The 72,089-nt window shown below is 38.0% G+C and overlaps 1 protein-coding gene across 2 annotated transcripts; it reads right to left on the bottom strand.

The window, feature by feature from the left end:
- Positions 1-16,511: 16,511 nt before the first annotated feature.
- LOC124158940 (protein henna) lies at positions 16,512-65,791 on the bottom strand. Of its 2 annotated transcripts, none has more exons than XM_046534375.1 (8): positions 65,550-65,791; positions 37,860-37,988; positions 31,905-32,082; positions 27,799-27,961; positions 26,911-27,107; positions 23,171-23,433; positions 20,567-20,796; positions 16,512-17,207 (listed from the first exon to the last, which is right to left on the bottom strand). In XM_046534375.1, exons 1-8 carry the CDS (start codon positions 65,751-65,753, stop codon positions 17,051-17,053), a joined length of 1,521 nt encoding a protein of 506 aa, XP_046390331.1. In that variant the 5' UTR covers positions 65,754-65,791; the 3' UTR covers positions 16,512-17,050. The 2 variants fall into 2 exon arrangements, with proteins under 2 accessions (XP_046390331.1, XP_046390330.1); XM_046534374.1 differs by lacking the exon at positions 65,550-65,791 and adding an exon at positions 38,684-39,014.
- Between the last annotated feature and the right edge of the window lie 6,298 nt (positions 65,792-72,089).

The raw sequence follows: 72,089 nt of genomic DNA, 5'->3' as shown, positions 1-72,089 counted from the left end.
ACATGTTGTGACAGTTTTATTGACGAAATTCACGATGACCTCGAATTGAATGGCTCACCATAGCTAGTGGCCAAGGAGCCTCTACGTTCCTAGGCTATTCTGTGCGCTTTGATCTATTCAGGTTAAACACGTGTGCCTTCTTTTCTGCTAAATGATTTAAGTCAGGAGGAAGATATTTATGGTAACCAAATGTCACACGTGCCGCCTCCAGTTTTCGCTGTCGCAAGTCCTTGAAAATCGGCCGCCCTTCATCAGAGCATGCATTCCTTCCCAAATATTTCCGTGGACTGGTTGCATCTTGTGGGAGACCACGCTGAAGGCCGCACGAAAGCTGTGAAAAAAAGCGTCCCTATATGCTCTTTTCTCTCAAGAAAACAGGTTGATTGGAGTCTCAGCTACTGAAGAAAATGCAAAAGTGGAATTAGGCTAAATTAAATGTGACTTATACATGAAATCTCCATTTGATTTCTGGTCTCTTATGATCATTGGTCAATACGTTTCTCTCTGTACCTTAAGCGCTTTTCAAAATGATGTCGGAATGGGCAAATTGCGAAAGTCGTTTGATTCACTGACCTCTAAATTATTTAGCGCGTGCGTTTCCCGGGCAATAAGTGGCCACGTTGAAGTAAGTGGGCGGGCGACTCTATAAAGTTGAATTTAATGGAGAACTCAAAGAGTGCTAGCAGCTGATGTTCGTGTTTGTTGGACACGTTTCCCACTGCCAAAAGTCTTTGTTTAGACGAAGTATATGAAATACGTAGCGAATTCATTGACAGAGAAAGGACTCTCCCGTTAGCACGAAGTAGTCGTTGTTTGAAAGGGAGGTATTCTTTTTACGTATCAAACAAGCCTTGTGATTATATGGTCGAAATTTTAGTTTTTTTCCTGCATTTTCAATTTTTAACCAGCGTAATCAGATATCTAATTCGTACTATTTTATATAAAATATTCCTCGAGTGGCATTGGAATTTTGAAATAAATTGCGCGAAAAATCCACAGAGAAAAAATCATTCGCCTTGACCTTTGCGGATGAATCCCTAAAGTTTTCACCGTGGCTAGTCCTGGTATACTTAAACTTTGAAATAAAGTTATTTTTTGTGAAATTAGAAATGAAAAAACGAATGAAATTACAAAATAAATTACTTTTAGTATATTCTCCTTTGCTATTCAGTTTCTAATTCCCACTCGTATTGACGATCCCTCCAAGATTAAATTTTAGGAGTTTTTTAATCATGTCATTTGATCTCTTTCGTGGGACTTAAGGAGACTTCACATCCGCTAGTGAAATGTAAACGCGTACTATTGGGCCAATTTCCTGAAATGTAAGTGGTTTAGGAGTAATAATTAAGCTTAGCGTTTCTGGGTCGTGCGGTTATTTTCTTCCTAGTATTACGTCTTTCGCGCGACGCACTGCAGCTCCATTTATGAAAAAATCAATTAAAGAGAAATATGCAGCCGAACGTAAAGGCATGTGAAACTGAATTTTCCGTCAATTCTACGTGGCTACGCTGAGAAGTAATGGAATCAGTTTGATATTCACTTGACGGGGATTTTAATTTCTTTCTTCCCTTCTTTACCAATAATTAACCCATTCTCTCAATTTTTTCGTCTTGTCCCCTTAAGCCCTCAATAACTTGCCATTTCGTTGACTCTTCCACGTGGATGGATTCTGCTCGTGAGACAGGTTGTCTCCTTATATTTAGAGGCATCGTGATCCTACTTGTCTCTTTCGGTTTATGGTAATTTTGAGGGAATTTCCTTTAAAAATTAATATTAAACTGATGAGTTTTGGTTATAACGCATGAAGTAAATAATGAATGAAAAATTAGCATTAAAGAATGCAATGATAGAGGGTGAAAGAAGCAAAATTAAATTGAACAATTGATGCGTTTGTAAGTAAATCTTGCTGGTTATTTCAGAATTTACAAATTTTATGTCTCCGTTCCTGGATATGTTTCGTGTTTGGCGTGCTGCTAGTCTTGCTCTGGCTTTTGTGTAACTCAATAGCAACTCTAATCGACCTTGCTATGTCGCTAAATTTCTGGAACTCTTCACTAACGGGAACCAATTTTCTTTGCGCAATGCTAATTACTTTCGATGTCATCCCCGAAAATTGTCGGTAAGGAATTAATAGCTTAATTCATTTTTCTGCTTAATTTGAATTATTAATGTCATTATAAGTGAATGTAATAATTTTATTGGTAAAGTGTGCAATTCCATCGCTGATAATGGAAAGATTGTCCTAAATAGCCCTTTTGGAAGTCCCCAAGTAATTTAAGACTATATATCGTTCTTCGTAGGCACTGTTATTAACAAATATATTAAAATATGCCTTAATTTCTTCTTCGGGACATGACGTAAAAATTAATCAGTCTATGTAGAGGCTGTTCATGTGTACGGGTTGTATATCACAAAAAAAGCACGTGATTCACCATTCGCTGAGTTTAGGATACCTCCTGATACCGGTTGCACTATGATCTTGAATCATGTTTTGAATCGAAGGCGCTATCGCTCATTGTCCAAGGAAATTGGACGTTAAAATGTGTCTCATCTCAACTGTCGAAACAGTAAATCGCTTAGTAGCGGTTAATTTTTTGGAGTGCGTCAGGAGCTGTCATTTGCATAACACTAGAGTGGTGATAAATTTTGAATAATTCCGTTATAGGTGTTTGGTATGGAAAGATATGTTTTTAGTTAGTACAACCGATAATAATCTCCCATATCCATTTCGGAAAAGCCGTATGAAAGAATGAATTCTTCATTTTTTTACAAAAATCCTTGTTTTTTTTTGTTAAATGGTCACATATTTTCTTGATCTCGGAAGCTATCTTAGAGACCAAATGGAAATTAATTATAATTTCCCTTCTTCCCTTCGGTGCCTCTGTTAGTCACAAGCTCGATGAATGAGGACCTCTTAAAGCAATATGCATTGATCAACGAAGATAAATGGCATCCTATTTGAATGACATTAATTAAGATTTGCATATTTATTTTACGAGATTTTGTAGAGTTCATCTTTGTATGGTGGTCATAGGTGTCCTATCAGATCAGCAGGCTTTGATTGAATATTCACACTTAAATATTTTAATTGTGTTCGCTGCAATTCACTCGTTGCGTGTTCGCCGTTATTTCTTCCAGAGGAAGCAGCTATTGAAGACAATGTTAGGTATTTCCTAAAGAATAATGCGCACTATAATGACAGGATTGGAGACGTTGCTGTTCATCAGTCAGCAACTGTTTTTCGGAATGAAATTTTCCTTTTCAAGACGAAAATTAAATTTTCAATTCTTCTCTTTTACTCATTTGATAAATCAATTGATGACATGGACTTATGTTACGTTTCTTTGGTTTAGTTATGGATGATTTAACGAGTTTTTAAGCCTTTTTTTGCAGTTTAGAATAATAAAATGTGTAGATATAATGAAAATACCTAGAGCGAGTAATCGACATGGAAAAATCGAAACTTCTAAGTTAAAATAGTGGGTAAATTGCGAAATTTGATGTTGACATTTTATTTTGTCAAAGGCCGGTGATTAAGCCTTTAAAGTAATACCTCATTTATCACTTAAGGTGCAGTATTAACGGATAATATACGGAATGACTGAAAAAGAACTTTCTGTAATAATGTATTATGATGATGCATCTCGCCGCCTATTTTTCCCTCAGATGCCCTTCGATCTCAGCCCTCCTTTTCTTTTGCTCTACTTTTGATGCGTCACATTTCACGCGCCAATCCTAGAATATATGAATTGCAGTCTTGTCAGGAGTTGATGTGGAAGGCGAGGACGCGGTGAACGGTTACTTGCTGTTTGGAATGTAAGCTTGGTGCCCCATATTTGGAAATGGATTGCGAGGATAAAAAATATTCGTTTTCTGCTTTCGCATGATGTATAGCTATCCTCGAGTTTCGAGTACGAGAGGGCATAATCTTTGGAGCAAGCGCCATTGCAAACGAGTGCATTTGGTCAGGCTAAGTTCCATGATAGGAGTATGTCGCGAATTTCAAGATAGTGTGGTTTTTGTAGCGATTTATGTATGCATGTGTGGTATATAATGTATTTGGTCTTTCTAAAACAATGTATGAGCTTAATTGAAACTTTTAAGGCATCTTTAAATCTTAAGTTAACGTCGAGTATTAATCCTATTCCCTGAACACAATGAAGTAGTGAAAGCATTTGGGAAATTCTTGAAATACTTTGAATACTTCCATTAATTCCTTTCCTGTAGTTATTCGAAAAATTATTTTGAGTAATTTTTTGAATTAATTGCAGGAAATGAAATCGCTTGGATGGAACTTTGAGCAAGCGATATGCCATGTTTAAGTTTAAAGTTTAAACAAATTTTAAGATAATAATTCCTAAATAATATACCATACTCAACGCTTTACTTTTCGACACGTTAATATTGAAATCTCGCTAATTGCGTGAAATAAAGCCATTGTCTTTCACTAGTTTTCAAGATTTGTTTTTCGGTTTTAAAATCTTTGCATTGTTGCATAGTTACTTATTTCGAGTCATTAATAATAATAAGGTGCGGATGTTTCTAAATCCCATCGAGAGTTAATTAATAACAAACAATATACTCAAATAAAGAAATGCTTAATTTCTCTTTTTTTAATTTTGCTTGTTTTACATAGATTTTCTGCGGTGTGCTAGATTGCTTTGAGAATTTTCAATTTATCCATCGTGATGAAAGAGCCACTAATGGGAATGTGCGTCTTTTAATGCCTTATACAGTGCTAAAACGGAAAATACATTTTGATTTTTAATGCGTTTACATTAGTACTGCAGTTTAGTTTATTCCTTAGAATATTTTCTTCCTTCTATCTTTGCTACTACTGCTTATTTTCAATGTACTAAAAAAAGACGGTAGCTCGGTTGTTCTACTAGCAAAAAATTCTATTTAGCGCTGACAAAATATTTTTTATTTAGTGGTAGTCTTATAAACATGATTCAAATCAATAAAATTGATTTCTTCACAAGTAATTTTTTTGGAAAATTTTGCGTTTAATGGTTACAACTATTAAAATTATCTTGGAATTGAGAAAACATAGTGAGTTTTCAAGAAGATTGTTTTGCTCGATTGGAGTACAAATCTAGCAGTAAATCTGATGACCAGCCCAAAAATAAATAAACGAATACATCCTTAGCTGGAATCGGTGAGAAATATCGAGATTAAAATTGCCCTGGCGAGAACATTTTTACTTTTGGTAGTTTCTTACCAATTTTCGAGATTTATTTGTAGTATCTTACTCTTACCTCGTAATTTTTATTTGCGCATATTTTGATTCCTTGGAAACATATCAATAATGGTATCTTAACACATATATAATCCATTTTTTAATTCTAGATATTAATAACTAGCAGGCCACCCGGCGTTGCTAGGAAGGATAGTACCCAGAGAAGTGGGAAACTTAGAACATGGAATTCATGCTCCAATGGTAGGATTTTTCGGTAAAGGAAAGATAGAGAGCAGGTATGATGATGGTATACATATGTTATAGCAAACAATGGAAAAAGCGATTTCCATATACCGTGAACGAGATAAGCTTATACCCCGCTCCACAACATTGATCTTTATGTGGGCCCGTACGTGCATAGACGAATAACGTCTTGTGAACGCATGCCCCAGCAAAAAGCCTTGCACCGAGAGGATTAATTGTTAAGTGTAGAATCCTTTGAGTTATGTTTTCCCTTAGAGCGTGTCCCGGCAGGATGTCCAACCACAGAAGTTGTATGACGCGAAATTACAAACAGTAATGAGAAAACGACAAAAATAACGTATCGGGCACAACCAGAAGTAGCAATCCGTGCAACTGTATGGAAATACATAGTGGATCGAAAAATAGACATCTTCTTTTATATGGGGGAACCCTGGGCTGAACGGAGGGGCGGAACGGGGTAAGCGATTTTTAAGCGAGAAAAAAGCTGCAATAACTATAACTATTCCAGATTGGTGTTGCTTAACTTACAAGCACACCAATAAGGATTACATATAGTTATTGATTAGGTATAGATATAGTTATTGCCGCTTGGGCTGCACCTTTTTTCGCACTCAAAAGAATCGCTCACCCCGTTTCGCCCCGGGTTCCCCTATGTATATATTAACTATTTTGAACGTTGCCGGGGAACGATGGTTTTGAAAACTCTTTCGAATGCAGCTGTTCGTACAATTTTAGTCCAGCGTCCTTTGTCGGCTCATTTTCCTTCGCTTCGCAATTAATAGGGTAGTTTCCTTCATCAAAGAAAACGAAAGGCATTTATTGCGATTCGTTACCCACCATACTGTATTCATAATATACAAATTATTTCGTTTTAGAAATACCGGTTTAGACGAATGGCTATGGTCCATTTTTATCCTCATTTGAAAAGGGCCAGATTGGCGCCCATGCGATGCCACTCCAAGTGACGTCACAGGGACCTAGTTTCTATACCAGAGGATAGGAGTTATACATCGTCTGAGGTTACCAATGCATGCATGAGGCGCAGAGCTCAGGGAAACATGTATTAATAATCACTTATTAAAACTGGCTGAGGTCGGAAAGTTTTCTTCGTTTGATAAGGTATTAATAATCCTTATTTAAGCGAAGCGCTACCAGCCAGCAGGGTACTCAGCTACCCGCTAGCAGCCTGCGTCGTATCAGCGCTCAACTCGCCTCAAGGTCACCTCACAGGGCGGCAGCGGGAACCAGAAATACGCCACACGGAAAGATTTCCCGGCATTCATACTTACGCGTCGCGTTTTCGCGCGCTTGAAAATTTTCACTTTTCATTTAATCTCGAAAAATAGATATCGTCATTTAAAAATCTAAAAGCGTGAAATACGTACTCCAGGAGTAATGATCTTTCGATTTGGGCAATAAAAAAATAATAGGAAACCACCCTATTGCGCAAGCATGCTGCTGGTGAATCAACATAGTTCTGAGACATGTAGGGAATCATTTCTCGAACTAAATGACCCTGTTTCCGCCGTAAAACTTTCTGTTCTGTTAGTATCTTTCAACTAGAATTCTATTTTTACGTAATAGCTTGGAGTAAATTTAAGTATTTAATAGTCGATGATGATCAGATGAAATGTTTAGGAAATCAGTCGTGAATGCTTATCCAAAATTGTCCGTTCATAATCCTCTTCGACTTTCGAAGTTGTTATTAAATTGTCAAGGCCCTGCCGTTTAAGCCATATTATATTGGCCTCGAATGTTTCCCGAGAAATCGCTTATTCATCCAGATCATGGATTATACACCTTACCACCCCCCTCCCTCCCCGACGCTACGCTCAGCCGTATGGTTTTCTTGGAAACTCACGGTTCGTACTCATGAGTCCAATTTGGCCTTCCTGGTCGAGGCATTGAAACGAGAGTCTTTGGTCTCCTCAACTTCCGCCTCTGATTCTCCGAGTTCCTACACTTCCGCCATATGCCTCTTACTTGTTGCTCCTTTGTTTTTATTCGGCGCGCTTACGAGTGTTTTTGTGCTAATGAGAGGTTTTTTTCTTTACTCCCTTTAAAAGTTTCTATTCGTCCGCACATCAGTCCACCTTCGCGCTTTGACTAATTTTATGGATTTTTAGTCGCAAATGCCTTTGCTAGGTTAGCCACATTTTGGTCTTTTTATCCGGCAGTGGGACAAATCGCTTGTATCACTTCAGTAAAATTGGGAACTTATGGCATTTGGAAATTAATTGGAATGCGGAAACTTATTCCGGTCACGTTTGGTCGAAGTGCATTCCTGATGGATCATCCATGAAGAATCAACTTGCATTTGATAGATATTATTCTCTCCGTCTCAATAAAATTGACGCAAATGTTTCTTCAATGTTGCATAAAAATACAGTAGTAAGAAAATTCATAGCAATGCTCCTTTGTTAATTTTTACTTTACCTTGTTACTACCACACGAACTGAAAAAAAAACATACCTTAAATAAACATGACGTTAGTATCCTTCTAAAATCTATTTTTGTAACTTTAGTCCAATCGTATGGTTTTTCTGCGCGTATCAATGGAACTCTTTCTCATTGAGCTCAGAAAATTTTTTTTGGCTAATTGAGGCTGCTGTTTTTTCCAGTGGTTTTGTAACTACCCTCTAATTAGGTTGCGCTTAACGTACAAACTCTGTTATACGCCATGTGGAATGGGATCAGACGAGTAGGTATCTAGTGTAAGTTACGAACGGTCTTATATAAACTCTCGTCTTCGAAGGGTCATGACTTTTCAAAGTCAAAGTGACTCTAGAATCGCCTGTCTAGTAGACATTCTCTCGTCCAGTAAGGAGGGTGTACAGATCCAGCATGTAGTGGGCAATGGTGGTAATCGACATGTGCATCGAAATTTCATGGGCTTATATATTGATGTATTTCGACTCTTCGTAATACGGTAGATTTATTTTGTCGAAGTACTAGGTTTACTATTTAAACTGTGTTAAGCTAAGTGAGAGGAATGACTACTGTGTGCTTCAGAATGATGAACAGTGTCCAGTGACGTTTAAGAAGGTTTTCGCCGGAATAGCTCAAGACAGTTCGGGAATTGTAGCGACGTTAACCTATAGTGATTTACACCGAGGGTGTAACTCGCCATGAAAAAATTATTATTTTAGCTGGGATTCGTACCCGGATTTCCTAATTTCGCATTGGAAGAGGATTTCTTGGTGCTGTAACAGGTAGTGAACCTGACTAGGAATCGGAAGAATCAAAAACAAATTCAAATCCCGGCTAAGCCAAATGACTTTTTCATCGCGAAGTTCACCCTTAGTGTAAATTTTCTCACGTGCCTTTGACTGCGTAAAAAGTCACATGTAGTGTTCTGTACAGTGATTTAATTGCTTTGGCGGGTGATTACTGTAATCAATCCTTACAGCTTGCGATTCATCTTTCGTAGCTTCATTTTCTTCCTCTAATTTTTCTTCCTTTAATTTTAACTTATCTTCATTGCCCCTAAACAGCTCATTTATGGCCTTTTACGTCGGAAACAACGTGTAACAACGACTATCACTCGTAACCATGCCCTGGGTAGGAATAACCTACCCAGGCTAGGACTTTATCACTTTACTAATGATGTCATTGAAATTTTTTAGCTGGTGTGAACTTTTCTAGGTGGTACAATTTACTACTTACGGAGATGGCGTGTAGTACCTGGAATTTTCTTTGGAAAAGAAAAGGTAACTAATTCAATCGTCATTCAGATCATGAGATGAAAGGGAAAGCGACGTAAAATTAACTTTTACATCTGGTAAAGGCATTGGAAAACAAAATGCATTTCGTCTAGATTCTCTACCCTTTTATATTGTCTTCCAACTGTTGCTATTCTTTGAATGACTCACTTTTATACATGTTTTATTATAGGCTATCATTGTTTTATTTCCTGAAGTTAATTTTTGTTGTTGCTTTTTAATTCTTTAGTATTTTGGTTGAGTTGGCGCTTTGGTGACAGGGATAAAAACAATGGATTGTTGTTTCAGATGCCATATTGTGATGTATGGAATAAAGAAAAACCATAGTGTCTTATAATCGCTATTTATACGCAGCAATTCACCGCTTAATATGAGTGCTAAATGAGTGGTTGAAGTCATGTGGAAAGTTAGTGGATTCCACGTCGATCTAATTACCAATATCATGTGAAATCCACCATTAATTTCAACCATAAATTTGTGCGTAGGTTCCGTGTTGATTCCGCCTATTTCTCACTGGGGAGTGCATCTTGTGCTGTGTACGGAAAGCCCATATTTGCCGCTACTAGCCATGAATTTCATTTGTTTTGATGCTTTGGTCCCTTATATCATATAGTTTCGAGATCTATCCTTACCATTGTGCGTGGTTTGTCATCGGCTTATTTGAGTCGGACGTGAAATAGTGTCTCTTTGGCGCATATATTCTCTGAGAAACGCGCTCTGTTGCTTCATTTTTTGCATCGCTCAAGGCGTTCACCATTTTGAGGCCGGGATATTGAGGTCCCGTGTCGCCCTTGGCCCCAGCCTCCGCCAGCTATCCTTCTGTTCGTAGACATGAGCGGAGCGATAGCCTTTGGAACACCTTTCACCACTATGCTGGCCGTACATCTCCCGTCAGCCGATTTAAGTTCCGCGAAGCTGTATGGCTCGTTAATGTTCACGTGGGTCTACACGCCATGTGTCATTATACTGCTTTGAACTATATTCAGGTCGTTCCAATGATGCTGACTGTACGAATATGCTTTTAATGCCGTGAAGCCGGATCGGAAAAAGAATTTTTACGGTCTTCGTTCCACTTATGTTTTGTTTAAAATTACAAAAACAGCTCGACCAGTTTAGCGATTGAAAAAATAACAGGTAAAAACCATTAAGGCTTAATGTATGGTGATCAATCACATCTAGCTGCGTTGGTAACCTGTTTTCAGCTCTGAGGAAGATGCAAGCGCATAGGTTACTTTCCGATCCTTTAAAAGTACACATTTAGTGCTTGCCTTCATCATGAAATTTTTGACACTTCAAGTTTTCATTATGTTTGAATTGAGATTTTCGTACAACTTCATTTTTTTCGTGGCTTAATTTTCGTACAAATGACATTTATTCATCCTGAGTCTCGAAAAGAAATAATTACTCTACAGTCACTGTAACCCATTATAACTTCAAGTTTCGGCAAATTTTATATAGAGAAGCAATGCATGAAAGTGGTGCCATTTTTATTCTTCTAAACGGTGTGTGAAGTCTTGTAGCCTATTCATTGAAGGATTTCAATCGATATAAAAAATGATAAACATCATACTTATGTTTGTAATGAAAACTCGGCGGCGGCGTGCCTTATCGGAGTCTGGGGATGTGCGATTAGTGCTTTTTCATCTCGAGTCGAGTATGGAGTCGAGTTGAAAACTACTCGCGAGTATCGAATCGAGTCGAGTTTGGTCATTTCTGGATCTTGCAATATGACAATGCACGCACCAACTTATTCCCATTTTTCTAATCCCCGTATTAATTTTCTATTCTGAATGCTTAGGTTGATGTAAAAAGGAAAAGATAATGAGAAATGTTGATGGTTTTGTGACAGAATTAGGAGATTAATGAAAATTAATGTGTCTTAAACAGTTTCATAAGTACAATTGAAGTGAACTAACCTCTAGTATCATGTTGTCAATTTAATTTATTAATGTATCCAAGCCGCTACAAAGGTCCTTGAATAAAATAATTTGTACCACTGCAATAAAGATTACACACGTAAATGAATTATGTAATATATTATCTTTTCAAATTATCATGCAGAAAAAACAATTGTTCTACATGATTGGGTAGCAGGTTTCGGCGTCTCCATGTTGCAGTATTACTGCATTCAGAAAATTCTTTCGCTACTCGTGTGGCTGTACAAGTACTTTATTGACAAAATTGCTATATTTGAGAACTCTAGGAGTTTTTATTAAAAATCTAATCAACGATTTTTTATTGAATCTTCATGGAATTTAATTGGACGATGTGAACGAACTATAGAGCTTAGCTTTAGCCATATGGACCAAAATCTTTTTTCTTAAATTCTCACTTTGTTTGATCAACCCTAGTAACTCTTGTTTTGTTAGTTCAAGAAGGAAACAAAACGCAGAAAAGGAATAAACGAAAATTAACACCTGACGTGAGTAATATTCAAATAGGGAAAAAATGGCTCTATGTTTGACGTCAAACAGGGAAAAACCGACATTGTCCGCTAAAGCCAAAAAGTTACATGTATATCTCTTGAAATATAAACAATTTTAACATATTCTCCCAGCGTTTGAGTTAAAGAAAGTGAAGACATTATCTCACAGTAAAGTATGAGCGAAGCAGAGGTTCACTCCGATTATTCCGAATACGCCGCCGGGTTGGAAGACGGTCGGCCGCCGAGGCTGACGGAAAGGTTTTTTGCGCCGACATGGACTGCTGACTGCTACGTATACAGCAAGCTGAAACTTCAGGGCCAAGATATTAGAACGACTTCTTGACTTTAACAACGATATTATTGCATGGGTTTCATGTTAGCGCCTCCAGTCGGCAGAGTTCTGAACTTACTGGCCTCGACAACTCTGTAGCTCGACATTCGTAACACTACTCGAAACACTCAAGTCGAGTACGAACTACTCGACTCGACTCGAATTCTCGAGTACTCGCACCTCCCTATCGGAATCACCCCCAAGTGCACGTTAAGAGCGAAAATTCCACAGAAAGGAAGAGATTTTTCCTCTGTGTACTTTTCCCGATTCATTGTTATCATTTAAAATATTGTAATGTATTTTACAATTCAGAAATATCTCATTATTAATTTTTTTTTAATTCTTCATTTCATTGCACTCTAATTCTTTATGATATATGGTGGTACATTTGTCAGAAATTATTTGCAACTTAGAAAATAAATGGTGAAAGACTCATGTATGAAATGGGAAGAAGCATATCATTATATTTTCTAGGGGAATAGGTAATTACTATAGTATTATATAATTTATATTCAGGCAAATATTGATATTTATTTCCATTAAAACGTGCTTCACAATATTATCGTGAAAATGATAATGATTAATGCTTTCTAGTGGGAATGCCCATATAACTGACGAGTCGTAATTTCTTATATCGTCTCACTCAAGGTGCGTTATATTTTAACACGAGTTTCAGTTTTCTAAGTTTCCATGAATATCTCCGTCTTTAATATAACTTGTGGCTACAGGCCGCAAGAATGCAATCGCTATTTTATAGTCTCGTATGCTGTATATTTTGCTCGTTGAATATTGTTATTTACCTCCGATATAGGTATTGCTCTGTTCGTGAGGCACACATTGATCGACTTTGATCAGAATTTGCTGAATACAAATCACCCTTCGGTTAATTAGAAGGCTTTGTCTCGATTTGATGGCATGCACGTGTTAGAAATGCGGCACGTGTGTACATTTATGACTTCCTTGTCATTTTTTTCTAGATTTATTGTCAATGTGGCTATTTAATAAAGATATTGCGCCATGCAGATGACTTGAGAATGATTATATTTGTTGCTCCCTGTAAAAAAACTGGAATTCATTCCAAGTCCTGCCTGAGCCCATTAGATAAGGGGCGTCCGTCAAATAGGCCAGGTGATTTTGGTGATTTTTGCATCCTCTCCTCGCCCTTTAGAGAGATATTGTGAGGTTTGGCTCAATGCTCTCCCTCTAACCTCACGTGAGATGCTTCAAAATGCGCATTTTCAGTGTAAATACGTTAATCTAAGCTTCATTTCGTTGGATTTATTAAAAATTAAACAATTTGTTCAATTATTTTTTATTTAAGACAAGTTAAGACTATTATTTTAGATGATAATGATCGTTGTCTAGAATCAAATTTTACACTGTTTTTTGCGGAAAAATTACGTGATACTTGCCAGTACCCCTCCTCCATCTCCCTCATAAGATTGAGTGAGAATCAGCTTGACCTCCCCCCCCCCTAAACGCCTCGCGTGATTATTGGATGCCCATGTTAGGGTTATGGGCCGTCAACCCTCTCACCGAATGCGATCCCTAACGAATTACACGTGGTTCAGATAGGAAGTAGTGGCCAATATCTGAATACTCAATGTAGTTACTCAATGGAAATATGTTTTTGTAGACCATAATAAGTATTGATTTATTACGATACGTTTCCTAAAAAGTTGCTTGTAACCGTGAGTCCTGCGTAGTCATTACAATTTGAACATACAGCCCTCAGGTGTGTTGAAGTGTCCAAACCCAGTCATTGAGCATCGGTCTATCGGAAAGTGCCAAATACGTGCGTATTGAAGCCTAACGTTGAATGTTCCTTCAGTTAAATATTATGGAAAAGCGGCATAAATACGCGGGCCTCATATATATGCGCGCACTCTATGATTTTTTTTCGTAGGATATTGATGACTTAGCAACAATGTGAGAGATTCGGTTCGAATCCAGGTGGAAATGGTAGATTGAAGAGGAAGTCGTTTCCATGCTTACGTATTTGGAGGGCATTTCGAATAGAGTATCCCGATACCCATTACTGTCGATCCTGTGTCCCCGTGTCATTGTATTGATGAGCAGACTGATGTTCGCATCGGATTTCTTTCCACGATTCCAATGCCCTCTGCCAGGGGCGCGGCTAGGGGGGGTTTCAGGCGCAACTAATACTGGGGTGCTTGGGCTATTGCATACCCGCCAGGGTAAGCGGGAGGTGGGGAGGCCCTCTGCCGGAAAAAAATCAGATAAACGGTTCAAAATGGTGATTTTTACGGCCTTATGAGAGATATATCATTAATCCTCACACTATTCTATTAGCAATATTAATCCAATTAAGTCAAATAGATTGAACTTAAAAATTTCTATGAACTCTGGGGGGTTTTATCCCCCTCGCTCCGCCACTGCCCTCTGCATCCTTTACTTCAAGGGCATGCCTGACCTCTGCTGTAGATCGCCTCTCACATGTAACCTACTGCAAAAAATATTTACATGGAAATGGGTGCCGGTAGAAAAATTGTCCTGGGGTTGCAGTCAATGGGCGTCTCCTAGGGCATTTTGTTGCCAAGGGTGACGATTTATTCGATTCGATTCCACAGTTCAATTACTCAGCTTATGTTGTGATTAACTGATTACATAATTTTTTCACTTGATAGTTTTTGGTGGTTTGTGGTTTAGCATTTAATCTTATTTTCAAAATGTCAGTTGTCCTAAAATTTGTCTTATGAAAATTCCTGGTATCAAGTTTTATATTTTTTTACCTTTTAATTGTTTTTCTGTTGTATCATTTAATTTAATGTAATAAAAAAGAAACAGCCCATAATAATTTAGTCATTGATCATGACAATATATGCGCTCAGCTAAAATATATATAAATGGAGGGGAAGTGTCCCCAAAGAACACTTTTCATATAATAATGAAATTTGGTAAGAAATAGGGCTTTTCTTTCTGGTCTTTATTCATTGAGTGTGATGAATTTTCCTTTTCACCAAAGTCTTTTTTCCTTTTTATCCAATTTACCAATTCTTTCTCTACTTAATACCTTCTCTACCACCTCTGCTTTGTCCATAATAACCGCTACTTTAGCCATTCCTTATGAACATACTCATAATTATCCTCAATTTCATTTGTTTTTAGTCTGTTACGCTGCCATTGTGTGTGGCTCAAGTTGCAAGCTCCTCCAATGTAAATTTAATTGGATATAGTTTAATTTCATCATTTTTGGGTGTCATTAAAGATGCATCTTTGTATTTTATTTTGATGTTTTTTGGATAATAATTCATAAAGTTGGAAGGGACAGCAGTGCATTTTTTTTTAATGGCAAGAATCATGTTTTCTTAAAATGGTGTTTTTTAAAATAATGATTAATATCTCTGTAAATATTGCGGATGTAGATTGTCATTCAAAGAATTGGAAATTGTTTCCAATGTGTAGAACTTTTTAAGGTTACATTTTTTTGCGCATGACTTACTGAACATTTCACCCTGCTCTGCATCTGTTATCTTACGGTTAAACCATACGTTTTAGCAAGTTCAACCGGTCATGATGCATTAAAATGCAAATGTATACCTCCTATGCAGTAAATTTAAAATACTTTTAAAAAAACTGGGACCAAAATATTTAAGGAACAAAATATTTGATTGCCATTTTGTTGAATACCCATCTGTGATGATTTTTGTGAATGGCTTCCACTGCTTTGGCTTGATTAAGCTTTCATAGTGCATGAGGCATAGGATAGTGGCCTCGCATATATATTTTAAAGGTTTTTATATTATTTTTTTATCTTTAACACACTCAATGCTGAGAAAATTTATCATAACACACCGCCACGCGGAAAAAATATTTTGCAATAATACTAGATATTATGTCTTCCTTAATCGTATACAATCATACATAGTTCAAAATTATTAAAATTTGCACTATTAATAAAGAAAATATTAAATATTATAATAAAATTATAATAAATATATTATAATAAAAAGAAGGCAAAAAATCTGCTGCAAGCAAACAACTTGTATCCAGTCACAGGAGAAGACACACTGAGACGCTGGGCACAATTGCAGGATCTATTAGAAGACGCGGAGGCAGATGGCGGGCCGAGAAACCTAAGGAGACCGATGCCTTGTATTCAAGGCATCCGCGTCCTAGGCTAGCGCGGGATGCCTTGAATTCAAGGCATCTGCATTGAGTGTGTTAATACCAAAAGCAACTACTAAGAGGAATTAGTGGTTCTCTGCTGAAGATCAATACTCAGTCCCCATTATGTTTTTAGTATCTTATGTTGCTGCTTAGGTCTGCCCATAGTGTGTCTTGCAGGATCAATGTTGTGTGGAGCTCAAGAAATGGGGGAGTTTTTTTTTCATCCAAAAATATTTCTCCTTCACTATTGCTACCTTCTGTAATTAATCTGGCAGCTCTGTTGTAATCTTTCAGCTGAAAGGAATGATGAATATGGGTACAGATAATTCAATACATGACTTACAGCTGCTTCCTAGAAAATTTTCCAAGAGAAGATGGGTATTTATTTAATTATTGAACTGTTATGATTTTCTTATTATAAGCTCTGGCTTTTAATTTTGGGTAAAAAGAATTTAGAGGTAAGGTATACAAATTTATTTGGTCTATTCACAAACACATTTTCATATAAAAGAGAACATATAATGTCATTCATTTACATATATAAACATAAATTTGTACATTGAGTCATTCTTAAATTTCACTCAAGAAACGTCTTTGGATATTGTTGTTTGTCTATTCCCCAGCCTCTCCCAGTTGCATTTCATCCACTAAACATGCTATTAGAATTTCATAACACAAGTTAAACTTATGGTGAGCATCTTCAGTTATAAATAAAGGTATACTTTTTTGATTGTAAACAGATATCTTCATGTACCATCTTATAGTTAGCAGTGTGCATTCAAGCTAATATCAGCTCACGTCAATAATATTATTTGTGTGAATGATGCTAAGATTTATCATTTTCTGAAATAATTAAACGTCAGCATTGAGGAAGTGAAACTCTTTGCTGCACTATTGTGGATGATGCTGGTGGTAAGTTCATTTCAGTGTTTCGTATTCATTTTAAAAATTTACTGAAATCTTCTACTTGCTGACGGTGTAGGTATTTTTGTAACTCCTTACAGTTTTTGAAATGCATCCATCAGGGTCTGGATCTCTCGGTTGATATTGGAGATAAGATTCTTTATTTGAGGTTTTGAGTCCAAAATTTCAATACTTTGAGTGTAGGCATTGTAACGAACTCCAAAATTTCGAGGAATTGTTTGAGCATATTTTCTGAAAGAAATAGCAATGAATATATGATTAATAAATACTTATGAAAAATTATGAGGGTCATTTTGAGTTAAAATATTGTAAACAATAAAAAAACATGCAACATCAATTTTCTCCAAAGCTGCCTGTACGCTGTATGCGTATGTTACTCTCATTCACTCAGTGGTTCAGCCCAAAGTTGTTATGGATACGTTAGGGTAGATCTCACCCGGGCCTGAGCCATAGGCATGTGATATCTCTTTTTCAGGGAAGGGGGTCCAGTTCCTCTTCCTAGGCCATGTCTCACACCAAGGAATTATTTTGTTGATAAAAGATAGAACGTTTTTCTGGCAAACAGCATTTGAAAATTTTTCTCTGGTTGAGCACCTGGGAACGGTGTTGATGGCCAACTTTCCTTATGTGACTCTCTCATCACCATTATCATTGCATTTACTGGTGACAGATTGATGATTTTCATGATTGAGAGAGTCACTCATCAAAATGGAAGCCCTCGACAACCTTATCCCATGCCTAACCTGAGAACAATTAACAAATGTCATTTGCCGGCAAAGCACGCAATCTTTTATCCACATAAATCCTCTCAGTGCAAGATGACCCAGGTAAAGGAGCTGACCCCCCAATTCTGAATACGGGATATCATTTCAGGGCCATCCAAAGGCTTCATTTGGGCTTTAAACCTTCGACCATTTGTTCAGCAGCCAAGCATTCTACCCACCCTTTAATTTATAAATATGGATTGAAATTATTAAGGTCTGAACTTAACCTTTTCCCTACTATACACATATATATATATATACACGTGTGGACGTTTCATGACCCGGAAGACGACAGCTGTATATTTACGTGTGAGGTTTTCCTAGCCAGGAGAACGAAAGCCGTATATATACGTTTTCTAGCCCTCCCCCTTTTAGGACGGTGGCAGGTTTACGTTGTCTTTGTCGCGGGACCCAACCCTGCAGGGTTTAGGATTTACCCTCGGAATCCGGGAGCAAGTACCCGGACCCCTCGTCATTTATAACCCTCCCAAGCGGTAAGGGACAGCGGTCATACAATTGTTTATCCAGTCAGGTTTCGAAATAAATATTTGTTCATTTCTCAAGAAAAATAAACTAAGACTTGAGTAATTTGTCTTATGAGCAGCGTTTACAATTTTTAAACTAAATTCTACGATAAATATTAACTAATATCTCGAGTTATGTGTAAACATCAACATGTAAATTGTTGCTGCATTAAATGTGTTAATAATGGCCTTAGAACTTCATTTAAAATTTGACAATGCTCAGAAAAAAATGAGGAATTCAATTCAAAGTCTGCAATTTACATGCAAGCAACAATTATCCATTTTCTAAATACATATAAGCAATACACAAGTTGACCGCGAACCAATGCCACAGGTATGGTTGTTAACCCGGGAAGGAGGGAGCACAACTACTCTCGGAGTCCGAGATAATGCAAAGTCCCTGCGTGGAAGGGTCGAAAAAGGTTTTGCAAGACCCTTCTTAACAAATGTCATCCAAAAATGCTCCGTACCACGAGAAAGAAGAGTCTCTTGGGGCTCAGTACAGCAGTCAAGCTAAGACAAAAACTCCGCCGTCTCGAAAGGGTTAAAATACATATGCTTGCTTTTTGTTAATTTTAAAAAGCAAGAAATGTCGCCTTTCATATTTTTACTAAATTTGACCCTCCTTGTTCAGTATACTAATGGCATAACATTGTGTTTTTTTATTTAATATTATAGGATCGGGATGAATTCATGTGGACGGTATATTGCATTTCTATCAAGGCCGTAATGAGCAATTCTCATTACAATCCATGGATTATTTACCTCAATTCTGTTGTTACTCTAAAATGAACAAATCCAACTTTTCCCTCATGAAGTACTTGAAGTCGTGCTTTTTTTGGGTTCATATTACGGCTGCTTGTGGCATTCGAAAATGTATTTGAAGGCAATCCATCCATCATCCTATGTTTTTGAATGAAATATTCTATCTTCTTAGTCTTTAAAATAGCTTAAAAACTCCAGAATATGGTAAAGGATAACCTCACCAGCTGCTTTACAAGTGCTTAGAATCCTCAACAATTAGAACGGAGTACTATCTAGTAAAATGGTGGACAAAAGGCAAGTTTTGGATCAAATCAATAAATAGATGTGCACTTTTTATCCTTGAGAATTTCCATCAAGGATATGATTTACAAAAAATCATGTTCTGTTTACGTCAATTGGATTAAACTGTAGACTTCATGTGGTAGAGGTCCAAGATTTCGAGCAATCTTATTTTGGTTGCACATGCATCACAGTTTAAAATACAGTGGAGCTAACTTTTAACAAACCCACTTATGATGAAGTCCCGCTTTTAACGAAGGCATACTGAAAGGAATAACGATTACAATGAAGTTGGTCTCACAGAAATATAATTTGTATTTTTAACCCCTGCTGAGCTGTCATACAATGGCTGTACCACAATCGTTTCAAGACAGTGAAAGCTATGACAATAAATCATTTTCACGGATGAATGCTCAGTGAGAAATCTACCATTAGTTCCGCAACTTCTCTTCTCATACTAGAAGGACACGTTAACTCCTACCCATGTGTGGCCCAGGCAAACCTTATCTCTGTAATGCACTGGGCTACTCCCACCCATTCTTGATATATGCACCTCCTCACCTATGCCGTCGGCCCTTCCCGTATTTGTGAGTCTCTGGTGGTTTTATTTTGCATCTTGTGCTGTGTTGCCTAAGTGTGCAATCATGTAGACGGTCTTGTTATATTGATAGCTATGGAGAGTGATAGAGGAAAAAGAATTAAGTTGAAAAAAATCGGGAGAAAATTGAAAATCAAGTGTGCGTGTGATTTATGGAACTCAAAGAAAAAAATCCACCGCTCTAAACATGCTGATATTGATGATCCTAGGCCAGATAGGTTGAGCGTAACACATCGATATAAATCACTTTCCACCCTCCAATTTTCCTTGTTTCCTGGCTCAGGGTTGCCCAGTGGAAGAGGAAGACATGCTCTTGATGTCAAGCATAAAAGTTTCTTGGGATCAGTTCCATTTTGCTTTACATTTTTATTGGGCAGTACCAAATGTATTTTAGGTGCAAATGCTAATTTCTAAATTTACTAAGAAAGATCTGAGGTTTTCCCGGCGTATGCTGTTGTTGAAGTTTATTCGGGATTGCCACCGGATAAGGTTCTCCATCTTCTCCAGGTTCTTAAGGCCATCGAAACGTCGGCAGAGATGGAGAACCTTATCCGGTGGCAATCCCGAATAAACTTCAACATCTAAATTTACTAGTTTTTTTGTGTGCTATTATGCTTAATATAAGTGAAAAAATTTCAAGGTCAGTTATTTAACACTCACATCATTTTTTCCTTGGCGTCTTGAAAGCTCTCAGCCACAAAGTACAATGGTTGATATTCTGTGATGGGATATTTCTGTAGGGCTGTCCTTGGAGGATCAAATGGCCGCAGCTCAGCCTTGCCACTTAGGCAGTATTGCAATTCCCCAAATGAAGAAAGAAGGCCAGCACCAAAAGCTTTGAGCTGCCCTTCTTGTGTGCACAAGCCATATTCCACTGTGAACCAGTAGCACTGAAAGAGAAAATGTTGCTCATTAAAAAAATTAAGGATTTAATAAGAATAAAAGATGCTTGAGTTTCTAATATGACTTATTTAATAATTTTCAGATCAGATACTTAGGTATACATATTTATTGAAATGAAATTTAGATTGAAGTGTTGGACAATGAATTATTTTTGAGGTTCTATTTTTATTTTCTTTTGATAAATTATCAAAACTTTCTTGTTACCTTATGAACTTATTTGAATGCATCCTAATTAGTTTCAACTCTCAGCCGGTAAGAACCAATAATCTTTCCCTCTATCACTGGTTTCAGCATTTTTTTAAGTTCACATTCTATTCTCACCTCTCCCCTCTCTATATGGTCTAGTTTTTTCACCTTTCCTGACATACATATCTGGCACCTACTCATTTCTTTTCTTCTCCATCCATTTTACCTTCTCCACTCTCCTCAAAATAACCACATCTCGATAACCTGAAGCCTATTTTCATCCTTCCACTCTGACCACCTTTGCACTCCATATAGCTCCATGCTCCTTTTCTTATACTAAACTTCAAATAATTTAATAAATAATAACTTCATCAAATTTACTTCTAAGTCTTTTTACTGTGATGATCTCCTCAATTCTTATTCATTTACAATTGTTTCTTTGGCCAGTCTTATTCTTTGCCTTGTATTTTTTTCCTAACGTGTCAAAGTAATTAAATGTTTCAATATGTTCAAGTGTGTGACCTTCCACTTTTATCTCGAGGCTCACATTCCTTACCATTAAAGCTTTACAAAACTGCATGTCATTTGCATTTTTGTTGTATATCTTTATGTTATATTCCTTTCATTGTTTACTGAGCGCATCCACTTGTGCCTGTAAGCCTCTAGTTGAGGTGCTAATAAGCACATAGACATCCAGAATCTTAGCTAACCCATTTACGCATGTTTATGCCAGCTTTAACTCCAAATCGAACTCTTCCCATGCCTCCCTACCATCATCTTGGCAATAAAGTTAACCAGCAAAGCTAAAAGTAGATAGCCTGTCCCTCCACTGTCTTCCCAGTCCAATTCACCTTTGGCAAACCTTAGTTATGCTGTCGGACTCATGTGCAAATTAGGAATAAGTCAATCCCTCCAATTTACCCAGTTTTTGTTAGAATGCCCAATAGCTCTATACCTTTCCACCATAGTCCTCAGTACTGCTATCTAATACTGAGTTGACTTTTCCTTCCCAAGTCCAGACAGATTGTCACCAAAGGAGTCAGTAGGTCTCATCTCCATTCCAAAACTTTTTTTTGTTAATCTGGACTGGCTCTGTTGCTATGAAATCCGCAGGCCAAGTCCAATGCTTATAAATATGTCTTTTGAATGAAATCAAGAAGCCTCCTCCCAAACTTTCTTAAATTTTTCAGTAGCTTCCTGGTGACATCATCCTCTTCTACTGGTATAATCTCAGAGCTATCCTTACTGAAATGGAGTTTCTCTATCATGAAATTGAGAATTCCTACTCTGATATTAACCTCATTTACTGAAATTCTCCAATACTCAATCTTTTCAACCTGTTCCAAATGTCCTCCTGTCATTCTTTCCAAGAATTTCAAACCCTTTCCTATTCTGTTCATTTAATTCTACTCGTACCCCTAATTTTGATATGGTCTGATCTCTTTTACCAACAGGTTACAACTTCACCTCTACATCAAGTGTGCCTGACCTTCCCAATTTTTGCTTCTTTTTATTCATAATTCATGGCAATTGACATTAAACTTACCTAATATGCTTTATCTGTTTTTGCAATTTCTTTGTGCAACTCCACACTTTCCGTCATTTTCTCCCTCTTCAGCCTCTTGTGAGGCTATTTCCTAATCATCTCAAAAGTTATGCTTGAATCAATTTGACTCTTACAATGGATTTACTCACAGATGAAAATATGATGTGAAGAGAGCTAGATGCAGCTGTTAATTTACATAGGTACTGAAAATAATAAAACTATCAAATAGTTTACAAAATTTAGGATGACCATGGTCTGCAGTCGTCACTAATGATTATTTTGCTGCGCAAGGCTTAGTAATTGCTAAAATTAATATTTAATACACACAATAATTACATAGCTGGGACTGTATGGACTATTAAGTAGATGTATATATTTAAGGGCTATGTTCATTCATTGCATTATTTTATATTGGAGTTTTCGGAATAATTTTGGGTGAAATTTTTATAAAGTATTTAGTTGGTGATTGTTTTTTGGGTTCATTCGGGGTTGACTCATATTTTTCGGACGACAGTTTCGAAAAACAATCACCAATTAACTCACCGCAGAAGCCTCCGTAGTAAATTATTTAGTTATTTTAAATATGTATGATGAATTTTGAACTACACAATTTTTCCTTAAATAATTACCGTGGCGAGTTTTTCAATGTAGTCATCAGGAGCTCCAAGTGATGCAAGACCAATTTCTTGGGAAAATTGAGCAAATGATGGATCGGCCAACAGTGGAACATGGCCCAGAAGTTCATGGCAAACATCAGGTTCTGGAGTATAAAGAGGACAGCTAGGATGGCGAATATATTGAGTAGAGTGGAATACTCGGAAGGCTAGGCCTGCTAAGAAATCTCTTGATGAAAGTAGACCTGCTACAGGCCTCAGGGAAAAACCAGTGGAATCTGAAAAATAAAGTGAGAGAAGCTTGATTTAACATGAGGAAATTTACATTTATAATGTACATATTATTAACACTACGACTGAAGTTTTTAAGGTGGTATTCAATTAAAAAATGTACGATTAAAAAAAATGCTTGGTGGCTGAAAAATGAATGACCTTTTAAATGTGATAAGTATCACATGGATTTTATTGAAATCATTTTTTCTGCTTGAAATTTTCACTCCTCAATTAGTTATTAAAATGACTCAGCACACCCATTCACATATGCACACTGCCACTCGCAGAAGGCCAAGACAGCACCAATAGATAAGATCCTCAGACAACGTGGTAATATATGTACATACATATAGGTTTCTTTCCATTGATGCCTAACTTCGCTTTTTTGATTAAATTCGTGTTTATGAACTGACAAAACAGTATTTTATTTTACAAGAGATGATGATTTTGATGAGGTTGTGCAGCTATACACATTGCTTGCTTGATTACTTTTTTTCTGGTGACTAAACAGTATTATTATGATTAATAGTTGGTTTGAATATGTTCATTATTGATAGTTTCACTCTTCCATTTTTCATGGGGTGATAATTAGAGGTTGCTAGTAAAAACCTCAGGAAAGCTTAGTATATTGCACTGGAACATTTTTTTGGTCTTTTTTGGATATACCTATTATTATTAGAGAATTAGTTTTACAGGTCAAATGGTTTCACAACTCGCTGATGTTTACAATTTCCATTGACTTTTTTCAAATATTTCCTAAAAATACAATGAATTTGAATACCCTCATATATTTGTTACCCTGGGTTATGGATGCGCCATCCATCCTTCCTTTCCAAAGGGTGGCTGCATTATCTATGTTTGTTGAGCTATCTTATATGCTCCATATTTTTGTACTCAAGCTATACACATATTTGCCATTTTGACTGCCTTTTCTTTACATTCCTCTCCATTCTTCTCTGATACTTTTCCACTCCTCCTTTACATTTTACCTTATTTGTTCCATAGATCAATATACCATAAGATTTCGACTAGAATTTTTAGTGGCTCTTACAACATACATTAAAGAAAATACCTTCAAACTTGATATTTGGCACATGTGGCTGCCTCCCACGAAATAATACGTGTAAATGTTTATCTATTCTTTTAAACTTTAGGTAGTATTTGTTTTAGCAACTGCCAACATTACAAGAAGGTGACACATTGACCATGGTGAAGTTTAGTGCCCCTTATTGTGAGTATAACCCTCTCCAAAACCAGGCGTTGTTGAGTGTCATTTTCCTCTAGCATTGCACTTTCACCCTCTTCATGCATTGGAGTTATTGGCCCCATTCAGTGGTGGATTTAGGAGAGAAAGGGAGGCAGCCCTTGGAGCAGAAGATGTCTCATAGCCAGTCGTCTGTGCATATCAGACCTTAGGGACATTATCGCAGAGAGGTATTGCATATCTCCAAGGAGATGAAAGGGATTTTATTTTATTTAAGTATTCTGCCAATTAAGGTAGGTTTTCATGGAGTATTCTGGCAGTCTCCCCTTCCTTCATGGACTTCCCTCTTACAATCACCATGAGGCCTCCTCCTTTTCATGCTATCTAAAAATCCTATTCTCTTCCTTCATCTCCCTTGTTTACCCAACATTCTACTCTCTGAAACTGTTTTCAACGTCCCCTCCCCACTAAATACTTGCTCCATCCAGTGGCAAATCTATGGGGGGGGGGGGGGGGGGACTAAGAAGGTTATAGTTCCCTCTCGGGTATCCAATTTACACCAGATAGAATGGTAATTTTTTTCCGACCCCCACTACTGCTGGAATTTTAACCCCCACTTAGCCCCCCCCTTGTCCCTAAATCTAAAAGCTGCCTCTCCTCAACAACCATGTCCTGCACCATTTTGTTGTACCACTTCCTTTCTGTCCACTTCACCTTCTCCATTCTTCTCCACATCCACATCTCAGAAGCCTCCAGTTTTCTCTTGTCCTTCCTAAATGTCCATGTTTCCGCACTGAAAAGCACTCCCCTCCAGATGAGGCTCTTCTTTAACCTTTTCTTAAAATTGTTACATAATAATCCTCTCATCAGCTCTTCCTTTTCATGAACGCCTCCTTTGCTAACACAATTCTCTTGCTGATATCCTTACTGTTGTATCCGTTTTCCTTGAACATGCTGCCCAAAAAGTTGAATTCTCTTCCTGTTCAAGTTTTTCCCCACCTACTTTTACCTTGAGTCTCACATTCCTATGCTTTACTGCTTGAGATGCTTTACAAAACCACATGACTATGTTCTTCTTGTGATTAATCCTTATACCATACTCCTCATATCGCTTCTCTAACACATCCACTAGAGCCTGCAGCACCCTCACTAACTGGCAAATCAAGTTCTAATCATCAGAAAACATGTATACCTACCTTCGGCATTTATGATGATTGAACCATGCATTTGTGATTTGCGATGAATGCGTTGTTTATCCAGAAAAATTCTGCTTCTTTCTCTCCCTTGTTCCTCTTTCCTAATCCAAATTTTCTCATTTCATTTCCATCCCTCCCTTCCCCAACTGAGGCAGTCCATTTCCCCATCACTAATACATAGATTTTTCTTACCCAGGATTTCTGTAATTATTCTGTCTGTTCATTCACCTTATCTACTTCGTCCTACCGATGATTGCTTGAGGGCATGTAAACTTGAGCCACCACAAGGTTGGTGGGTCGCACCTTAATTTTTAAAGTCCCAGAATATCTATTCTCCCTATCTTCATTTCCCTTCTAATATTTTCTAGCTTACCCACCCTCATCGTTGTCATCACATTCCATGTCCCTACTTTTATTGCCCCTACTTTCTTGTTCTCCATCTTCTTGGTTTTCTTTTCTTCTTTCTAGGATGCTGCTGCTGATGATAAATCTCAGCAAGGGTTTTGTATGCTGAAGACTTAGGGGACCATGCCAACCTCGCTGCCGAGAACGAAACCCACCCTTTCAGGAAGGGTTCCATTTGATGAGTTGCCAAAACTCATGTGATTGTACTTCATGTTTTCAGGGAATAGATAGTTGGTAGGGTTACCCACTTCCATTCCAAGAATTTTTTTTTGTTACACCATCACGTGGACTACCTTTTGTCTGGCTCCTACCCTTTGACCTATCTGGCTTGGGTGGCCATATTGGCATTAATTAAGAATTAATCTAGTGCAGCTCTGGAGGTGATAAGTACTAGCAAGCCTTTCCACCACGAAAAGTTTATAGCACAAGGGAAAGGATGAAAGTGAGGGACCCCCAAAAAAATTACCATAAGCCACCCCTGGGCCCATCATAGGTTATTCTGATATCCTCCTGTTTAACTTAGCAATTACATCTGGAATACTTCAAGATGTATAGCAAAAATGGGAGATGGATGATAAGCTCTATTTCAATCCATTTTTTCAAATTAAGGACATGGCTTTTGAGGGATATTCATCCAAAGGCGTTTGCTGTAAAATTTTCACTTGAGTGAGTCATACCTTTAAGAAAGTCAGAAATATCTTGCAGTTGTGGAATGTTGTCTTCTCGGTACCCACAGTTCTCTATTAGAAGTGGGAATACGTGATTGTGTTCATGACATGCATGAGTGGGGTAGAGGGTAGTCAGCTCCCTGAAAACTTTTCCCCAAGTTTCCACTTCTTCCTTTGTATAGTCCACCCTGGGTAAAGGCTCTCCACTGCAATGAAAAAAGTGATTGGAATAATTTATACATGGAATAATTTTTTGTTGAGGCATGGTATGATAACATAGTTAAAAATGTATAATTAAATCTCATAATTTATATTGAAGAGGCAGGGAACTAGACAGGAGACATGTAAATTGTATATGATACCCATTGGGAATTTTATGACTGAAATTAAAAGAAATATAATCAATTTCACATAATTGCAATTAAATTTTGGGAATTAATTTTTTTTCCATTTTAAAACAATGACGTTTTTCATAAGTTTTGGAAACTGTTCTATCCTTTAGATGACCCTTCACTCCTCCAGATTATCTCAGCTGAATTCCAAGAAGTGACAGAGATATTGAAACCTGAGGGTTAGTCAGAGGAGAACTATGCAAACACAGCATTTGCTGATAGATGATTTCAGTGACATCATTGCTCTAATCACTTTAGCATGGGCAAATTGGATGGTTGGGGGTGGCAATGAGGATAATGACATCTAATGAATAGAGGCAACTTTTAGTTAGCAGGTACATTTTAATGTATAAAACTTGAATGGTGAACTAAATATGTATGTTCTTTTACTTATTCATGCTATCACATTTTCTTGGTTGTATAAGGGGTTGATAAATTTCATCACCTTGAGGGAAATATCATTGCAAAATCACTAATGCATTTATCATACTGCAGAAAAACTTACTGCTTATAGTGGTATGCTAGGTCAGCAAAGTATTTCCTCCTTTCTCTGTAGACGGGATCAGTAAATCCTGGGTGATCGGCATCTAGTTCTGCTCCATATGAAAGAATCTGGTTTGCAAACTTGTCCAGATCTCTTATTCTTCTTGGAAACCAGGGTACAGTACCTATAAAAAGTTGCCAAGGAATTTTTATGGATATGCTGAAACTTAGTAATAAATAAATTCATTGGACTCGTATGTATAATTATGTTGCTAATACTTTCTTTGTTCATATCAGGATTTTATAACGTATTTTTAATTGTAAAATATTTCTTGACCTTTGCCATTCAAATGATTTGATAGTGTTTAACTGGAAGGAAATCTTTATGATGCTGTGAGATACACCTTTCTCAAATCCAAAATCAAATGAGAGAAAAACTGCCAGTGAGGCCATAAATAGTAGTTTGTGTCTTGACTAGCTGCCATTTAAATGTAATGCATGAAAAAATCCCTTATCAGTTAATTGTTACTGTGTTAGGATTTCAAACTAAATAATGAAAAATGACCAAAAAATCATCAAGAATGCATGGGAGTTTTGAGGAAATGCATTTAAACTTTTTAGGTTTTTCCTCATTTTGTATACAATGTATGTAACCTCTCAGCCTCAGAGAAAAAGTGGTGCTTCTAAAAATTCATCAGTTCCATGAAATTACTTTATTACAAAAAAGTTTTCATTTGTTAAGATAAAATAATGGTATAGCTAGAAAAACCAATAGTTCTAATCAGTTTTCAACATCAAAAATCTCAAAATTTCCCCTGGATCCCCCTTTGACTTAGGGTGTTTTCCATACACCTGGGAAGGGCCCAGAAATCTTCGGTAAACTCCCCCTCCCATTTCAAAATCTTGCTATGCTATTGCTGTCAACACAAAGGAATCGAGAACTCCAAGGTCGTTTGTATTACAGAACAAAGAAAGGACAATGGATAGAAGGGAAAAGTGATTAAATTGTAGTTTTGTTGTATAATATGACGTTTCCATGTTGGAATGTAATTCGTAGCTTTTGGACTGCCCCTACCACTGTTACTACTGTTACTACTACTGCTACTACCACTGTCCGACAGCTGAAATTTCTACTTCAATATCCCTAAAGGTTCCCACTAGTGGGGGAGGAGGGAGAGAGGAAGACAATTTGGGTCTTTCTCCATCCCTTCAATTATTCGAGAACGCTAAGAATAGTATTGGGTGAGGTGGTCACCCAACTAAATTCTCAGATTGTGAAGCTTGTGACCACTCACTTAGGGGTTAGTCTTAGTATATATTGGTCGGTGTGAAGTCTAATTTCCAGCAGTGGCAAAGCTAAAGAAATCCAAGTAGGTATTCCATCCTATTGGTGCCTTTCAAATAATCTGTATGCTTGATGAGGACTCGTGTAAAATAATAAATACAGAATTACTGCTATATGTTGAACTATATGTTACTGCTATATGGAGCACGCCTGGACCCTGGGACATGACATTAAGTTTACGACACCAAGATAATAGTGAAAGAAGGCAGATATTTTCCCAGACTCATCCGCGAATCCATTGAGATAGCCCGGACGGACAATTTTAACAGAGACGACGGCTACCATCTGGATGCCCATTGGAGGAGGCTCATTAGGCAGACCAATAAGAGAGCGGCAGCCACAACTGGCGGGACTGACCCCCTATATAAGGAGGACAAAAATCGTGGACCGGCATCATCTTCGACCTGAAGACGCTGGCAGCAGTGCCGGCGAAACTGTAGTCATTACCAACAAACCTACGCGGTTGCACCGGAAACATGGAGAAATTGGACTGCTATATGTTGTTTGTACTCTTCAATCAGTATATAAGTAGCCATACATTTTCTTAGGCCTTCATTCAGACCGATTTAGTTTCACCGCCCAGACTTTCCCTCTGTGGGTCTTTCGCCCTGACTCAGAAGCATTCAACTTAAGAATAATCATTTTGAGTTGGGTGTAAGCAGTGACAGATCTAAGGTAGGCTATATAGCCCCTCTCCTCCTCACCCGATTGAGTGGAAACTTCCACGTGATAAAATCGATATTTTTGGAGGTTAAGTCTTTGTAAAAAGTATTTAATTGTATTTTCCGGTAAATTTGCCCACTAGAACGATTTAAAATACAAATTAGTCCTAAAAAATAGGCCCAATTTTACATTTTTTATTCCAAATTTCCAAAATCTCCTAAAAAAACTCCTTTTGACTAAGGAGGAATTCCCCAGACATAGATTCGCCACGCTGGATGTTAGCGCGACATTAGATATGTGTTTGCGCATGATCCATTGGTCTTTTAAAGTCGACCGGCTTCCAGACATCCAAGTCTATACAATATTCAACACACAACTGAGTGGATATTTAAGATAAAAAATCAAATTTCCCTGCTATTTCGGAAACATAAAATGGATAGTGAAGCGTGTGTGCGTTATCGTTTTGCTTAAATTATTTTGGGGATTCTCAGTCTCTCTAAGTACTCTCTTCGCCACTGATTTCAAGTAGTTCCGTATATCGGTTGAAGAAATTGAGCAATATCATTGAATTCTGCGTTCCCGATCGATTTCTGAAGTACAATTGACCTTTTCATCTACGGTCATTCATCGGAAACATTATTACTTCACAGTCGAACATTTTCGGAAATGATATGCCTTGATAATTGTTATGCCTATAGTGACAGTGGATAATCTTTAATAAACTTGTGATAACCTGTAACTGAACTAAGCGATCAAATTTCTTCATTTCTCGAATTGGAGGAGTCAGAGAGGTTGATTTGATGACATTTCTCGTTACGTCGTTTTAGTAGTCTTATGTCAGCAAAGTGATGGTAATTCTTGCCTTTGACGCAATTTACGATGGCTTTTATCTTCACCGCGAACTCCGCGCAAGCGCTTACACAATGACATTCCCAACTTGGCGGAGTTTTATGGGAAGGAGGAAAGACGTGTTTCCTGTACTACAGATGATTGAATGCAATGAAGTCAGAGAGATGAGTTGAAATCGCGTGTTGGAAATCGCGACAGTAAAAATTATCTGAAACCTAATGGATGGCGGAAAAGTATCTCACAGTTGAATGGGACTTCATTTTCGATTTTCTAAACTAACTTCCGCGTGGAAGGACAAACGGTGCCCGAAATAACCCTCTTTTAAATAAATCAGCAACTTGCATTTTTTAACCACCTTCATCCATCCCTATGTCATTTTGACTCATGTAATTTTCCTAATTTGAATTAAAAATTAGTGATTTTCTTTAGCCAGCACATACGTCTTGAGGTTGCTCTACGTTTTGTGATGTAATATTCTCACATTCGATGTGATTGAATTTAGGAATTAAAGGCACAGTTACTCATCTAGGACACAGCCAAGAAACATTTTCGGCATAGAATTCGAAAAGGGAAACATTTGGTGGGGGTGTACTTAATACCGTAGATCTAGAAATTTTCGGGGTGGGTGGTGTTGAACCCCTTGACCCCATCCCCGCACTTGCCACGGCATTAGTATTAAGAAGTATGGATAAGATTCTTTCAAAAAGATCTTCGCAGGAAAATAGATTCATGAATCAATGACTCCTCAATTTTGGAATCCCATGGAATGAGTTCGCTGCTACATTTTTGTGATTATCATATTTTTGATCGTCTGGAGTGTGTATACTTTCCTTGAGAAATATGGGATCGCTCCTTATATATTTGTCCCGTGATCCTTTTAACCAAGGATTAAAGGAAAAATTAGGAATTTTTGAACTTTTTTTCGCCTCCATTACTACAAACAAAGCCAAAAATTAATTGATAATAATCTTAATCCCTTACTACATTTCAAATAAGCGTCAACGTATTTCAATTTTTCCTAAATTTGATGAATGCTTGAAGTCAGTTTGAACAGACGCTTTTTGGACTGTTTGTTGTTATTGTCATATCGTTTGGTTGGAGAGATTATTAGGGCAGTTTTGTTCTGACTGGCTCTTGCCACATCCACTTTATTTCCCAAACCAAACTCGTTGATATTTCTTTGGGTTTTAATACCAGAAATAAAAACGCGAAAACCTGCGTGTATGGCCTCGAAGGCATTTTCCCGGATTCATCAATTGTCAGGTACTTACCCAAGTTATCTTTGTAATTCCTAGTAATAATGTTAAAATATGAGGATATTTCACGCAGCTGCTCGATTCCACGATTCAGGTCTCCAGTAGTTGGATCACATTCCACCATGAACTCGTAGCCTTCAGGAAATCGCTTGGACAGGCGAGACTCAATGTGAAGAAGATTTATGTGGTTATTCTGTAGGAAAAAAGAGAAAACTCAATGTCATTGGGTAGGGTATGCAAAAGATCGCACCTCTTAATGATTCTGATGATTCATAATTCAAATAATGTCTAAATAAAATGTGTCGTTCTTTGTAAGTCGTCATTTTTGTGCTGAAATTAGAATACCCATGTAAACGAAAATAGACTGATAGAAAATACCCGTGATACGCTGCTCAAAGGTAATAATTTTCCGACAATTTTTATCAACGGTCATATTCGTCTTGTTAGAATTCTATTTTCATTCCTCCTTTCTCATTTATCGGGAAATGCCATTTTATTTCCTTACGTTATGATTTGCGCATCCCGACATTTTGTGAAATATTAAAAAAATAATATTGTTCTACAAATTCTTGTAGCTCTAACTGAAATGTCATCTTATGCTGACTATAGCATGTCAAGCCATTGTGGACTTTTGCGCTGCTGTTATACCCGATTATAGATCGGTGGCGGTGAATATTTTCCTTTGTATCTTTTGAAATGAATCAGCTGTGATTCAAAGTCAGATAAAGCAGCAATGCAATGAAATGGGCATCATATACAGCCTACAATCACGTTGAGTGTCCTAAATAAACAAGCAGTCATCACACAAAATTATGGGATATTATTAAGATAACTCCCAATTCGAAAACCCCTTTCTTTGAGTACTAAGATTTTAGTGACTTCCCATGAGAATAAGTGCTCATCAGGTGAGTGCAAGCCTTTTGTAGAGCCATCGTAATTTTTTAGAATCTGCTATTTTTCCGAAAATTAAAAATCTTTGGGCAATTGAATGTAAGTGTATTTTTTCTGACTTACGGTAGCGAATAAATTATGAATAGAGTGGAGGAATTTTTTAAAAGTTGGTTTAACGCTTTATTTATTTGTGCCAATGTATAGAAGAACATCTGAATTGTTGAAGGACGCGAAAATATAGCCGACACCATAGTAAGACTCGTCTCAAGTTTTTAATCTATGATACGACGACTGGCAATTCGTTTTTTATATGATAGAGCTGAAATATATAATTTTAAAATTATTCTGTCAATCAGTAAACTAACCCACCCGTCATGGCTCTTTTCAAGTATTCTTTTTCGTATTTTTCTTTTGCAGAGACAACCTGCGTTGGATTCAAATATATTTTCGCCTATTGGAACCCCGGCAGATTCCTTTTTATACCTTGGTGTAATCAATATAAGCTGAGAATCAACTCTACAAGATATTTTCTCCCCAATCAGCACTTTATTTGCGATTTATGATTAACTTGTAAGGGTTACATGATTTTTTCAGCCTTTGAGATCATGGGAAATAATAATGAGAATTAAAAAGCAATCCATTTTGATACCAATTGCAATTGAGACGACTTCAAGAAAAAATGCGATGAGGTTATTATCGTGGTACTATGAAGTGTTAATATTTTAAACTACTATGCATTCCTCGCTATGTACTGAGATTGCGAACGAGCTATGAATAAGGTGGGCGGTACTCGCGAAATCTAACTTCTTCTAGATACGTAGAACCATAGAGTACTATAATAAACTTACTCTATGGCAGAATAGATGACGTAGAATTTTTGGGAGGAGTAAGGAGACATAAGTAGGCGCAAGGGATTGCATTGGGGAGGCCGAATTCCATTCCGTAGAAGGCTTGATTTCAGTTGCCACTTCGGTCGCATTTTAATCGGCTTTCAAAAATGTCCGCGGCGCGGTGATGAGTGTAGTGCGATCCACTTTTCCAATATTTTGGAGTATGATATTTGGCATTACGAAGAATAGCATTGAAAAATATTGGATTTATTGTATCACATCAATTTGTGTATACGTTTTGGTTAATACCCCTAATTATACCTTATTTCCCCGTGAAACTCGGATCACTTAGTCCGTCAGCTACACGAGTGGCGACTTTTGTAAACCCATTTAAATTGGCGGTGGATGACAACACATTTAGTGGCTGACTTGAGGATCATCTTTTGTAATATTCGTGTGTGGGTGAATAGAATGTGGAACTTAGAAATGGAATTCCAAATTGTATTTGACAATTTAACTCCTGGTGGAGTATGCTGCATAAACTTAGCCAATCTTTCCTTACTGTCCCTCCCCCATGCCTGTGAACGGAGGAACAGGCATATATACCTAAGCCCCTTCCATAGTTTATCAGGGCGAGTAAGTCCATCAATTACTTGAGGTGATTTTGGCGATTTTTGGAACCCGCTTGCCCCCTTTTTGAGATATCGAGAGATTTGGCTCGACCCCCTCCCACTAATCTCTATTGAGATTGTTCAAAATGCGTATTTTCAGTGTAAATACGTTAATTTAAGCTTCATTGCGTTGCATTTATTATAAAAAACAATTTGTGCATTATTTTTATTTAATATTAGTTAAGACTAGTATTTAAGATAACTTCTTTCGGAAGATCCTCTGAGGATGATCAGCAAGTCGCGGATCGAAACGTCGGGAGACATGGACGACATCAACCGGTGGGAAACCCGGGAAAATTTTCTGCAACTGATACGCCGGGAAAACCTAAGATCATACATCAACTTAGATTGGAATTTTACGCTTTTTCTTCGGGAAAAATATGCATGATATTTTCCCGGACCTCCCTCTCCCACATGTGACATTGGGTGAGAAACGGCTTGACCCTCTCTCCTCCCCTAACGCCTCACGTAATCAGTGGATGCCCCCTACTTGGGTATAATTTGTAGTGTTCACTATTCAAATAAAATTTCAAACGAGTATTGCACCGTAAATTATATCGCGCAGGTGCCTGTTGGTGCATATTTTAGTTGCACTTATTTCCAGTCATTTCCGATGCTCGAGAACCTGGTTACTTGATGCATTAACACGTTGGAGATCACGCAATATATATAATTTTAATATTGATTCATTGAATGCTCGTAAAAAGTTTTACGGTTACTAAGAAATCCTCCTGCGGCCACCGCTTTCAGAAAATATATTATATCTGTCTCAAAACGGTCAACTGCACATCTCCATTAGCATACGTGGGGGTTGTAGTGGACTCTTTTAAAACTCTTGTATCTGGTAAATGTACCCTGCAGGGCACGCTGTGGTTTACTACTTAAGCTGCCGTCAGGTATGAGTCCAACCTCGCTTCTATTTCCACAAGCTTTATTTTGACCTTGACATTAAGACTGCGTCATATTTGAGTGATTCCATTAGAGATCATAAGACAAAAATAGAGCAGATAACTTATCTTTATTGATTTAGCTTTTCCTTGGCGATTAAGTCGTATTTTGTATGCGTATTGGCGGGGATTGTTTATTGTTAATAACCAATGCAGATTTGTTTTTTTCATACTTCATGTGACATTTCCTCCACTGCATCCTGAAATTTATGTGCCAAAGGCTAACATTCACTTTATGAGCGCTTATTCTCACAGGAAATCATTAAAATATTAGGACTCATAGCTGAATTTTCGAATCGAGATTTTTTTCAAGAATAACACATAATTTTTTGTGATGGACCGCTCGTTTATTCTGGAATTTTGACGTGATTTCCGGATGAATATAACTCCTGCTTCATTCAATATCTTTTCCATCAAACAGAGTCTGAATTACTGCTGATTCAATCCCAGAGATCGAAAGAAAAAGTTCACTGCGAAATGAAATTCGCAATATCGCTGAGTTTTTTAAAATCAATTGTGAAACATGTTAGCATTTTTTCTGCCTATATTTCTTTTATTAACATTTTTAATTCAAACCGTTATGACATTTAGTTTTGATAGTCGCCCTTTTCAAATTATAAAGGCTTTAATTGCATCAGTGGCGCCGGATAAAAATGTATTGTATTATTTGGTATGTCATGAAATGATTTTGGTGAGATTTTTTAGCAAATGAACAATGACTTAGAGGACAGGAAATCGTTAAAAAGAAATTTGTGGAAAATTGGTGCTTTTTATTCAAGCACATTTTAAAACGAGGATTACATCGTAAATACATTATACCATATTCCATGCCATTGAATTTTTTTGTTCCACTTGATTTTGAGTGCTTTCCGCTGCTTGAGAGTATGGTTACTTGATGCATTAACATTTACGGATTAAAGTAATATAGCTAATACTAATCATGTGCCATATATATTAAATTTGCAGCGTGTCAGTCTGTCTGCGTCGAACGTAAACTTCGTGGGCCCCCTCCTCGCGATGGCGAGTGTTGAGAGCGACAGGAGTTTAATTCGTGAATCGGAGTGGAAGTCATTCCGCTCGCATTGAATGCGAATTTAAAATGCTGTCCGCCGATGGAAGATAAAGCGACGTTTGGACGACGGACTTTCACCAACTCACAGCGGCAGGGAGGTAATTCGTGGCTGAAGTCGAAGTGGTCCGGTGGCATTGGATGCAAACAAAAAAAATTATTGCCCTAGGGTGCACATCGTGAGACGCGTAAATTTGCACTCGCATGATACGATGCATGCTTTCGAAAATACATCGCGTAGTTAGCGTTTTTACGAAGAATCTCGGCACGCGCATTTAAGAAATGGTCCCAGCGCTGTAGCTCGAAATTGCGTAAAGTTACGACCAAAAAAACGTACGAAAACGGACCAAAAATAGCCTGCCCACAAAACGAGAGGGAAATAGTGGCAATCCGTAGATTCTTGTCTCCCCGCTGCAGTGGTTCTCCTTTGCAAAACACTAGCAAAGGTAAAGGTAACAACCGGTAGCCCAGAAAGGTTAATCTGGGTGCAAATCACGCAGGTGGGCACTGCTAGCATCAATAATTTTATTGTTATGATCATTTCCTACATTAATTAATTTAGAAATTTGTGAAGGATTTTGTATGAAAGAAAAATGCACTGGTGCATGGACCAAGTAGAACAGGCTCATTTTCTGTCCATGGATTCGCACACGAATATTACAAAAGAGGATCCTCAAGTCGGCCTCAAAATGTGTTTCCTCCCACCGCGCATTTGAATGGGTTTACAAAAGTCACCACTCGTGTCGCTGACGGAGAAATCGATCCGAGTTTCAAGGGGAAATGAGGTGTAATTAGGGATATCAAGCGAAATTTAAATTCATGATGATGTGATTTATCAAATTCTTAACATTTAATTGATATTCGTCGCGATTACAAACATTATAACGCAAAATAATGGAAAAAAGTGGATCGCATTCCACTCATCACTACGCCGCGGACATTTTTGAAAGCCGATTAAAATGCGAGCGAAGAGGCAACAGAAATCAGCCTTCTACCAAATAGAATTGGGCCTCCTCTATGCAGTCGCCTTGCATTCGCACAAGGTGGGTGGTGACGCTGCGCATTTTCACGTTCTTTTTCGCGTTAACGCATTCGCACATTATCTTATACGCGTTGATATATTCTGTAACCAGGCCTTAAGCCATGAGTAGTGTTAAATATGAAACACTCAGAGGCATAAATATTGAATGTTGAAAAATTTAAATGCTTCCAACCTAAAAAAAATATTAGTCAATTTTAAAAGCTTTTCGTATCAGGAATGCTTTAATATTCACGCAAAAGCATTCACATTATATGTTTAAAGTGGTTTGCGCCCTTCAAATATCAGACGCTGAGTCGGGTCGGAAGAATCGCAATTCATCCAAATAAAGATTCCCGCTTAGAAATCGACTTTCATTTTGTACCTAACTTCTGACTTAAAACTACCAAAATTAGCGTAAATAGGATATCAGTCACATATTTAGCATGAGTTACTTTTTAAATAAATATTTGCATAAGTAAATAATATAATACAATGAAGTAACATAAATAATTAATAAAAATAATATAATAAAATAGTCTACCTCGAAAACTTTGAGGGCCTTGGCGAGTGCTCCAACTTCATCCTGGTCGTATGGTGAGAAGATCAAGCAGGTGCTCTTCGATGAATCGATTCCTTCTTTGATATAATTTCCTCCTCTCATGAGAGTTGGCTGCAATTAAGTAAAATTATAATTTCAGAACGGAAAAGGATTAGGAATATTTTACGGAGTAACTTTGGAGTAGCGGATTTTACATTCTAAGGGGAAATTCAATTTCAATGAATTGTAGGAAAAATGCGTTCATATTTTCATGCTGAAAAATCTTTCGCCTCCAGGAAACAAAATTTCATTTTACTGACTGCTGCGAGTCATCGTTTTAATTCTTAAATTGTTGCCGAATTTTTAGCTAGTGAATCGTGTACCGCCAGTGTCACTTGTCACTGAAATAGTTTGAATTTAAATTCTTCCATAATTTTGTATTAGAGTGAACGTTGTTTTAGTGGGTAGCCGTACTTTATCTTATGCTAGTTGTAATAACATTCCTAAATTGTCACGGTCATGTTCTTTTTCTTCTGTAGATGAGGGTGAATTACCGAGTCTAAATTTGGCTATTAAAACTGAGATAGAAAACTCTACCCAATGCTTGTATTGAACCGGGTACCTGACTCGGAAAATTGCTGCAAAAGTTATGATTCGGATTAACAAACTCACTTGATAGAAGAAGCCTCTTAAAATAAATGGAAACTGAACAAATTATCGATATCTGTTGATAAACTTTAGCCAAGTTTAAGCCGCTTCTTCGACTTCTACTCCTGGTTGCAGATCTAGCCGCAAAAAATATTCACTGGGAATTCTTAAAACCTTACCTCCTCTTCATGATCTACCGGCATTTCTGGATTGCCCATGCCTCCTCCTCAGGCTGTGAACGATGAATGGACGCTATCCGAAGCGGCGAGCGATGTACACAAACAGTTGAGTCAAGGCCGTTATCCTAAGTCCATGAAGGGTAGACACGAGTCCGCCGCAAAATAAACCGCGCACGCTAAAAGTTCTCGACCAACTGTTTTCTCCTTTCCCGTCAGTGCCAATATATGCGGTATATATGCGATGGATGCACACAGCACTAAACACACACGAATAAAAATGTCTGTCGAGGAATTTCCCTCCTCCTTCGGTGATCGTACGAAGTGGAATGAGTCGGACCCTTAAATGCTCTCCCTATACTCCCTTCCCCCCCCCCCCCCCCCGCGGTGGAAACTCGCGTCCAGTGAGGAAACTTCGACCAGATACTATTTCCTCCCCGTGTGGATGACTGCTTTGCCATTCCCCCCTCCGCCCTTACGTCTTTTCCTCCCCTCCCCTGACAAGCGTCTGCAGAACGCTTACCCGGTCTTCCGATTACTTCGCCGATCTGGGAAAAATCGAGGCTTGTTTTCCTCGGAAAAGAAGTCAGGACGACCACGTGACATCGGACGCGACCAATGGCGGAAGGCCGCTACTCGACCCGCCTCGGACGAAAGTGAGGGAGAATGAGTGACGAAATAGATTTTCTGGATTGCTGTATTAAGGTGAAGTGGGCTGGTCGAACAGAGGTATAATTCAGATAATTGTCTCCTGGAATGTGGTTTCGCGATTCGTCCATAGACGCGAAGGCCACCAATGGGTTTTCCAATGGACCATCGGGGAATTTCTTAAGGAAAGAGTGAGTACCAGTTGTGAAAATCTTTCGACATTACACTTTCGATGTAGAGCGTTTTTTTACTTTGTGTGATCTTTTAGGGCATATCCGATAACAATTTTCCAGAAGAAACAGCCCTTACCTTCTTCTATTCCACATACCAAAAATGTTTCCTTTCTATCAACTGGTTACCTCATACTTCGGTATGTAGTCATACCCTGTTTTCTAAGTGACGTTATCTTCATGGCCTAAGTGAAACCAATGAACGAATAATAAGATGCTACTAACAACCTCTATGAGTATAATAAGGATTTTATATGAAAAAAAAAATATTTTGATGCAAGCCAGTTTTTTGGAAGAAGTCCTTTGTATTTTTTTGCTATCAAATTTTTTGTTAAAAATGCTAAAATATTTTTTATGTACATCAGCATTTTGTTAGGTCTGTAAAAATATTATAGAACCTGCGTCTTAATATTTTACTTTCATCAATTTTCCTCTTGAAGAGCATGTAACATCAACTAATATTAAAGGAATGTTTTATTTTACACTTGGATATATTTATTTTCTTATCGGATACTTATGCCTCCACGAATGTATGGCGAAAACTGGACGAATGTAATGAAAGCTAAATGCGATGTACCCGAGCATACACCGAATCAACCTTAACGTCCTGAGTTCATCGTAAGTGATAATACGCCACGAGATGCTGTATGAACGAAATCTTAGGATCTGGACGCTTTTCAAGACTCATTTTTAAAAAAGCCCAAGCACAGATGCTATTTTTTCTTTCCGTTTTCCTGACTTCATGGAAGTAAAATGAAGTCATTGCGGTTTACGATTGTCTTAGAGTTTATTTACAAAATTTAGCATAAAATGTAGCCTAAAATTAATCAAAATATGTCAAATTACTCATTTATCGGATGGAATTGGTTTATTTTGTATATGAGGCGGTCGCCATTATGTGCAGCAAGTTTTGACCGTTTGCTGATTATGTTCAAGGGCATTCCCTTCAACTGACCTGATCAGACATCAGTACATGACATCTGATAAGACATAGGTCCATGGCGATTATTCTCCCGGATGAGTATTATCCCATCTGAGGCTTAATCTGTGTAATCATTTTTCTGGTCGCGGTACCCATGACTTCTTACGAGTTATGTTTATTTTGGTACGCATTTCTGCTCTGATTTTCCGGAGACAAATTTGCTCCCAAAAAAGGTCAACGGCTTGATAGCTGGAGTGTCGCTATCATCACCCCATTTGATAATGGCTAAAAAGCGAAAATTGTGACGCAAGTGGGCTAGGAAGGAATTCTTATTGACCTTTCACACTACATTGATTCATACTATCTGTTCCGTATTTCTCTTTTGATTGAGTTACTTCTGTATCGTCATTCCTTTTCCTTTTATGATTTTCAGAATTTCAAAGTTACACGTGTGCTACTTAGTATAGCAAAATACTTGGGAATTGTTTGTAATTTTAGTATAAAATGGAATATTTACTATGAGATTCAAATGCTGAAATGTAGGTTCTGTACATAGCAGACCTATTAAGAAGACATTGTCTTTTCCCGGGTTCGTCTCGAACTATACTTGCTAGAAACTTTCTTTATGCAACGCACGGGCTTTCTGCGTAGTAGATGCCTGTTTGACGTATTAACCACTTGGCAATTGATCTTAGTTCATCCTTCGTGTTGAACTGTTGGCAATGTGTTATTTTTGACCTGGGTGGTACACTATGAATAAGAGGCATTTAAACCTCGTGTTGCTCGAGAATAATGATATGTTCGACGAAAATAACGGTTGAAAATTGTGTAATAACCATGGTGTTCGATTGAAGTTGACATATTAATGTCATTGCTGTTTAGTATCCTCCTTTTTACAACCATAACTTATTTCATCGTTCGAAGGAATTAGAAGACCTTGCAAGAGCTGTAATTGCTTTAAAAAAGATGTATGCCATAGCCTTTAATGTTTTTGTCGACTTTTGCATTGCATGTAATAACCATGGTTTTCGATTGAAGTTGCCTTATTAATGTCATTGCTTTTTAGTATCCTCCTTTTTACAACCAGAACTTATTTTATCGTTCGAAGGAATATGAAGACCATGCATGAGCTTTATACCTTCGAAAAATAATTTCTTTTCCGTATTTTCTCCGTATTTCGCAGTGTAATTTTACATTTAGAAACTGAGAGGGAAAATGCCAATTTGTCAAGAAATGCTTTATGATGGACATGATTTAAAAAATATGCTAGCCCATGACGTATTTAAATCTAATGGAAATTTTTCCCAAGCGATGTCTTATACGGGTCATTTGAATTCCCATGCAATCACTCTCTGGTTCACGGTTTGTTGCAAGGCAAAGTGACGTTTGTATCGCGTCAATAGAGACCTTCTCAAGTAAAGTCTTGCTGAGTCCAAATTCAATGATATTACGACTTGAGCAGAAGTAATTCAAGCGTGCGAGACCAGTCCAGAAAAATTGTTTATTGCAAATTTTTAAAGTATTTCAACATTTGCTAACTTTAAATGGATATTTCTCGATAGCTTTTTCGTAGTCATTTTAAATTCTAAGAGGATTGAAGTACGTCGTAGTTAAATTCTCATTAGCCTACAGTTGTTGCCCGAATCAATAAATAACCGTTCTGAAGTCACATGAAATGGGATTCTCTGTGCTACTATTGATGGACAACAAACTAAACTGCAAAATAATTGCTATATGGAATGTTTGTTACTGGTAGTGAGGCAATGACATCGAATCACCATGGCACTATTAAGATTACTGATAAAGTTCATAGATATTGTAAGTTTGTCTTTCAAAAACTGCAGTATTAGTTATTTCACCATTTTTTCTTTGTGCAAAGCCAGTATTATAATTAATTTGAAAATTATATATGTTAGAAATATTTTGATCTACCTGCTTATTTTTGAAGAAAATCTCTCCGCAGCTTCCCTCCAGTGTTTTCAAAGTCTCATAATTTCGCTCATACTGAGGATTTCATCTTCGTGAAATTGAAAAAATAAATTCTATTCTCAGCTTGGTTCCAATGAGTTTCTTCTAATAATAGAATTGCCAAAATATGTATTCGATATCTAATTGAATGATTTGATTATCAAGGGTTCATAAGACGGAATCTTGGTTAATTCATCCACAACTTTATTTTTGGTAATTGACATCCCACTGCCTATGTGTCCAAGTATTAAAATCAAGCGGTTTCAAGAAACTACAGCATATCTTGCCCTGATTTGAAGTCATCTGCGGTGAAAAACTTTACTATAAGAATGCAACAGAGAGATTTGAATGGATGCCATTATCTACGAATTCAAAATTCCAAGTTCCGTGTTAACGGTAATTTTAAAGACAGTATTATGTTTTACGAAAATAACTTCAATGAACGGACGTCGTAGGGTCTACGAAGTATGTCCGGAGTATGATATTTCAGCATGTAATCCGACTTTTACTGAATGATGTCTAGCTAGGTTTACTTGGAACACAGCACAATCATGTTACTAACCACCATTTCCTGTCCGTTTATAGAGCGAAATAATTCACTTTGTAATGTTTCACAAAAAATTATCATTCCGACTGTGGGTTTCCACTACTAGATAGTCATTATCTAGGTGATCTATCTAGTTGATGATTATCTAGTAGTTTAAAAATAATAAATTTTTGTGGAAATTTACAAAGTGAGTTATTTCGCACTATAGATATGTTGTTCCACCAAGTTAAGGCTGAACACCTGATATTCATTCATGTCCGTTTTGTAATTTTCCCTTTACTTCAACATAGGACAATTTCTCTTCCCTCTATCCTTGAATCCTGCTCTCCACCTCCCCGTTCCCTCACTATCTATCATTATTTTCTCTATCTAGGTTTTCAGCCTCCCCTCTTCCGCTCGTATTCTCTCCATCCGCGCTCTCTGTCTCCTTGTTATATCTCCGTCAACAGTTCCCACCCTTCACCTACTATTCCTAGCACTTCCTCGTTCCTTTTTCCCTGGGTCGGTCGTACTCTCTATATCCCAGTGATGGATACAGAAAAAAGTCGAAGGGGGCGCAAAAGATATCTTGAGTTACCTTTACTTTTATCCTGATAAAAAAATAATCAAGTCACATGCAGAGTTTAAGAAAATTGTAATGAAATTTATTACACACACATACAAGACAATGCCATCTTATTATATAAAAAGTTATAATTGTGGTTCTGCAAAGTTTTGGCAATACGGGCGGGCCTGCAAGAGGGGGGGCGCCCCCTGCGCCCCCCATCTGTATCCGACATTGCTACATCCTCAACCTCACCCACGTGTTTAGAGCCTTTAGTATTTTCTGATCCTCATTCAGCGTCGAATTTTGTTTGTCTCGTTAAGAGTTACGCTTCGCAACTTACTTAATACTCGGCCCTTCTTAACATTCTTAATAAACGATCGTCTCGTCAACTCTTCCCTGTTCACCTAGGCTTCCTTTGCCTATACTATTCTCTTTCTGTTGCCCATTCTGGCGTGTCCGATTTCCTGTGAAATACTGTGAGTATTATTTATTTTTTCCTTTTGATTAATTTAAATAAGTTAATTCCGTTGATCACGGTTAAAATTTTGGATGGTCCTTTAGTATCCTTCTCATTTTATTCATAATTTCTCCAGGTTCTGAATGCCTACTCAGTATTTCATTTCTGTCCTCTACCCTTTTTACTTTTTAGGTTTAAAATGCGAATCAATCTGGATATGCGAAAGCTTTTGACACCAACTCAATGGTTAAACAGAGTCACTATTTATTATTAATTAAAAACTTCAAAAAATCCGTCTATAGTTTAGGCACCTGGTATTATTAACAAGGCCAGCACGTTTTTTAATCATGGAGCAGTGTTATAGGTTTACAAGCTGCTGCAACAATATTGTTTTTTGATTAATTCTGTCATAGGTCTCGCGCCTTTCAATACCAATAGGAAAATTCGGTTTCTTCAAGGTTTAGGGCTCCTGCTTGATTTAAATGCCGAAGTGTCAGAGTAATGTAAAATTATTTTTCATCCGAAGCTGATGGTTAATTTATCACGAAATTATGTATTATGAACTAACCATTCGTATGGGTTCACCCTCAGGTTCAGCTCTGTTCCTGAATCATTTTATCCCTTATTTAACCCAGGTAATACTTTCCCTGACTAACATTCGTAATTTGTCTGATGCAATCTTTTCTGAAATTTTGTTACACCGAATATGCATGAAAAAAGGAAAAAAAGTACCGCCTAATGGCAGGAAGCGGGGAGCGGGTGAATGCCGCACCAGCGTCCTACACGTCAAGGCCGAGCAATATTACAGAATTGTCTTATCTTCCCGAGTTTCAATCATTTTCCTTTCACTTATATGGAATGCATTCCCATGCTGTAGCTCATTGCCCTTTCCGATCGTAGGTATCGTTTTGAATGCGTAATAAAATAGGAGCAACCGCATCACAGTTACATAACACGGAATATTACATAACTGAAAGATCAGACGACACATTATATTTTTGGAATTTGATCTTAGGAAGGGATTTTTAACATTTTCATTGATCCTTATCCTACAACTAAGGGAATTTATGATGACGTAGCATTATTATGCAATGCTCTCGCTACTTGTTAAGCAAACCTTGAAAAATACCCTTGCCCTTTGAGTGTTAAACTTAACCTTAAGGTGAATTCATTCTAACCTTTTTGGCTGGAAGAGCGAATATGATTGATATATCGAGTTCTGATATCGGTGTACACCATGCTTAACGGTTGTCTTTACGGCGTAATAAAATTCAACCGTTGAAGGTCGAGATCGTAGAAGGGGGTTCGACAATCGAGGAAATGATCTAGGGATATTATCGATGTCGGCAAATATATTTCTACCGCCATTTCCCTCAAATTCGCTCCTATTACGGAAATTTATATTTTTAGAGACGTGAATTTCTTTTTACTTTTTAGAGGTCTTTTTTGTCTTCGAAGTGTAACCCTTGGAATGAAATCCTTGGTGTTTTCGAATGTTCTGTGATGTTTATGTTGCAGTACGTTGTGTTTCTTCGGAATTCAGACCAAGAGATATAAAATGTTTGGCATCAAAAACGCCTGCTAGTTGAAGATGCAACTGAATGGAATGAGTTGAAAATATCAAAAATAATTTATATTTTTGTGACTATCCAATCTCAGACGGGATAAACTGCAACTGAACTTGCCGGAAAGAACGGAGACGTCATGATTTTCTGGGTATTGATTACCATTAGGAAAAAAGTTAATTGATTTTGAATTGCTGAATTCTTTTCCTCATTCTCTCTTAAGGTCTGTGCCTTTTTTCCGAACGTAAGGATTTGCGGAGCTACTCCCTTTTAACTAATTTCATCTTGGGTCGTATTGCAACATGATATCATTACGGCGACTGCAGACAATTTCTCCAGTATTTAATTTAGCATTCTCTCGGTTTTTGGAGGTTTTCTCCGCTTGTTCAATTACAGCCATTTTCACTCAAGGATTTTCTTCTCTAGCCTAGTCAGATTTATTGCCTCCGTGGAGTTTAAAATAGATGGATTGAATTAAAGTCACCCGATTTCCAACAAGGTTTTCATTGAAATCATTTAAGGTGACACAAAAAGTGTTTTGTTCTTAATGCATTTCTTGCATCATTTACCGTTTTTCCCTTCTCCTCTGTTATGTCACCTTTGAAGAACGCAGGATTTTTTCCTTCCAAATCTCCCCATATTTGAATCGATCATTTTCTTATTAACTGTCGCTTTTCAGATTTTTTCTGTGCCCCGTCACTTTCTTTTCACCATTCAACATTTTCTAATATGAAATTTCGGTAACATTCCCTAGTGCTTTACATTTTATCAGCGTCTTCAAGATGTAAATTTAATTAAAACCTTTGATGATTTAAGAAATGATTCATCATTAGATAATGGTTGATTTAAAGTTCTTTGGTGGTATTACGGTTCATTTGTGGCTCTACTTAAAGTGTTGATACGACCAATTTCTGAGGATATGAAAGTTAGAGAAAATGCCCGGTTTTGCGTGGTTTATGCGACGCATTGTGGAGTGATCCAAATTTATTACCCAATGAACTGGTTTTTATTGGCTAAATCATTAAGTATCCAAGCACAATCTGGAACTTGATTATTTCTGTTTCAGGAATATGTTTAAGTCATCACGCCATTCTGCTGACCGGCTTCCCAAAATGCCATCAAGACATGTCGGTGACTTTCCTCAATAATTCTTTGAAGTCCTTCTTCGGCTCTGATATCTGGCCTGAAGTACTGCATTTATCTTGATGGATCCCAGTCTGAATTGGTAAGTTCATAAAACAATGTCGATTGATTTCAATTCGTTATCCACTACTGCGCTCGATAAAACCTTTAATATTTCGAACGCATAGAGAGTCAAATATAAAATTTGTTATATTCCACCCAGTATTTATTAAAAACCCTACCGGTTTCGACCTTATCAATTTATAATCAAGAGGTAACAGAACCGTCTGTTACCTCTTGATAATGAACTGAAAAGGTCGAAACCGGTAGAGTTTTTACTAAATACTGCGTGGAATATTAAAAAAAGTTTATTTTTGAATCTATTGTGTCACGAAGGTGCTATTTCGCTCTCGTCCAACCGCACCTTGAATATGCAGCGAGTGTATGGGATCCAGTGCAGAAAGACTTAATCCGCGAGCTGAATAAGATACAAAGGAAGGCTGCGCGTTTCGTCAAAAACCGCTACGGGCATACAGACAGTGTTACCCAGATGTTAAGCGAATTAGGCTGGGAGCCGTTGGAGACTCGGAGGCTGCGCGCTAGGCTTACATTGCTTGAACAATTGAGAATGGATATATTTAAGAGCGACACAGAGAACATAATCTTAGAGCCACACTATATTTCCAGGTCCTACAGAAGCGATAAATTAAGAGAGATTTTTAGCCGAACGGATAGATATAAGAATTCGTTTTTCCCCCGAACAATAAAGGACTTTAATAAACGCTTGTCCCAACCTCGTTAGAGCACTTCTTTTTTTTTTTTTAATAGCTGTAAACGGCTGGTGTCCTAACACCCCCTGCCACACGCCTTTTAGGCGGCTTGCGGGGTATTATGTAGATGTAGATGAAGATTCCTCGAAGTGAACTCGCGAACCATTGATTTGATTTGCAAACGAAATCCTTGGTTTGATTTGCACTCAATTACATGAAGAGGTACGTGACATATTCTGGCACACCTTCAAATTTGAAAACTTTTGTGGCAAGGCTTGTTTCTATATCTGGAGAAATCCATTTAAAAATTTTTGGTATTTAAGATTATGACTTGCTATTTTGGGCCATTTCCGTTAATCAAATGGTGTTGTTTTGGACTGCCGAGTTCGCTAGTTGCACTGCCGCGGCCGCATGAATCACGCAAGGCACTCGCCATAATGACTGGGGTCTCATCGGAGGAAAACCGTAATGACGCAGAAAATACTTCGGAAATCCCTTATCGTCGTCCCCAGGGTTTGGAACAGATAAAGCCCATTGGGCGTGGGACGTCACTGCACCATTCCCCTCGTTAGTGGGGAGAGAAGGAGATAAACCGCTTCTGTACCTCCCTCCACCCGCCTCGATCTTTCAACCCAGCTTATCAGCCTAGGGGTTGCCCTCCTTCGACGATCGCCTAAGACCCCGCGACCCCTTCGGCGTGGCGCCATCGTAGCCTCCGATGAATCTCCTTAGTTAGAGGTCATATAGTGTCTACGTGCTGTCGATCACGTGCTATACCATGCGAATCAAAGAAGAGTGGCCCGCGGAATTAGACGCATTTCAGGTGGTGTCAAGGAAATTTTTCAAAAGTTTATGGCAAAGATACCGTCACCTTTACTATCACTTTCCTAGGCGCAACATGCTTGCCCAAGATCAAGATTAGAAATTCTGCCTTCAGAGAAATGAGCGACCTTGTATAAAACGTTACTGTGGGAATCATCATGAATTAAGATAAATTTGGTGCTAATATTTTTCACGTAATTGCTCTGAGGTACCCAAATTCCAATGTTGGTGAAGGCAAGATTTTCTCCTTTGTCGAATTTCCTTATTTTCGTGAAATATATTGTTTTTAAAAATATTTACGAAACCTGTTTTTCTAAATTTCTCCCTAAATTAATTTTTATAAAATAAAATACCTGGTGTTTGAACAAAAATTCGGTTGAATCTCAGAGGTGTGGTACGTTTTTCTCTACTGTTTCTCAGTCTTTATTTATTTTGGTGGTCGGCAGATCCCGTTACCAACTTCATGCATAATATTTCGTTCAATAAGTTACCATATTTGTGAGTATCAAATGACCATTAACCTACATTAATTGTTGGCACTAATTTTCTGTTAGTCAGTGCTAAATATTTTTCGTTATCAAAGGTCAATTATGTTTAGTTTTACTTTTTATATTTTGTTTTTACCTCTATGTTGTTTGCTATGGCAAACGTCCTCTGACATCTAGGATCTGATGGAAGTATTTATAATTCAATTTCAGCTTAGTCTGGGGGAAGAGTGATTCTCAGGAATCCCAAACAAATTTGCGTCATACGCAAACGGGATAAAAATAATTCATTGCGACTCAAAATGGGCCAGTTAGTCCACATAGTTCTGAAACCTTCCCCGCGGGAATTATTTCTGGTTTTTCCCCGGCGACCTTCGATTTCCATATTATCCCTCGGCTGGTAATTATGACCTTCCCGCTATCATTAAAATGACTACTGGCCGAATGGTATCTGCATTTTAAGCTATACCGCTCTCAGAATAGGCATGAACTCTGAACATCATTCTCTCTCCATTTTATTTTTTAATTATACTCAGGGTAATAAGAGAAGGCCTTCTCCGCTCACGTTCATATTGTTACATATTAAGCTCTTGACTGGATGTTCATCATAATAGCTAACTATCGACGAATCGACGAACTTTCAGAAGACTTGTGTTAATCTTTGTAACCATTTACTCTTTCCTCCCGCATTCCGTAGCTATTATTGCTAATCATTCTTGGCGAATCATTATTCTAATCGACTGGATACATCATATACACTGCAAATTATAACGGCAATTGATGATTCCTAGCGTTGGTTGTTTCCAGGAAATTAAAACCATAATGGAGTCTGAAGATGATCGAGTTGTCCTTGAAACAATAAAATTTCCTGAAAGTGCTCTTTTCTGTTAGGTGACCTTGGTAGTAAACATTTTTAAAAGCTTTTCAATGATGTGATTAACAAGCGTTAATTCATTGTTGATGCTGTAATATATATTGAGTCATGCTATGTATATTTGGTGGTCTGTTTATTAGGTGAATAATATATTTAGCTCTTGCGATATGATCGTATCTTATGTGTATAAATAATTCGAACGAACGGTCTATGTCCTGCTCGAATATGGCTTTGTTAGAACGCATCCCGTTATTACAACAAAAAAACTAAAAATAGCTCTATTTTTCTGTTTCCCGTTGATTAAGAACGGGCGCCATGGATTGGGCTTTAGTGGTGACTTAAGCTAGAGAAGATACGGAGGAGACAAGGGTCCGTTTGGAGCAAGTGCTAAGAGGGGATGTTTGAAACCGAGTTAGGGGGAAGAATGTTAGGTAAGAAGGGAAGAAGAAGGGATAAAATAGGATATATAGAAAAAATGAAAGGGAGTAGGCCCTAATGATAGTTGATGCGGGAAGTTCAGTTTATGAGGAGAATAGACAGGGGTGAATCGCTAAATTATTTATGCCAACTTACCTTAACTGGAGGATTAACTTTTATTCTAGATATACAAGTACCTTTTCTCATTGAGAGCTCAGTGGAAGAGAGTTTGTAATGATGTGCCATTAGCTCTATGATTCCAACTTGTAGTTAGCCTTACCTCTTTTACGGGAAAGGAATCTTCTAAAGAACAATATTTTAGGTGAATACGTGTGGTGAAGTTGTTAAATATCAAGGTAATTTCGGATCGAATTTATAAGGAATTAAACGTGGGCTTATCTACATCTAGATCTACATAATGCCCCGCGAGCCGCCTAAAAGGCGTGTGGCAGGGGGTGTTACGTCACCAGCCGTTTACAACTGAAAAAAAAAATGAAGTGCTCTAACGAGGTTGGGACTAGCGTTTATTAAAGTCCTTTGTGGTTCGGGGGAAAAACGAATTCCCATATCTATCCGTTCGGCAAAACATCTCTCTTAATTTATCGCTTCTATCGGACCTGGAAATATAGTGTGGCTCGAATATTATGTTCACTGTGTCGCTCTTAAAGATATCCATTCTCATTTGTTCAAGCAATGTAAGCCTAGCGCGCAGCCTCCGAGTCTCCAACGGCTCCCAACCTAATTCGCTTAACATCTGGGTAACACTGTCTGTACGCCCGTAGCAGTTTTTGACGAAACGCGCAGCCTTCCTTTGTATTTTATTCAGTTCGCGGATTAAATCTTTCTGCACCGGATCCCATACGCTCGCTAGGAAGGGAGCGTGAGCATAGGGTTGCTGATCGGAGGGTCCTCGATTCAAATCCCGGGTGAAGTCTTCGGATATTCCCTACAATAATTCTGGAACTGCGAGGTGGACCTGGGTAAGTAACTGGCCCCACTACCCTAAACGTGAGGCATCACATGTTTACGGTAGCGATTCCGTACCCCTCACCCATCCAAGAAACCCTTCTGAATGAATCTCTGCGTGAGTGATGAGTGAAGTTTTCGATGATTTGTGAAATTGCAGTCTAGGAAAAATAATTAATCAATGCATTGCGCCCGTGACGGCTGCATTTGAGGAATATGTGTAGGTATCCCTGACAGTAAGATTAAGATTGCCTGGCAAAAAAATAAATTAAAATATGATGAACTACCGTCGCTATCATTCGCAAATATTTAATTACTCGATAGCGATATTTTACGTGAAAGAAACTACTCCTAAACCTCATTTTATTCTGATGACTTTATAGCCGTATTATTATGACTACTGCGTCAAATCAATGATCGGAATGCATACTCACCATGGGGTTGCCCAAGGCCACGAAAAATTGCGTCCTCGATTAACATTTTTCGCATGTAGATCTGAGCTTGTAGAAGCGAATTTTGGAAAATGAATTTTTTTTACGGCTCATTAAAGTATATTCGTATAAAAACAATGTTTTAAGGGAAATCTAAATCCATGTGGAAGAGAATAACTCCGGTTTTAGTCGTTTCAGAAGACATTTTCACTGTTTTTGTCATTAATTTGCATTTTAAGAGCAATTGTGCGGTTGCCGAAAGGTATTCTCATCTCAGAGACATTCTTTAAAAATTAAAAACGTATCAAGTGTAGAGATAGCTGGAAAAATATCCTCATCACATCACGAGCTGGGAAATGAAGTGGAAAGCCTGGGCGTGTCGCAGGTTGCATAGTCACGTCAAAGATTGCCTCGATGCCACAGTAGGATGCCATTGAATGAGGAAAATAATTGCATTTCCTTTCCTTTGATTCTTAGGCTTTCCTTTGATTAGGGCTACCCATTGGGTGGCATTTAGAACTACGAATTTCGAAAAAAAGTTGTGTAATGACCATTTTTATATTATTTAACATTGCCCATTAAACTCTGTGACTACTCCTGAAGGAGATATTAATTAAATAACTCATCTAATAATTCTATTTCGATCGATGGAGCATTGCCATTTTTAACGAATTAGATAGATATGTATATGTTCTGGAAAAAGTGAGTGGATTTTGGTTTGTTGTGCTAGACGGTTGGAAAATAGAGAGTGGAAATTGTTCCAAAGCGTCGCCATATGTTCTGTTCTTCCTTTATTATTCCTTCAGCATTTTGAAGTACACATGATACACTTGATGCGCCGAAATACTTCTATGTATGAAATATGTGAATCGATTTTGTGCCGTTAGTAATAAGCATTGTTATTGTCAATCTTCGTAGCTAGCTCGAACACTTTGTTATGAATTCTTAACTTGACCAATGAGATGGATTCTCTGTGAACTTGATCATGTTTTTGTATATTACTTTTCTACTACCTAGTTTAACGCATTCCATTTTATTAGTTTGACTATATGTTTAAAGTATAGAAATGGGTAAATCCCCCATATTTATTTTCGTGTTGTATTTTTTTTATCTCTATTCCACTAGCTTAATTAGTCATGACGTTAAATATATTCGCACAACCGATAATCTCACGACAGACATTCCTTTCCTGCGTAGTAGATAGCTTGCGCTTTTCGCCCTGAGGCTAGGGGGAACAATCTGTCTGCGCAACCTTGAACGTGCGAAATTAACACTCCTGTAGAGTACTTCTCCGTCGTTTATTCAAGCCAATCATGTGGTTTAAGCGCTGATGGAGAGATCCATGAATTGGTAGGTGATTTACTTGTTCAGTAATATTTTCTGTTTTGGAGCTTGGGAGATGCCTGAAAAAAGCATATTAACTTTTTAACGATTTTTTTTCAATATTTCAACTTGAAAAACATTGAAACAATTTAATAACACTCCGTGTTAACTTTGTGAAATTCCATTGTAAACAATAAAAAGGTATTCCAAAGGTACGTTCGCTCCCGAATAAGAACAGAGGAACACAGAAGGAAGTTAAGAAACGGGGAGATAGACAAATTGCATTTCGCGAAGCACCTATGGGAGAGTGACCACAGGAGCGATTTTGTTCCGGAAATTCTCCACCTTGAGAAAAAGGGAAGAAGGATGGACTGCTTGGAGGAGTTGCAGATTAGGAAGCACATCAGGAATGGAATTTCAGCTAATGAAAATTTTTTATCAACTATTCCCCCCTCTTGGAAATTCCCCTGAAGTTGAATAACGCTTCAACCCCAACGCAACCCTCCCCTACCTACGCGTAATAGCAACCAAATAAACAATAAAACAACTATAAAAATAACGATTTCTGTACCTGAAGATGTCGCCTCTGCGACGAAACCGGTCGTCTTAAGTAAATTGTGTGATAAAGTACCATACCTTATTATTGTTTAACACACAGTGTTTTTAAGAATTCATTTGGTGCTCGATGCACACACAAAGCAGGTTAATTATCTAGACCAGCTTTCAAACAGCTACTGGAAAGCAGTCGTTCACCTTGAATTATCTCTCCCATTTCAAAATACCTTCGTTTTTATGAGGTAATTCCTTTCTATTGATGTCTGTGCAGGCGGAAATAATAAAATCCGTGAAAGAGATGCTGCGTAGAATGCATTGCATGTCAAAAATGTATTTAATCCTCTTTGTCAATGAGGTACCTACATTACGCCACTCTCTTAGAGGCTGAAGTAAGGAAACACACGGATGGAAACATGAGTGAAAGACGGAGATTGCGACCTTGTGGTTGAAAACCACCAGCGTACGTAGTAACTTTTTCCTTCTTGGAATGGCATATTTCTATAACTTCCTGGCCTCCAACCCCTTCCTTGTGACATAACCCTCATCGTCTATCATCGCACGTCAAATCTTGGAGAAACGCGAAATGCAATATTGTTTACTCGGGTTTATAATGCCTTTTCTGATGACCTGCGTCGTGAGAAACTTCTTCGTTGTTTCTTTATCGCTGCGTGAATGTCACGCAGCGGCCGTCAAATCGTTCTTCTATCTTCTTGAAAATCTTATGTGATAGGTACTTGCTTCCTTTATGGTAGGTTTTCTTTGTCTTGGATGGTTTTCCTACGCTGCAGCGCCACTGCGTGCTATTCGTTCTATCCTCACTTTCTATTCATCAATTTTCCATTTGTACCATAATCCAGCTAAACGACTCAAAAAGTGGCTACACCTTGTGAATCAAGCCTTTGACGCATGATATTATCTAAAACCCATATCATAAAGACGAATACGATATGGTTTGGTTAACTAATGGAAATATACATTCTAACGTTAAGAGTGACACTAGAGTTATCTTGCATTCCTCGCAGGAAGCAACCAGCGTTTCAAATGAATTTTTCGTAAATCTGTTCTATTTTTTGTTAAGGATCTTGTTTTAAAATTATGAAATTCGGATAATATTGTATCATTTGTCATACACTCAATGGAATTTTACTCAAGTACCTAAGGTAATAGTCATTTAGTCAACATAGAGAGAAGGTTATTCTGGGGCAAGGATATTTTGTCAGGAATTGATATTTTTCAGTCACTAATTCCACCAAAATGAAAATAATCTGTTACTTTTGGGCCTTCTTGTTTTTTTTTGCGTCACGTCTGTCTTGGGTGTATTTTCAGTAAAAGGATCTCTTCAATGTCGCCGTCGAAGCGTATTTTGAATTCTATTTGCTTTGTTGGTTATCGGAGAATAAGTTCTAATGATCATAATAAAATTAATAAATTTTTGATAAAAAGTGTTTAGGCTATTTCTCTGTTTGTGAAAGCTCATAATAGTATTTGGAAAAATCTATCAATTGTTCAGTGAAAAACTTCATCAACCTCAAATTGAATATTTGCAGCGTAAAACAAGGAGCAGTGCCTAGTTTAGGTCTTAATTGCTTTTTGGCAGCACTCACAATCAGTGTTTTCCAATGATCTGGTAACATTCACGTTATAGCTGCGAATATCAATCAGCACTATTGTAAAGACCAAGTTTGATTGATTTCAGTGAATATGTTCGCGCTCAGTTCTTCCGCGAATTTTAATGTTATCACTTAAATTATTTTCCTTGCAATTTTGAGGCAGTTTTGAAACTTTCAAATGGATACTGCCAATACGCCTATTGCACGCGCTTAGATGCAAGGGTCGGGACTTGTTTTATTACTCACTTTATCAAAATTGAAATTCGCCGCTTCTTCATCCATCGTCATTATTTTATTTTTACAACGATAAATTCTATTTTCCATAGTAAAAGAGTTAATGTTCATTACATTACTTTCTCAAACCGGTCTAAAAACCTCGACATATCCAAGAAAAGGCTTGAGGAAGGTAACTACAAATGCTGTATATTGAGTAAAACCTGCATACCTCATGAAAATAAGGAAAGTCGTATGTCAGCGTGATCCTCGTTTCAAAGTAATTTTTACGGTTATTCGAGAGTAATTGTTTGAAATTGAATTATCTATTTATTAAAATTATTTCTTGGGAGTTGGCGATTTTGACTACTGAGAGAAACGGCTGTTTCTATGGTTTCTTAAAATTTCTCAACGTGTTTTTTTTATTACTCTTATTTTCCTGAAAGTTTAAAAAAAGTATTTGATTATAACTTTTTCTGATAAAATAACTTCGGAATAGAAAAAAAAGCGGCTACCATTTTATTGCCATCGTATTCTATAAGTCGTCATAAAATAGAATGAGTTGTTATTTTAACCTCCCAGAAAAAATACGCTTCTTGCGAGTAAAGTAGGTCGAATTTTGAGATGCTTGTATGGACTGCTTTTTCAAAAATATCAACAAATATTAGTTCCTGAGAGAAGTTTTAATCCTGGTTGTCACCGAGGTCTGATCATTTGCGGCCTCCATGATGAAACTCAATGTATATCATGAGAAACTGCGGTGGCTCGATACTTTTTTACCGCATAGACATATATCGCTTGTCGTTTTTACGTTTATTTTTACTTTCACTGAGTAACTAGAATCTTCCGTGTAGGTGATTATTTTATAATTCACATTCCACGCTTCTATCGTTAGTGTTTTGGCCTTCCATAAAATGCTAGCCTTAGTGGAAAATGCCTGGAAAATAAAGGGAGTTTATGATGGTAGTTATCGCTATGGACAGTTGGGGGTAATTGACTCGCTTCTTTCCAAAAGAGGATGATTTGCGCTTTACCGAAGCTTTTCTCATTAACCTTCGTTACGCTATTACTTTATTTTTTCTTTTGAAGATTTCTTAGTTTTCCCTGGTGGGTTACGTAGTTACCTTTTCCTTAGTGCCGCCAAACAATCCTTTTACAAACCTGCTTGAGTCTATGGCATAAATAACGCCTGTGATTACAATCTACTACGAAGTCTCTTTATATACATTAAACCTTATCAAAATACAGTAAAATAATCAATTAATTGAACCGTAGCATTCATGACACAATTAAATGTATTGGATTAAAATTGTTCGCATCTGATGGCAAAAGATTTGACTGTAAAATACAATTATTGGCTAAAATTCAATTATTCATTATTATTAAGACATTGCTTTGTATAAATTTAGTTAACAATGGATTTCTATTATGTAATTTTTAGAAAATTACCCTGTTATTTTATTTTCAATGGCTGTCCCAGCCATTTTTACGTAATATTTTTATTTATTCGCGTTTTTATATCCTCCTTGGATAAATTTATATGAGTTAGATCTAATCTTACTCATTTCTGTGCAAATTAGAGAAAAAAATGCCGACACAAATCGCCGGCTGAAACTAACGTCATAATTCTCCCAAACATATATTTTTAGGATCCTACGCCTATCACTTTCAGTACCTACTTAACGAACATCTGAAGATGGATTGCTCTGATTTTATTATCATCTTGGAATAGGCGTCGGAATTACGAAACGACCCCATGTATTTCCCATTTTGGTTAAGTTACTAAAGTCAAACGGACATCTCCAAGTAGCGGACCTATCCCATCAACGGACAGTTTTTTAGGTCCTGACAGCTGAACATGGAGCTCCATGGAAGTAACGCCTCCAAATGGCGAACGCTTTTAATTGCGGACGCGGACATCAGAAAATGTATATTTTTCCCCAATAACCTCCAATCACGGACACACTGTCAATAACGTTTTTCTTTTATTTCTGCTTGTAAAGACCCATTGAGTAGGATTATTATTTGATATTATATTAGGATAAATATTCGATACGCCTAGTGAGATAGTCCGTTAATTACGTGTTATCCTTTGAAAATGTCCATTCCTCCAAGCAACAAACACAATTTTTGAAAGCCCATTGCTTACTAAGAACTTAACCAGGAAAGAAAACATCGACCAAATTTGTAGAAACACCTTTCTGGTATATTGGTTACTGTTACCCCCTTTTTTTGCTGTCACACATTCGACACTGTGGATTTTGTGAAATTAGAGGAGTTGGGTTCTGCTTTGAATGTTTATGGGAGACATTTTCGCAGTGGGAGATTCAGTAACAGAATTCTTTTATGTATTTGGTTTTGATAATGTCACTACATGGATATACTTCATGCTCAAAAATTAGATATATTTTTATACGGAATATTTAAATTAAAAGAGTGTTGTCTCAATATTTAGAAAATAAAACAACGTTGGAAGATATTATTAGCATTATGTTTTAATTAAACTACGTAGTTACAGCGCATAAAAACTGCGCCTTAATTGTTCGTACTGCAGCCCCCTTTGAACAGCGGGCAGTTTTTCCGGTCCCATACATGTCCTCTATATGGAGGTATGACGGTATATAATTTTCCAATTCGTAGTTATGGAGAAATAAATTTAATGCTATAAAGCCGATTACTATTTAATTTGTTGCATGAAATTTCAAGATATTCACCCGAATATTTTATTTTCCATGGCGAAATCATCTATCATCCACTGGGGCCCATTTAATGGCTACGGTATTGACTTCTTCTTCTGGTCTTACAAGAGACAGCATTGTTGGTAGATTAATGCCAATTCATTATTGTTATTATTATAAGTGTGAGATAGGTGGGTGCGGAGAAATATCTCTTAAAAAATTATGGATTATTAAAATTCGTTGGTATTTTCCACATTCTAGAGTTCCGCAACGAGATGATTATTTCTCATTATTCGATACGCAGTCCGTAGCTCATAATCAGTTGCAACCCAGTCCCGATGAAGTTTTATTTTTTCAACCTTTCAACTGCTTTTAACAGGGTTGTGGCCGCTCAACATAAATTAGGAACCGTTTTCAGAGTAAATGGTCATCAATTCCGTTATTTATCTCCTATAATGCCATTAAATTGGCGCTCGTCGTTTTAACGAGCCGGAAAGCTGATAAGAGCAGTTCTCATTGACGCAGCTTAGGAAAATAAATAATCTTTCGAGTTTTTTAGACTTATGAATCTTATACGCGCCTGATTGTGAAAAAGGTTGATAACGATAACATTCTGTCAGCATGGTTTATATTTGATTTCAGTTTGCTAAGATCCATTGAATGAATTAGGATAATGAATATTCGATACGTCTAATTAGATAATCGATTAATTCAGTATATACTTACTGGTGTAGCCGCTTGTGAAGCATGTTGATTAAACTATTTTTATTGGTGCATAATATTAATTTATGTTCTAAGATAATTGCATTTGGTTCGATGGTGTACTATTACCATTGTTAGGATATATTGAAAACATGGGAATTGTTTTATAATTAAAGCTGAGTTATGATCTGAGATCCACATCGGTGAAAGTAGAGTTCCTATATCAGCGAAGTCTGAGGACAGAGCATTATTCAACGGTGGATTCGCTTGTTTCCAACGTACCATTTCAATATTCATTTTTACTCATTTTTTTGTTGCATGTAATAACATAAACCGTGTAAATTGTGCCGAATTTTTTTATTTCACATTATTTACCATTACGTTAAATTAGGATGATTACAAAATCACAATTTTTGGAAATACTATGTTTTTTGTAATTTTTGTTCCAGTCCGGTCCCAAATAAAGCACAAATAATGAGGATTCAATCTTATAGAAGGTAGCGATTCGGCTTCAAATGACGAGAATCGCGATTTTACTGGTGAAAAACTCGCGTTTGATTATTTTACAGGGATATCGAACTGGGTTGCATGGAATTTCAACTCCTTATATGCTTTTTACAGTGTCTCACTGTAATGTGACCGAAATTACGTCTTCTGTCGATGAGGCAATGCTGAAAGAGGAAGGTTTAAAATTGAGTTTTGTAGAGATTATTTTGGAAGCTTCTAGAACCTATGTTTTAGAAGGCTATCAAGACGTATGAGGCTCAGAAGTATCGGACGAGATAAGGCGAGTTATAATACGCTGGTTAATTGGCAGAAGAATCACACCAAAATTTGAAGCAAATCTCAAAGGGAATTTGTTGGAATCTAGGAAGAATAGAGGGTCTTTGGAGGCATAAGTCTCGAAACTACTGTTAGGATCCGCGTGAAAAAATCTCTGTATGTAGCCTAAGTGGATTTGAGATCGCACTTGAGTATGCCCTAACTATGGAAAACAAAGTTTTCAGTACTTTGGAAAAAATTGGCTTGTAATAGGGTGGTTTCCTATTATTTTTTAATTGCCTAAATCGAAAGATTATTACTCCTGGAGTACGTATTTCACGCTTTTAGATTTTTTAATGACTATATCTATTTTTTGCAATGAAATGAGGTGACCTTGGGGCGAGGCTTTGAGTGCTGATACGACGCAGGAAGCTAGCAGGTAGCAGAGTACCCTGCTAGCTGGTAGCGCTTGGCTTAAATAAGGATTATTAATACCTTATCAAACGAAGAAAACTTTCCGATCTTAGCCAGTTTTAATAGGTGATTGTTAAGACATGTTTCCCTGAGCTCTGTGCCTCATACATGTGTTGGTAATCTCAGACGATGTAAAACTCCTATCTACTCGTATAGAAACTAGGTCCCTGTGACGTCACGTGGAGTGGAATCGCATGGGCGCCAATCTGGCCTTTTTCAAATGAGGATAAAATTGACTATTGTCATTCGTCTAAACCAGTATTTCTAAAACCAAATAATTTGTATATTATGAATACACTAATGGTGGGTAAAGAATCGCAATTAATGCCTTTCGTTTTCTTTGATGAAGGAAACTACCCTATTCTATTACAGAAAAATCGAACGCCACTTTGGGAATGGAGAGAGGACAAAATGTAGTTAAAAAATAAAAAAGGGGGTCGAAAAGGATTCAACCTATCACCAGTACTCTTCCACAGTGGCGCAGCGAGGGGGGGGGGGGGTTGGGGGATAACCCCACCCCCCCCCAGAGCTTAAAGAAATATTTATGTTTAATCCATTTTACGTAATTGGATTAGGATTACGTATAGAATTAATCTAATTAAGAATAGAAGTGTTAGGATTTATCAATTATCCCTCAGAAAGCCGCAAAACTCGTCATTTTGAGCCATTAATCTTAAAAAAAATTCTGGAGGAGGGCCCCCGCAAATCCCGCTTACCCTGGAGGGTATGCAATACCCACACACCCCGAAGTATTAGTTGCGCCTAAAACCCCCCCAGCCTTAATTCTTAACTGCGCCCCTGCTCTTCAATACATACATGGAGGAATCAATGAACGAAATAGAACATCAAGGTATCAGCGGGTATCAATACGAGCGAAGATGAAATCAGTGTAGGTACTGAGTTCCGCTGACGGCATCGCTATCAAAGCATGATGCGAGAAAGATATACAGTACTCAATGAACGTAATTGAATAATTATTTCATGAGAGCGTCTTAAAGATAGATAAGAAGACTACCAAGATACTTGTAGGCGGGAGAGAGAAGTCAGTCGTCAAACGTCTGCCTCAAAGGAGAGATGTTGGAGCTAATGGATTCATTCATCGATCTCGACAGTCTCATCACCTGGGATGGAAGAAGCAAAACAGACATAAAGAGTGGCATAGCCCGAGATTAGACGGCATTTATCACAACAAATTTGCCGCTACGCTGCTCCAAGGGCAGTGGAATAGAGGCACGGAAACAGTAAGTGAGCGCATTCCCGGGATCAGATGAAATGGGGCCGAGTTGTGGCCTCATCCACTCCAGGTTCAATAAAGCATTAATGTAGTGAAGGAACTCGTGTGAGAAATTGAGAAATGGAGGGCTTTTAACAGGTGAGAAAACTCAGGGAAAAGGCATAAGTTTTTAAATGAATTAACGAAATCATGAAATAAGCAGGAATTCTCATTCATTTCTTAAGGGAAAATGTATGCCATGATACGCGGATCAATGGAACCGCTTTACTGTTTGCTGGCTTCACGGCACGGAAAGATGCGGTAAATTTGTTTTTAGAAATTTATTTATTCGATACAAGACCAGTTTAGCCATTGCTTTTGTTAAAATTGAAGTTATGATTCCATTACATGGCATGGCATTAATAATATTTTATCGACGAATTCTAATTTAGTTCTCTTGCTCCCAACTAAATCCGGAAAAAAATTCTCTGCGCATTTCTCAGCTCTGCCAAGTTTCTGTCTTTTAAAATTTGACCGCAATATGACCTACTCCGAATAATCTGAAAAACAACGACGTTTACGTAATCTCCAGAAAACCGCGAATCATAGTTGAAGTTGACTCTAACTGGCCTACCCGAGCGAGAATGTTATGTAATGATAGTCAGGAGAGTGTAGAAAAGTGTGCGGATGTGAATATTTTTGTTAGGAAAAGTCGAGCATTGAAATTCAGGAATCTTACAACGGTCCTGAGTATACCAACTTAGAATTGCAGGTCCTTGATTGCACCGATTACAGGATTACAAAAAAGGTAGATTAGAAAAGGTGAGGAAAAGAACATGGTTATGAACTGTAATGAAAGGAATAGATTTCTTACCAAATTGAGGAAAGGAAAAGATTATTACTGTTAGTGAAACGGGGGGCAGGCTGAGGTGTTTGGTAAAATGTTTCATCTGACCAAGCCTTAATCGGCTGATTGTTTGTGTCAATACCTGAAAGGAATATAAGAATCCTGTAAGAAAAGGAATTACTGGAGGTAGTAATGTGATTCTGGCAAGGACAAAGAGATTATCAGTGGCCCCTTTTAAGTGTATGTTTTTAACCAGTGATTACCAGCCGGCCACGCTGGTCCGCGGCCTTCAGCTGGTCCGCGAGATTTTTATGATCGTGGTTGATTACGTTAATGACAAAAGCTTACAAATGATAATGAGTGTAGTGGGGTGAGTTTGGGTAATGCTTGATTCAATTTTAGGTAGAATAGTCCGCAGACTTACGTGGGTTGGAAGCTCTGGTTTTAACTTGTTATTATAGATAATCTACTGGTTAAGGTTGGTTAACAGGGACCTTTTGATTAATTGCCTTGGTCTGCCTCCCATTTTGAATCTTCTTCTTATGTGCAGCATATGTTATCTATTCAATTTTTTTCCGGGAACTCATCTTCCTTCCCTTTATTCGCTTTCCTAACATGATTCCCTTACAAGGTTTCTTGGTTGGATAACTTTTACCACTTTTTTTAATAAAGCGACCCGGGTTTCGATGTGTAATCACCATCATCGTCGGGCGTGAATTATTATAACAAATCAGACATAAGTCATTATATTAATTAACGCATGATGATGATTATTATTCATCGTACCCGATTCGCTTTATTTCTAAGAAAAGAAGTTATATAAGTAAAATGTATCTAACCAATAAACCTAATGATGGACTACCACACCGTAAAGAATGATTGAGTGATTTTTATGATTCCCTTCATCACGGTTATCAGCATCCCCTCTCCCCTCTATACTAGCTCCATCTATACCATATTACAATCTTCATACCCCATCTAGCCGTTTTCTCCCTTTGCCATCTCTTTTTGGATCTCCTTGCCCTTGCTTTTTCGCGTAATTATTGGGTAATAAATATATTAATAAGAATGTTTAGTTGCACAAATTGCTCGCAGAAGTTCAAAGGATTTGCTCACGAAACGCATGAAATTCATAAATATTTAATTGATTTACATATAATAGTTATAAATTTCCCAATAATTTTCTCTAGAATAGCGAAGTATAGGCTGTCAACTACTGTTAAAAAAAAATGGCTGGTTAGCATAATGCCTGAATTCGAATAAGCCTTTATTTTATACAATCATTCAATATTTTCGTAGCCCTTATGCTTATAGCTATTAGATCAATTAAAGGCGGGTCAGTTATAAACATTCATTTATTTCTCTCTAATTATTTGTCTGATGATTTCGATGAACAACCTTCAGGTTTATGCGTCCATGAATCATTACATAAATCTCTCTGCTTCCTGGAGTACCGGTAGAAAACTCAATTTGCCAAAAAATGCAGTTGAAAATGAGTGGTCACAACGGCGAAATATTGAATTATATCATGTGACTGTGGTAAGTAGTGTTAGATGAGTATATTTTTCGGAAAAAGTTTCGGTGGACCAAAAATCTCACGGTTGTCAATTAAATAAGTTATTGCAAGACGTTTTATTTAACACATTTGCTGAAGACTTGCAGCTTAAACTTCAATGGTCTCTCTTTCACAAAAAGTCATAATACTTTTTTCACGCCTTAGAAATTAGTAGGGAAAGGAGGGGTGACATTTTTGTTCAGTTATTACCTCGAAGAAGAGTGAGAAACATTGAAAATAGGGATACAGTGCAATCAAATGCAAAACAAAGTCCATAATTATATACAATAATATCATCTAATGACAAATTACTATTGGCAGGCTGCCAAAGATGATTTTCAGATCCAAATAAAATGAGTAGGCAGTAAATAATGAGGAGATAGTAGTGATAGAATTATAACTGGGAAAAAATATGGACGAAATGGTGAGGAGGCTTCATTTTTCCACCCGTCTACTTGATGGAGCGTGGTTATCGTTTTTTATCGCAAAGAATAAGCATTTCCCGGCGTGAATCTTGACCTCCCGTGAGGCTTTCTAGTGAAACAAAATATTGGTACTACAACCAATTAATCAACAAATATGTCATTTTCAAGAATAAATAGTGCTTCCATTTTGAATCGTTACAATAAATAGACAAAAGCTGTGGAAAATGCTCTGGGCCACCGCCTATATGACAATAGTGACCCTATTCCTATTCAGATAAGCGATGAACTAGTCTGGTATGCCTGGTATTTTTCTAGTCCTGTGGTCAGACGATAGTTTGATAAGCTCTAGAGGTTACGATGATTAATGATTCTTATTAGAGAAGAAATGACGGGGAAACTAGCTGCAGGGTCAATGTTATCTTAGTAATGGGTACTGTGGGGTACTCTGTATAAACCTCTTAACTGGTTGGCTAAAGCATCTCAATTGAAAGGCACTCTCCACCTGCCTTCAAAACAGGGATTGAAAATTCGAAAAAAATAGTTTGTGTATGCAATCGTTTCTTTTAGGCCGTATTGTGGTTCCAAATCTAGATTCAACCGTTACATCTCCCAATATTTTGCAGCGGTTACTCTTGTGAAAGACGAGTGCGGGTTATTCTTTAATCATCAATACGGTCAAATTTCTTGAATCGCATGATTTACATTTCCGTTATGTTTTCCCGACTCTCCACCTTCAAGGGGTTAACTTCTTTAAGATAGCGGATTCATGGTTATCCCTCCGCTCATTGTCACCCTAAATTTCATTCGCTTATATCTCTGAGCCGGTAGTGGGTGGAGCGTATCCAGGATTTTTTCCTGGGGGGGACAAGGGTCTGACAGGCAAACGATCTTCTCATACTTGATATTAAAAACGAGATACAGCAATTACTGTACGAAAGATTCTCTTAATTTTAACATGAAAGTTATCAATATGGAATCAAATGATTGAGGCTCCGTTATACACAAAAGAAAACAAGCGTAGTGATAACAGGATAAAAATTTTGTCTATTTTTCCAAACGTCTGGAGGGGGGGGGGGGATATGCCCCCGTGCTTTCCGCTCCTAAATCCGCCTATGGGTGTGAACCCTGGCTTCCAAAGGTATCGTTCATCTGGTGTGGTATTTGGAGGAGGCGACAGACAGCTGAGGTCATTTGCGCCATGAGGGAAGGGTCGGTTAGAAAGGGTGGAGAGAAACCCGGCGTCCGGATTTAGCCTGATCTTAACGAAAGGTGCCAAGAGGACCACGGCTTTACGTCCTCCATCTGACGGACGGAGTGTTGCGCTTGAAATGTCCTTCGCACATCATTCAAGCAGGGATCGGACAGTCTCTGAAAATTCTCTGCACCCTCCGGGATTTGAATGCCAACGGGGTTGGATGCCTACATGCTAGTCACCACACCAACCCGATCCCCATCATTTCCCTGTTTTGCCACTTGTTCAGAACAGCTTCGGCTGAATGGTCCCGAAACCAAATGCTGTGGAGGTACGCCAATTTTGAATCAGGGTATATGGCATTGTGGTTTGGTCACGCGGCCTTATCCTACCGTACATAAATTAGTCATACTAATCGAAATGGTGCTTAGAAAGAAAATGCCGTCACGTAACCAGTAGAACGTATCCCTTCCTCAGCATACCGGCCCTCGGAAGTTGCTCCCGCACGTAATTAAAATTAGTATTAGGACAAAGAAAATGAATACTGACCGTGTCGTCGGGATGGCTCAGGACCTCCATGGGTGACTGGGATTCGTGATTTTGTTCCATCGTGCTCGGCAATTTTCTCCTTCGTTCTTCTTCTTTCCGATGATGGGATGATGGACCAGGCGGCGTGGCTTCGCAGGCAAGAGTGCCGGTTCGTGGTCTTCTCCCTCTCTTTGTGCCACAATCTCCTCCCCCGGATCCATCCATCCTTCCCCCCGCCCAGCGCCCTCTCGGACTCCGATAACGCGGTCATGGACCGCATGTGGCCGGCGGGGTCTTAGCGATTATCCCGTCTCACCAGCCAAATTCGAAATCAATTATTTGAAAATTACTAGTCTCCACGTCCTGAACAGTTTTTTTTACGATGAGAATAATAAAAAAATTGATGAATTTTCGAATTGGATGAATATTGTTGCGGCGGTTATTTGGCGGATATGAGTGAATTTTCGTTGGATTATTCACGCATCCCCCGCTTGTAGTGCATCGCATTAGTTATCGATTTCATTGTCATGCCAAGTAATTTCATACGAAAAGTGGAAGTGTGTGAGCTCGATGAATCGTCATAAAATCGGTCTCACTAATAACTGATCGGCATGTTGATAATTAACGCATAATGATGGCGTCTGGCGTAACTACGTGGGGAGATGAGAGGGATAGATCCCCCCTTCCCACCCCTCAACGTCTCAGAGAATTTTATAATATACTAATTTTTTCCCTGTTGCGATGATTTCCCGCGAAATTATGAGTGAAGCCCAAATTTCTAGCGCCAAAATGATGTAAAATTTATTTCCAGCCATGTCATTGTTTTCCCATTGCCAGAGGGGTCGCCACCCAGGCACCCTACATCTCGCTCCCAAAGCATGTTCCTAGATACGCCTCAGATGATGGTTTGGATCAGATAGTTCTGCATGTTAATGCCTTGAATCTCTGGCATATGATGTGTGCTGATAGCTGTATCTGTGTAAACCAAGTATCGGATTAGGATTTCAAAAATTTCGTAGATTCCCATCCAAATTAATAAGTGTTTAGGATTGTGTTGAGGTAATAAGTGCTGAGGCAAGATTTTAAATAGCTAATAATTGGCAGGTTAGTTGTGAAGAAAAACCTGAGATTTATACATTGTGGTCTATCTTCATTAAAATTATTTGAGTGCCCGTCAGGAGTACTTTGCTTGTAATTGTAGGCAGGCCCATGCTGGACCTCTTCTTAGGGCGGTGGGCTGCCATGGACAGAGGGCGCCAGCACTATGCTGGGGGGTCTACCGGGGGACGCCAAAGATTTCCAGGCTGGAGGGCGCACCGGGATACGTCCCAGTGGCCCAGCACGGGCTTGCCTGTAGGATGGTTATAAATATGAAGTTGCCCATTTAGCCTGCACAATTAGTCAACTAATGCAAGCAAAGAGTCTTGCAAAGCCCCTTGCAGAGTTAAATAGCCCACCCAGTGGCGTAGCAGGGGGGGGCACAGAAGGCATGTCCTCCCCTAAACCAATTGATTTTAGGAGAAAAATATAAACCTATGAAACAAATTTATTCTGCTCCACTTATGTGTTTTAGTAAAACAGCTTCCCAAGATCCCATCAATTGTGTAATTTTAAGTGCCAAAATAACATAAAATATGATTCTAGAGATAAATATGTAACATAAAATATGATTCTAGAGAAGATAAATTCACATTTTTCCGAGAGGGAGGTTCCACCCCTCTACCCCCCTAGGTCGTGCCCACCCCACCAAAACATCATCCTGGCTATCCCCCAGAGCCCACTCCTGGCTGTGAGGTAAATGGTGCCCTTGGATTGTGATTTGTTGAAATTTTGTTTTACCAGTACTGGAAAAAAAATGAAATTTTGTTTGAAATATTATTATTTACTCCATTTTTTAATTACAAAGTTGGTTTACTCTTCACAGAATAGCTTTTGATGCTTGTACATTTGATATCTTATGTCTTCACATAGCAAGCTGTCTTCCTGCAGCTGAGATAAGTGCATTGCACACCCTTTTTTGGGTGTTTCTGGAGGTAAAAAAAATCATTAATTTGTGAAAAGACATTAATATGGTTAAAGAAAAAAAAAGAGTGATTGAGGGTGCCTAAGGCATGAGTCTGGTCAATTAATAACCATTGATACGCTGATGAACAGTGACGATGTCACTGTAGAGTGGTGATTAGGTGTACCTATGTCATGATTATCAGCAGATGTACCAAGGGGCAGTGGCGCAGCGAGGGGGGGGGTTTTGGGAGTTAACACCCCCCCAGAGCTCAGACAAATTTTTAAATTTAATCCATTTTACTTAATGGGTTAGTATTACTTATATAAAAGCCTTAGGATTAATCAAATATCCCTCAGACAGCCGTAAAACTTTGAACCATTATATTCTTAACCCTTTGCACTCGGAATTTTTCAGCCCCTATACCAGTAGTCTACTCGGAATTATATTGTTAAAAGCCCCTGAATTTGAGGATGAGAACATTTTATGAAATGAAGTTTTATATTTCTCTAAAATGAAGTGTTTAGTAGACAAATTAGGCTTTCAGATTTTGTAATAAGCATCAAATATTCATTAATCTCTAAATTTTTCCAAACAGTGATACCTTCTAAAATATTCCCCCCCATGAAGCCCTGGGTGGTTTTCACATGTTTCGCAAAAGTAAATTGTCTCTCTTCTTCCTCCTCTAACGTTTCTTTTTGAACAAACTACACAGGCCTTGTGTTTTCTTTCAGAATAAGGCATGATGATATGGAGTTTTCCATTCAACCTTTGTAGAGGGTTTGATCGTTTTGGTCGGCCCCTGGGAGTTGTACCACCCATCCTGTAATCTCCAACAAGTTCTGCAACTAACTCCGTAATGAATTTCACATTCCAAATACACTTTTCACCTTTCATTTTTTTGCACTCTTTGTATAAAATGTACGAATTTACTGCACTAACTTCTAAGCCCCAGAAAAATAGCTTTCGCCACCATTTCAATGTCTTTCTTATGAAACAATAGGTACTTGTATAGTGATCAGCAGTGTCCACGCCACCCATAAATTTTGTGTAGTTCACAACGACATTCGGCTTGACTGCTCTCTGAATTTCAGCACTACCTCGAACCCTCCTTTCCACTACCTCCGTTTCAGAAGTGTCCCAGGTGCTTAGTAATGTAACCACTCTTTTGTCCCTCCATGAGAGGAGTAATGTGTCCCTGTCTCTATAGGCAACCAACTCTCCTTTTTTCATCCTGGGATTTTTATTAGGGCTGGGTTGTCTTTCCTGTTGGGCATCAGAGTTCCTGTCAAGTGGCACTTATATTTTAGCAACTCCTTAGCAAGTGTTGCGCTTGTGTAGAACCTATCAGTAAATACATGAAATCCCTGAGCTTCAGGAAGAGATTGCCTCAATCTGCCATAAAGTTCTAGTACAATTTTTGAAGTAAATGGTAGATCAGATCTAGCAAGGGAGTCAGATGTTACAGAACCAAAGTAAGGAACAAAAGAATAGATGTAACCACATCGGGAATCTGCGAGGACATAGATACGAATTCCCCATTTGGTGGGTTTTTTGGGGTTGTACGTAATGAAGCGCACCTTGCCCTTGAAACCCACAACAACTCATCAATGGCTATCTCGCGCCCTGGACAGAATTTCTCTCTGAACTTCATATCTAAATAATTCAAAAATGAGCTGACCTTCTCTTTTCTGGTTCTTGTATCATTTATCCCCGCTTTTTCATTTTTTAGATGTAGCATCCAAAATATTTGCAAAAACCTTTCCCTTGTGAAGATTGCACGAAAAAATGGTACATGAGTGACAAACTCTAACGTCCAATAATCCTGTATATTTGGCTTATGAATAATGCCCATGTTCAATATAAAGCCGAGAAATGCCTTTATTTCCTTAGCGGTGACGTCAGTCCAACTATTCCAAGTTGATCTCTTGGCTAGTATCCTATTGTGAAGTTTACTCTTAGCATAGATATTTGTTTCACAGGCTATGCTTTCTATCAAGGCGTCTGTAAAAAACAACTGAAAAAATTCAATGGGCTTCACACAGTCACCGGGAACCTGTGGACCAACGCACACTTGTCCAGTGGAGAAGGGATACCTTTTCGTAGATTGGTCATTCACACTGACATCAATCCACATTTGTGTCCACATCCACACCGAACATTTGTGTCCTTTGGATATTTGACAGATATCTATATATTTTAGCTGCCAGGCAGTGCAGAAGAGACCACCTGTGCAAAAGGCACCACCTGCCACAAGGCCTGGTCTGACACAGTAAGTTCAAGTGCCAAAGTGCAATATGTCCAGGTAGCGATAAAAATTTTGGGTAAATGCCACAGTCAGCATGCAAAACATATGAAAACCTTTCCGCACTCTAAGGGTTAATGCCAACCATGTCGTCTGGATGTTGCCGGGAAATTGATTGCTGGTTGGGAAGAGAGCAGTGGTGGGCGCAGAGGGGTGCACGCCCCCCTTTGCGTGCCCACTCGTATTACCAAACATTGCAGAACCACAATTATAACTTTTTTATATCATAAGATGGCATTGTCTTGTATATGTATGCAATAAATTTAATTGAAATTATCTTAAACTCTGCATGTGACCTGATTATTTTTTATTGGGATAATAGTAAAGGTAACTCAAGATATCTTTTGCGCCCCCCCCCCTCTTGAGTTTTTTCTTTATCCGCTTCTGGAAGAGAGTCACCATTGGAGGAGAGGGTGGGAGCAGGTCGGGAGCAGTTCATTCCAATCCCTGAAATTCTAGTTTCCTCTATTTTTGCCAGGCCCCTGTCCCATCATTGGTGGATTCACATGGATCCCTTAGTGTTTATGATGCAGCAACTTCATTTGATCACATCCATGCCTCAAGGGCATATGACGCACTGAGGTGAAATCCTCTTCATCCAACTTATCATTCAACAGGGATTTCTTATCGTCCAAGTTTAAATATAGGTACTTGCATTCATTACATGCATGAACTGCTTTCTTCCACTGTCCAATGAGTTAGTGAATACATACTCATTAAAAAGTCATTTCTATCGATTGGAGCCTGATCTATGAGAAGGTCACTCAAGGAGCATCAACAGTAGTCCATTAATAGATGAAATCTTCCCACTATAAGGGTGATTTAGATGGCTCCAGAGATCTAATAAGTTTTTTGGGATGCTGTATAGACATTTGTGGTTACTATTCATACACATTTCTTAGCAGACATTTCATCAAAGCAATTATTACAGAATTGAGGTTTCACTTTACATTATATACTATTAATTTTATCAAGAGACTTCATAAAATACCAGCAAGAGCTTATAAAATCTCAAGAGCACCATTTAAAATCAGGGGAAATCAATCAGGGCTTGGATTTGATCAGGGTTATAAAGGCCTTGAGTTAGCTTTGGAGGCTTTGTTTTTACCATGCCTGAGGACCAAGCCACTGCTGAATCACACACTATTGTCTCACTCTCAACTTTGAGGAAGTTCATTTTAATAATGAAATGAAAAAACTTTGCTTCATTCCACCAATTATTTTAAGATATGACTAGTTTTGTGCGAAAAATCCACAGAGACAAAATCATTCCCCTTGACCAGGATTTGAGCCTGGATCGAGTGATTTCGATTTACGGTCAAGTGCTTTAGCCAGTTAAGCTACCAAGGCATCATTCCTCTCTATGGATAATTGTGGACACAAGCGGACTATGTGTTATGGACTGTTGAGCATATGATGCCACAAGCAGTCCAAATCGTGCGCACAGCACCACAGCCGGAGAGCAGGCTCGGACTTGGAACACATAGAGGTGTTCGCTCAAGACTAATTTTAAGTATACCAAGACTAGCCATGGTGAAAACTTTTACGGGAGACACCTGCAATTCACCATTGCTGGTGACTCCCATAAAAGTTATCACTGTGGCTAGTCCCAGTATACTTAAAATTATGACTAGTTTTGATGCAGCGACATCATCATCAGATACAAAGACTCGAATCCAAGGCATGATTCTTATATTTGATCCAGGTAATGGGGGAGGAAGAGGGTAGGTGGAAGGGGTGGACACTTCTTGGTGGGGGTAGGAGAGGAGGGGGGGGGTGGAAAACCGTTGGCAGGTTTGAGTTTTGAAGGGTTGCTGGTGACTAACGATGGGGGTGTCCATGGGAGTGGGGGAGAATTTAAGGGTTAATGAGGCTTCTAGGAGAGGTAAAAGGTTTTTAAACAGTATATCATTAAGAAGAGGATGTTTCTTCATATACCTCCTTATCTCTAACTCTTCCTTTCTGTCCAGTCTCCTCCCTTTTTCTTCATGGTGCTGAATTTTTGGGGTGAAATCACTAGTGTGGTTTTCTTCCCACAGGTGTTTCACAAAGTGGGACTGGGAGAGGTTGCATTTCCGGAAACACCTCTTGTCCTCCTCTGCTCTCATCCAGAAAGTGCAGCCTCGTTTGTCCAATACAGGCTGCAGAACACTCATTGAATTCTAATAAATATTATGCCACTTTGTCAACAATGACTTTGATATCTTGAGAGTTGTCTGAAGAGCAAGTTCTCTTCAGACAACTTCAAACTTTG

The sequence above is a fragment of the Ischnura elegans genome, chromosome 5, assembly GCF_921293095.1.
Source record: "Ischnura elegans chromosome 5, ioIscEleg1.1, whole genome shotgun sequence".
Classification (NCBI taxonomy): domain Eukaryota; kingdom Metazoa; phylum Arthropoda; class Insecta; order Odonata; family Coenagrionidae; genus Ischnura; species Ischnura elegans.
Note: the sequence above shows the minus strand (reverse complement) of the source record. Positions and strands in the feature narration are given on the sequence as shown.

What these genes read in the sequence shown, in the direction of transcription:
- LOC124158940 (XM_046534375.1), bottom strand. Translation starts at nt 65,753, where the DNA reads ATGGATGGATCCGGGGGAGGAGATTGTGGCACAAAGAGAGGGAGAAGA. An exon ending in AGGCCCTCAAAGTTTTCGAG is followed by an intron (nt 32,083 to 37,859) that starts GTAGACTATTTT and finishes TTTTTCCTACAG; the next exon opens with AATAACCACATAAATCTTCT. An exon ending in TATTTCTGACTTTCTTAAAG is followed by an intron (nt 23,434 to 26,910) that starts GTATGACTCACT and finishes TTTATTTTTCAG; the next exon opens with ATTCCACTGGTTTTTCCCTG.